General features: G+C 41.3%; 2 protein-coding genes across 2 annotated transcripts; one reads left to right on the top strand and one right to left on the bottom strand.

Annotated features, from left to right (window-relative positions):
* The first annotated feature begins 32295 nt into the window (after positions 1 to 32295).
* Positions 32296 to 33099, top strand: LOC149390450 (heavy metal-associated isoprenylated plant protein 2-like). The gene is made up of 3 exons (XM_089620984.1): positions 32296 to 32432; positions 32539 to 32614; positions 32688 to 33099. The coding sequence occupies exons 1-3, from the start codon at positions 32418 to 32420 to the stop codon at positions 32927 to 32929; spliced, it is 333 nt and encodes a 110-aa protein (XP_089477110.1). The 5' UTR covers positions 32296 to 32417; the 3' UTR covers positions 32930 to 33099.
* A 32606-nt stretch (positions 33100 to 65705) lies between these two features.
* Positions 65706 to 66086, bottom strand: LOC149390449 (uncharacterized). Its single transcript, XM_089619774.1, has one exon. The coding sequence runs from the start codon at positions 66084 to 66086 to the stop codon at positions 65706 to 65708; it is 381 nt and encodes a 126-aa protein (XP_089475900.1).
* Positions 66087 to 72089: the final 6003 nt, after the last annotated feature.

The following is a 72089-nucleotide window of genomic DNA, read 5'->3' as shown; positions in this document are numbered from 1 at the left end:
ATCTTTACTAAGCCATTACACTCTCCAGCATAGCACAAGCTAATGTCCAAGATGAACCTGATCAACATCTTCAGACCACGTTCATCTTGAGGGGGCGTTTTGGAGTTATATGATAGAATATAGCTTTCTGATGATTTGGTGTCGTTTAGTTTGTTTTGTCTTTGTTTATTGTCATTTAGTTTTTTTGTCTTTGTTTTCTTTTCGTTTGTTTCTTTATAAAACGATCGTTTGACTTTGTTTAAATACCGAGATTTCACTAGGATCCAATAATGAAAAAAATTCTTTCTTTCTTTTCACTTCTCTCTCTAAACGTTCGAATTGTTCGTTCTCTCTTCTTTTTCCTCTTCTTTACAATCGAGTTCTCAAACTCAATAAATTTAAAAATATTATATAAATTTAGTCGAAAATTATAAAATTTTATAAATTATATGGAATAAAAATTGCAATTTTCAAAAGTTGAGTGCGGGCATTGGACTCCCCTAGACCCTATACCTAGCTCCGCCCCTGACCCTATGTATACATAGATTTACAAATCAAGCGTGTAGTGAAGTTTTGCAAACCAATGAGATTTTCTCACAATACAATAAAAATAAATAAAGAAAATTTAACATAAATCAAGCGTGTAAAGATTAATAAAAATAAAATTAAAGCATACTTGAATATTCTAGCTAAAAATTTGGGCACATGTCTAACGAGATTTAACACTACTCACGAGAGAAAATTTAGACCAGTAGGCTGCGGCCTTCGAGATTCTTTGGGCCAGTTACGAACGGCGCCGAGCGATGGCTTTTTTCTACCACGACCTGATTATAAATAAGGGCTTTCAAAATTTTTTTTTTTCACACAGAGAAGAAAAAAAGAAAGAAAGATGGAAAAGAAAGAGACGTTGAATCCGATAGACTCGCCGACCGTTCTGTTGGGAGATCTGATGTTCATGTGGGTGTTCTTTCCGCACCAGCTTCGATTGTTGACGCCCTTTGAACGGCAATATAAAGAGGAGATAGTAAACAATTGACGTGCAGAGGGCATGGAGGGAATAGAATCGGCGTGGAGAGTTTGAGAGCGAGGGAATCGGCGAGGGAATTGGAGAGAGGTTTAGAGATGGAATTTTAAGCGGTGAAATGAAAGAATTCCGAGACCGATTTTAAATAATCCCTAATATTTTCCGCGACAGATTATTCTGTCGCGGAATATATATGCGCGAAAAATTATTCTATCGTGTAAATATAAAAATAATATCCCGCGAATTCCTGTCCGCGCTAAGTGAAAATAATTTTCGATATTACGTGACAAAATAATCTGTCGCGCAAACTACTTTCTGCGACAGAAATACATTTGTCGCGAAAATAATCTGTCGCGCAAGAGCTTGTTTTTTGTAGTGGTATCAGAAGACTGTAAAATGTTCACGAACTGTTTTCCCAGTTAAATAGTTTTATATATACGGAGTATTGTCAAAGACTACTCTCGGGTTACTATTCAACATTAAAGATTAGACATGTGAAAGACTGTAGATCCATAATTAAGAAGTTCAAATCAAGATCCTAAAAGCGGTTAAAACTTTTATAACTTTATGCATTATGTAGAATTTCACTTTATTAAACTGGTTTTGCGAAATAAGAAAAAGAAATATTTTCCGCCCTATTGAGATATGATAAATATTTTCGTAAGCTCTATATATTATTTCCACATACCCTTATTAATAGTCCAGCGAATGGGCCTTACTACTCTAAAGTGAAGTAATATTCTCAGGCTTAAAATCAATAAAAATGCATTTCGAATGAGCTTATATTTTAAAAAACGGGTTTGAAATTGTAAAGGGCCTACAACATTAGGCTCATTAATTGATCAATTGGATTGGGTCTATTTCTAATGTCAGTTGGATTAGATATTTTGGTTTTATTTTATTCCCTTAGAGCGCAATCTTATATCATATAATCATTCTTGTTATGTTTCATGATTTTATGTACACTAGGACAAAAAGTATATTTGGATTCGATTTCTATCGCATCCAAAAGTCCAATAATCGCATGCAATGGTCAAAATGAATGCGATTTTGTCGCATCCAATAGTCCGCATTTGTTTACTGTCACTAGGACAAAAAGTACTTTTGGATGAGACTTTTGTCTCATCCAAAAGTGGAGGCATTTTCTATGCGACTTTTTGGACGCGACAAGTCGCATCCATTATCGCATCCGTAGCTATTCACTTTGGCGGGATTTTAGACTATTGGATACGATTTGTCGCATCCAATGCTATTCTCGCCAAAACGCGAGAACTTTTTAGATGCGACTTGTCGCATCCAATGATATATTTATTTTAAAAAAAAATTGAATTAATATTTACTAAATAAATAAGAAGATATTATTAATCGGAATATAAATTCGAATTAGAATAAATTTCTTATAAAACATAATATAAAATATTTTACATTCGAGATGTTTTGACAAATAAAATTAAACTAACGTGATGTTCGCTAACAATAATGTAGTACTTCTTCCGCGCTCGAAACAACTTTTCTATTGTGGCTGATCCTTTTTCGACTCTACCTCGAGTTGTGGTCCTTCCGCTAGGACGTTCTCGCTGAAACTCTATAGAAGCTGGCGTCTAATCATTAGCCCTTATACCTGGTGGCGGCGTAGTCTGAGGCTGCGGTGTCGAGGGCGACGACTGAGTCTGCATTGGCGATAGCTGAATCGGTCTCATTCTATGTGTTAGCTCGAAGATTTGTGCTGCATCTGCTCCATCATGGCCTGTTGGGCTCGCACCATTGACTGCAACTCGATAACCGCTAGATCGTGCCGAGTGCAAAAGGACGAACCTAATGACGAGCTCGCGTCTTGAGCTGCAGCGAGGGGCAAAGCCCCCTAGGGATCGAGGAACCTATCTCAGTTTCCTAATCTCGATGTCGCCCGAGAAATATACACATTGCTGCATGCTCTAAGCCATCGATGTCCACATCTACACCTTCTTCCTCCGCATGCGGCTGAATATCCGCCATTTTGACTCTGGATTTGTTCCTTTATATACATGATAAAAAACAGTACATATTATCAGATAATAATTAATAATTAATTAGCATGATTAAATTAATGCAACATTACAACTTATACAGAGGTCTTTTGCGGCTTCCGTTGTTCAGTTGTCTTTGTCGTCTTGGTGGTAGTGCTGCCATGTCTTTAGCTCAGAGCCCAAGTTCCCATCTCCACTCATCTGCAAGAACTAATCAAAATATGTGCAATGTGTTAATATAAAAATATTAAATATTGCAATTAAAAATTTTATGAATCAACAACTTACTTGCATCCGACGACGAGCCAAGAAAGATATCAACCCTTGTCAACTTTTTGTCTTCTTCTTCTTCTTCTTCTGATTTTCTTTTATGCGTTTAGACGCTTTCAACAAAATGTAAATCTAGTTAATTGGAGCTCATAGATGATAACAATTTCTTTAAAACCTTCTGTATCAAACCTCTCTATTGCCTTCTCCCAATCAGCCTGACTCGCGCCCTTTTTCGTTTCTTGTTTGGAGAAATATTTTTGGTCACATAATTTGAGTTATGAACTTCCTCAATAATTTTGACTTTGCGTTATGAAAAATTCTCTTTGCATCGCGAACGATGGAAGCGTCAATCTGTGCTCGATAGCAATCTGCTGAGCGTACCTTGCCAGTTTCAGGATCTCTGTGCACAAAAGTGAACTCACTATGGACTTCGATCAAAGTATCATCGATAGACTGAGGCGATGCGTCTGGCCACCTAGAGATGTGCATCAGAATCGAGCCGCGGATATAGACGCACATGCACATAGAGAATACTCCGATCTTCTTATTCTTTTTCCTAACGGTCTGGTAGAGCGTCTGCTGTATCGGGTTGTAGCTAACAACCTTCGCACCTTTGATCCATCTCACTACTTTCTCAGAAGTCACGTCCATCGTTGGTTCCCGTGTAGCCTTAAAACCAGCAGACCTTGGTGTATGTGGGGATCCTCGCCTCCACCTTCTCCAGTGGCGATCGATATCCTATAAGATGAAAATAATATAAGTAAGAAGTTATTTGTTTCATCAAATTAAACAATTAAAAACAGCAATAATATTAGTATCACTCATTCATCGTCATCACTCGATATAATGTTAATATCATCTTCTATATCGACATCAATATCTTCTCCCTAACAAACAAAAAAAACGACGCGTTCATCATCTTCCTCATTGTCGCCTTCTTCATCGTCGTCAATATCAATAACAAGCTCAGTTTCAGTTGTTTCATGTCGATGATTCATAAGTTCAATGTCCGAAAATTATATTTTCAATGGAACTAAGGCCGAGGTGGTGGCTTCAACTTCATGAATGTCCAAAATCCCTCGATGATTGCATTCCTCAACGATTTCCCATTTTCCACCTTTGGCAAGGTCTTTTCATGTAAAAGACTTGCGTCGCTTGAGTCACGAGTGTTGGAATTGATCTAGGGTTAAGAAAAGATTTATCGCTTTGAGCAAGCGGCAGAAATTAAAAATTTTCTTTTAAACAAGTAAAATGTTTTTACTAACCTAGACAAAGAGCAAGTACATGTTAATTTAAAACTATTAAAAGCATTACTCATTTACTAACCTTTGTGAAGCTTAAACGTTGAGAAGCCTTAGGAAGGTTGAAACGTTCGTCTCCCCACGCAGCTCATCTTTCTTCTTTCTTCGGGAAGCTCGAGCAACCACGAAAGTTTCTATCACAAGAATCACTCGAGAAAGAAAGGAATTAGTGTGTGGGCACTTTTAAACACGAAGACTCAAGAACAAGTCTAAGAGTCGAAAAGCTAAAACACTAGGTCAAATGTGGACCTAGGTGCTAAAACAAAACGAAAGGAACTAGAGAGAGAGAGAGGATGTTGGGCGGCCACAATGTCTAGAGAGAGAAGCTCTCAATCTCTAACTTATGTGAGATGAGAAAACAATGAGAATGAAGCCTCTATTTATAGGGGAGAGATTACCTTCGTAAAGGTAGTTTCCTCTTCTATAGAATAACATATCCATGAGCAAATATTCCTTATTTCCTTCTCTCATTTGGACGTGCAAGGTAAGCCTTATAGAAGAAAAATTGTTTCCTCTTTTGCTTGCCTTCTCCTTGCCTTGGCCGAACCCCTTCTTTCCTTATGGAGGAAACTTGTTTCCTCTTTTTCTTTTGGCAAGTATCTTGATACATTGATGCACAAAATTTTCCTCTATTTCTTTTTGGGTTGGACGGCCACACCATCGAGAAGGAGCTTTTAGATACTTCTTCATTTGTTCATGACAACATAAGAAAAGGCCCATTAAGAATTTTCATGTAAAATTCCATGAAATGAAATTAATCCACAAGGCCCAAATTATTTAACTTGGCCGAGTGTATATATGTCATCATATGACAATGTCAAAAAATTTATTGACATTCATTTCATCCTATGTCCAAAAAGACAAAAATACCCATTAGACAATTTTCGTAAAACTTGTATTTTTCTTGTTTTGACTTAGCTTCTAGTTTAACTGTTCCTACTTGATATGATTTGTGATAGTGAGCTCATGGATCCAAATGAAAAAAGCTTGAGCTAAAATAGTTGGACTCAAAAGTTCACAAACATTTTCCAAGTTTAGCTTAATGTCAACCGAGTCCACTAAAGAGTTGACACTGAGAATCTCTCGGTTCAAATGAATTTTTTTTCTACTCAAGAATTCAACTAAATTGTGATGAGTGGATCCACTGAATATTATCTATGTTTACCCTTGATGAATATCATCAGCTGGTCGGGATTTACAAAATTACCATTTTACCCTTCTAACTGTTATTTCCTCAACTCCTTTGTCGCTTGTGCATAAGTTAGAAACAATGTATTGACGAGGAGCTAACAAGTCACATTGATTCATCCTAAAGAGTCATGACTCAATTTGGACACTGGCCAGTTCATTTATTCACATTCCAAAGAGCAAAGCATGAGGTGATATACATTGCATTTCAGCAATCTTGTACATTAATTTCATATCTATGAGATCTTCACAAAGTTGAAATGCAATGTATATCACCTCATGCTTTGTACATAGATATGGAATTCATGTACAAGATTGCTGAAATGCAATGTATATCACCTCATGCTTTGTTCCTTGGAATGTGAATAAATGAACTGGACAGTGTCCAAAATGAGTCCTGACTCTTTTGGATGAAACAATGTGACTTGTTAGCTCCTCGTCAATACATTGTTTCTAACTTATTCACAAGCGACAAAGGAGTTGAGGAAATAACAGCTAGAACGGTAAAATGGTAATCTTGTAAATCTCGACTAGCTGATGATATTCATGAAGGGTAAACATAGATAATATTCAGTGGATCCACTCATCATAATTTGGTTTAATTCTTGAGTAGAAAATAAATTCATTTGAACCGAGAGATTTTCAGTGTCAACTCTTTAGTGGAGTCAGTTCACATTAAGCTAATCTTGGAAAAGGTTTGTGAACTTTTAAGTCCAAGTGTTTAGCTCAAGCTTTGTTCATTTGGATCCATGAGGTCACTGTCACAAATCATATCGAGTAGGAATAGTTAAACTAGAAGCTAAGTCAAAACAAGAACAAGACAAGTTTTATGAAAATTGTCAAAAGGGTATTTTTGTCTTTTTAGACATTGGATGAAATGAATGTCAATAAATTTTTTGACAAGGTCATTTGATGACTTAATGTCACTCGGCCAAATTAGTTTAATTGGGCCTTGTGGATTAATTTCATTTCATAAGAATTTTATTGAAAATTCTTAATGGGACTTTCTCATGTTGTCATGAACAAATGAAGAAGCTTCTTGAAGCTCCTTCTAGAGAGTATTTGGCCGCCCAACATAAAGAGAGAAAGGGAGATTATTTTGTGCATGAATGTATTTAGATACTTACCAAAAGAAAAAAAAGAAACAAATTTCCTATGCATGGCAATGGGAATTTCGGCCAAGGCTAAGAGAGGAACAAAATAGGAAACAAATCCAAGGGCTTCTAGAAGCCTTGTTGGCCGTGTGACTTAAGAGGGTAATGAGCAATATTTGCTCATGAATATGTGATATTCTATAGAAGAGGAAATTACCTTATTGAATGTGAGACCTCTCCTATAAATAGAGCCCTCATTCTTCACATTTCACTCATTCCAAAGTTTTAGAGATTGAGAGCTTCTCTCTCTAGAACCTCTTGGCCGCCCCTCTCTCCCTCTCTCTCTAAGTTCTTTTCGTTTTTGTTTTGGCACCTAGGTCCTCATTTGACTTGGCGAGTTTAGCTCTTCAACTTTGAGACTTGTTCTTAAGTCGTAGTGTTTAAAAGTGCCCACACACTAATTCCTAATTTTCTCGAGTGATTATAGTGATAGAAACATTCGTGGTTGCTCGAGTTGGCGAGGAAAGAAGAGAGGCGTGCTGCGAGGGAGACGAACGTTGCAAATTTCCAAAAGCTTCTCAACGTTCAAGCTTCTAAAAAGGTTAGTAATCTTTAATGCTCATAATAGTTTTTATTTACGTGTACTTGCTCTTTGTCTAGGTTAGTAAAAACGTTTTACTAGTTCAAAGAAAATTTTTAAAATTCCGCCGCTTACCGAAGCGTTAAACTTTTTCTTAAACCCTAGATCAATTCCAACAAATGGTATCAGAGCTATGGTCAAAGATATGCATGTACATGTATTTATAATTATGAGCTTGAAAATCGTTTTCGAAAGTTTACTAATTTTGTGACAAGTTAGAATTGTTATCTTAGATTATTTTTTTTTAATTTATTTCTCTTGCATTTAAATTAAAAATCATGTTGATTTTCTATGAGTTTCGGATGTTATTAAAACACATTAGAATCACTTCTAAAAGTTTTTAATTTTTTATATTGAAAAACGTGTTTTAAAAGTTTGAGAAAATTTCGAGTAAATTTTGTGACTAGTTTTCTTGTTTTGCTAGTTTCTTTTATTTACTTGAATCGTTTTATGCTTGTTATTTCTTTTATATCATGTTATTACCTTTCTAATAAAACACAAATAAAAGCTTTAACAACTTCCTAAAACGTTCCGTTACACTCGATTCTTTTTACGCACTAAAAGACCGAACTTTAACTCTCTGCTCAGTACTCTAAATTTAATGATTCTTGAATCAAATTAATGGTCTGTCTGTCCTCTTTCCAATGCCACCGGTTTTGGATAAAAAAGACATCGGAGCCACCAGTTATGGTGATTTTACTCTGAGGTGTGCGGCTGTTCCGAAAGTCCAATTTTTTAGAAATCCGGATTTTCAGCCCCACTACCATGAGTTATAGAAATCTAATGAGAAAATTTTCTTGAGAAAAAATGTTTTTTTATAAGATTATAAACATAATGTGAAAGATTAAAATATTTTGATTTTTGAAAGTTTAATTGAAATTGAATTTTTACAAAACTAGTTTGAATTTTGAAAAACCTTTTCGTTTTCAAACTTGAAAATATTTTGTCATCTAAATCAAATAAGTTTTCAAAATGTTTTCAAAACTATATCTATATCACATATGTTCAAAATCTATATGCTCTTGAAAATTTGAGTGGGAGGTCTCCTCGTAGACGAGCCGAAAAATAAAAAGATGTGTAATCTCAAACTTCCAAGTGTTCGAGTAAGTTAAAGTTCACACTTCCCTCATGCACTTTCCCCGAATAGAAAATAGGAAAAGATCCGAGTATGTCCCTTGTGCCTTTATGCACTAACACTGCTCTGAACATGAACTTCTAGGATTCTTTTCTAGTTGTCCGATCTTTCGCTCTATAACTAGGAAAACCGTTTCCGAACTTATAAGAGTCGATGTACCAACTCCAAAAACTAAGTGGGAGGGTTATACTTATTGTTTGTAACCCACGATCCCCAACACTAATGAAAGAAGAAATTAACGTGAGACTAAGAGCCGCTCTTGTGGCCCTCTCTTAAATGGGAGTACTCTAAGGCGTTTTTGCTTCGATCATTGCTCAATGAGCTACATCCGAGAGTGAGACAATGAAAGCAAGGCCTCCCCTTGGGGGATTGTTTTTAAAGTTGATCTTTTGAACTAAGTGGTTGGTTGCACACTTAGGCTCAATCCCTAGTAATCCTCCCTCGAGGCTCTGCGAAAGGATGTGAGTGATCAAACAAATTTTAAAGGTGGCTAGTCAAAATTGATGTATTGACATCTTGGCTAAGCATTAATGATGTGTCATTTACTTATAAATGGAGATTTTTTGCGGCCTTCTCTTGAGGTAGTAAATTATCATTTGGTTTATAACACCTTTGGATTTTATCAAGTCTTAAACAAACTTAAATCCTAAACCAAAGACTAAATCATAAACTTGTTTCAACTTAATTAAGCAACATGTCTTTCAACCATCTCTCGATCATCCTTTCCTCAAACAAGCTCGAAAACAAAAACTACGTAGATTCGAAACATAACCTCGACATCGACCTTACCATTAAACAAGCACAAATAGGTACTCAGCACCCCGTGTCGTCCTCAAACGAATGATGATTCGACACAAGTGAAAAAGACGCCTCGGCGGCCTGGCTCCGATCCGATAAGATTGTGAGGTGCTATAACTTGGCATCAGTGAACAATGTGTTGCAACAACAACATCGTGACATCAAATCTGCCACCATTATGCTTTACAATCTCCTTGAGATGTTTGGAGGGCAAAGGCGTCAAACAAGACAACAAGCAATCCGACAGTTTATGAACTGTCGCATGAAGGCTGTGACTCCTGCCAGGGACCATATGATGCTGATTATTAGTTACCTGAATAAGATGGAAATCCAAGGATCTAAGATTAACGAGGAGACCAACATAGATATGATCTTGGAAACTCTCCTCGAATCTTTTGATACCTTCAAGTGGAACTACTCCATGAACAAGCTAGAGTAAATTGTTACCGAGCTTATGAAGGAGCTTCACACTGCTAAAGGTCTCACTAAAAGAAAGAGGAATCAAGGTGAGGCACATGCTACTGAGCACATGCTTCTGAACCAAGTTCCGTCCAAAACGGTTCCTGGTACTCCTTATGAATGATGGACTGGCCATAATGTAAATCTTGGCAGCATCAGAATTTGGGGTTGTCCCGCACACGTGATGAGGCAAAAGACTAGCAAGTTGGCTAGTGGGTCAGAATTGTGTCTGTTCGTTGGATATCCAAAGGAAACCAAAGGTTTCACATTCTATAGTCCCAAGGACGATAAGACTTTCGTTAGCATGAATGCTCGTTTCCTTGAGGAGGACTTTATGAAGGATGCAAAAGCTAGAAGCAAATTTGTGCTTGAAGAAAAGTTGGGTGAGGAAGCCTTCTACCTCATCTGTAAGAACTGTTCTTCCCGAACTGAAACACAACCTAACTCATCAGAATCTCGTCAAGTATTACTTCGACGTAGTGGGAGGGTTACTCAAAAGCCTGACAGGTACATGTCCTATGGAGACTCTCTTGTAGCCGTCTCTGACATGGATGATCATGTTTCCTATAGCCAAGCAATGGCTTGTTCTGAATCAAACCTTTGGCTTGACGCCATGAAAGTTGAAATGAACTCGATGTATGTCAACAAAGTCTGGAAACTTGTAGACCTTTCTGAAGGGATTAAACCCGTAGGGTGAAAGTGGATATACAAGAAGAAAAGGGGTCCGGATGGGAACGTCGAGACGTTCAAAGCACGACTAGTGGCTAAGGGTTATACCCAACAAGAAGGGATTGACTATGAAGAAACCTTCTCGCCCGTCGCGATGCTTAAATCCATCCGTATACTTCTATCCATAGCTGCAGCTCTCGACTATGAGATCTGGCAAATGGATGGCAAGACGAGCGCATTTACATGGCTCAACCAGACGGTTTCGTGGAAAAAGGTCAAGAGACCAAGGTTTGTGAGTTACTTAAGTCCATTTATGGACTAAAGCAAGCATCTAGGTCATGGAATATTAGATTCGATGAAACTGTGAAAAGCTTCGGCTTTGAACAGTCAATAGAAGGCAAATTTGTGTTTCTGGTATTATATGTCGATGATTTATTACTCATAGGTAATGATGTGGGTAAGTTATCTGAGGTTAAGGTCTGGTTAGCAAAGCAATTCAATATGAAGGATCTAGGAGAAGCTGCATACATTCTGGGGATTCATATCTTTCGAGATCGGAAAAACCGGACCCTGTCGCTCTCTCAAGCATCTTGTTGTCGGTCGTTTTCGGAAAATCCTAGACGCCGAGGAGGCACGTCGTTCAAAGGGCCGATGGTTAGGCCGGAGGTCCTCCAAAGCGGCAAGCCTTCAAATCCTCGCCCCAAACTCTTGACTCCTTGAGTCGAGCGGAGTCCCTCGAGTCGAGACTTGAGTCGGCTCCTCGAGTCGAGCCTCGCTCCTCGAGTTGAGCCTCGAGTCGAGCTTCGCTCCTTGAGTTGAGCCTCGAGTCGATCTCCTCGAGTCGAGCTTCGCTCCTTGAGTTGAGCCTCGAGTCGGTCTCCTCGAGACGAGCTTCACTCCTTGAGTCGAGCCTCGAGTCGATCTCCTCGAATCAAACATCGAGTCGAGTCTTATCCGTCAAACGAGCATTTTTGTAATAAAATACCATGTCCACAATAGCTCAAAGGGTCCGGAAGCGAGACGATCGCAAAAAGCCCACAGAAACGAAGCCCAGCGCACGCCGCGCCAGCAGGACCGCGCACCGCGCGCCGGGGTCGCGCGCTGCGCCCGGACAAGGCCGCGCCGCGCGTTGAGCGGCGTAGATCCCGCGCCGCGGGTTGCGCGCCGCGCGTTGAGCGGCGCAGATCCCGCGCCGCGGGTTGCGCGCCGCGCGCCGCGCCCTGAGCGCCGCGGGTTGTGCGCCCCCTCTTGAAGAGGGGTGCGTTCCTAGTCCCACATGGACGCCAAAGGACCCTTCTAAGGCCCTCAAACGCCTATATAAACCCCCTCCCATTGAGGGGAAAGGAATCAAATAAATTCTCTTCATCTCCTATCGACACGCTCGATTTCTTACTCTTCTCTGCTTCTCTGGATGCCATATTTGGCCTGAAGCAGTCTCTCTTCTCTCTCCCCCGTTCTCAGAGGTTCCGAAGCACTCACGGGGACTTCCCGGACGTCGCTCCCTCTGACCTAACGTTCTCCGTTGCTTAAGCACGCCCCTAGGGTTCTCGACTAGAGTTCCCCTCGCGCGTCTAACACGCTAGACGCGTATGCGATCTCCGAGGTTCTGAGACGCTGCCGAGGACTCCTCGCGCCCCGTCTCCTTCGTCGAGCACGCCTCTCCACCAAGGTTCTACGCCTCATACTGCGTCTTTCACGCTTGAACTACGTTCTGACCTGATCCCACGCACGGGTACGTAGGCAGCCGACAACCAAGGCACAGTCACTCCTCCTCCTCACCCCTACCTCTCCCGAGAGGCAGGTTGATCGGAGAAAACCCTAGCTCGAGACTATCGAGTTCACACTCTTGGCCCGGGTGCGATCACTTGGGCCGGCCTTGGATCGAACCGCCCGAGGTTTTAAATAGTTGTTCATTTTTGTGCGACAACATTTTGGCGCTAGAAGGAGGGCACTTCCCGACCTATTCAGCCCGAAATCCCTTATGTTCATCTTCTTCTTTTCTTCTGCGAACTCAACCTTCTCGAACTTGAGAAACGATGAGTAGCCAACCACCCGTACGTTCTGAGGGCGTGAACAACCCCGAAAACGTCACTGGGACCAAGAAATACTTCTTGCGCTCCCGAGCGCATGGTGACGAAGAGTCGCTCCACGAAGAGAGCTCGACCCGCTCACCATCTCCATCTCCTGATAGCAGGGACGACCGCATCATGGAGTTAGAGGAGAGTATCCGCCGACTGAAGGCGGGGAACGCAAGGTACCACAGCCGACTGGCTGCAAAGCAACCTATGCGTGACACGATAATCCCCAACGGGGATCCTGAGAACCTCAACGAGGAAAGCCGCGACCGCGACCCTGATTACGAGGGTACTGGTGAGTCGGAGGATATCGAGACTTCTCTCACGAAGGACAGGGGACTCCCCGCCGTGTTTGAAGCCGGTCCGTCGAATCCCTTACCCCGAATAGGTGATGCGCCGGCAGCTTCTCAAGAGGGGAATTCCCGACGTTCAGCTCTCGACCGACTAGGTCCGAGGGAGAATGTTGCGGAAAGTCAGGGCGCGCGGAGAGCGCACCGTCGCAAACAAAGCCTGCGCCTCCGTACGACCAGCCCTGACCTTAGGGACCGCCTCACTGCTCAACGCATTGGGCGTGGCAATGATCTGAGAGAGCGACTAAGCTCTAGACCCAATATCCCGCTGGCGGCCCCAACTAATGGGAACCGCCGCGCAGGACAGGGGTCTAACGAGAGGCTGCAGGTGACTCCTCCCGATCAAGGGGTTACTCCAACGACCGGTCTCGATGTGGTCACTATGATCCACAACCTTCGAAATGAGGTACGAGATCTCCGAGAATACGGAATAGGTGGAAGTGCCTATGGGGTCGTTGAGGAGAATTCATCGCCTTTCACTACTCAGATACTGGCTGAGGTTTGTACAGGGAATTTCAAGCTCCCGAACCTCGCTCCCTATGATGGGAAAGCAGATCCTGCTTACCACATCCAGCACTATGAAACCTGGATGACGATGCAGGGTGTTTCTCCTGGCGCCATGTGCCAAGCTTTTAGTTTGACTCTCGCCGGACCCGGTTTTGAGTGGTTCAAAAACTTAAGGCCATGACGCATCCACTCGTTCAAAGACCTGAAGGACATGTTCCTAGCACGGTTCGCTACATCTATGGTCCAAAAGAAGACCAAGATGTACATGTGGTCAATCAGGCAAGAGAGTGGCGAGTCTCTTAGACGATACCTCGCCCGATTCACTGAAGAGTCAAACAAGGTCGACCGCTTTGACGACGGTGACGCAATTGCCGCTATCATAGAAGGCTTGCGCACAAGTGACTTCCTCAAGTCTGTCGTCGGCCGTGTCCCTTCTACCATGGCCGAGTTAATGACTCGAGCTAAGACCTTCATGGGAGTCGAAGATTACCTCGATGGCCGCAAGAGCACTAATCAAAGCTCTCGCCGTCGAGAAGAACCTAGCTGCGAGCAGAACGAACCTCGTAAAAGACGAAACAAGGGGAACCAGGTTTCTAGCAACCAACCCCCTGTACCTCAGAAACCGCGACTTGCGGAAAACTTCAAAGGGTACTCGTCGTTCACACCGCTTAACACAGCGCCGGAAAGGATCTTGGCTCTGGCACGTGACAAGTTCACGCCCCCGGCTCCAATGAAGAAGGATCCCGCAACTCGCGATCGATCCAGGTATTGTGAGGAACAGACAACAGTCTGGTCAGGGAGGAGGAACAGCCGCTTCTGCCGACCGAACCACGACTACTGCCAACGCCAACCCACAACTCCACGTGGTAACCACCATAGTGGGAGGTCCACAAGATGGAGATTCAGCCCGACAACGGAAGAAATTCCTTAGGGCCGTGTCTCAGGAAGACGCTGCTATGCACGTCAACTTCACATATGAAGAGCCTCCGTCCGTGCCTCACGAGACGATGTATTTCACCAATGAAGAGGCCAAGCGAGTTGTGCATCCGCACAATGACGCGATCGTGCTCAAGGCCCAAGTGGCCAATAACTTGGTGAAAAGGGTTCTCATCGATAACGGCAGCGCTGCCGACATAATTTTCAAGTCCACCCTAGAGCGCATGAAGCTCGGGGGGCTGCGCCCGACTCCGACCCAAACACCATTATTTGGGTTCACTGGGGAAAAGGTTATGACCGAGGGCATCATCGACCTACCGGTCACCTTTGGGCCCCCCGGAGGAATTGAGGCCGTTCACATGGTCCCGTTCCTAGTGGTCGATCAAGAGTCGCCCTACAACTTAATCATTGGGCGACCCACATTGAATCGGCTAAGGGCAATCACTTCCACGTACCACCTACTGGTGAAATTCCCCACCGAAGTGGGAATTGGCATTATGGCTGGAGACCAATCCCAAGCCAAAATATGCTACGTACAAGGAGTTGATGGCAAATCCGCGGGAAAAGCGGTCAACACAATCTTCCAATTTGAAGACGATTTCCCATGCAACCCAAGGGATGCAAGGAAATTCGGAGAACTTGACCCCCGGGATGAAATCGAAAGACTCAAGGTGGAAACCTCCGATGATCTTGTGCCAATCGTCCTAGACGAATCTAAGCCTGATCAGGTTGTAAAAGTCGGCACCCGACTTCCACTCGCCATCAAAACTCAGCTTACTGCCTTCCTTAGGGAGTTCAAGGATGTTTTTGCATGGACTCATGCGGACATGCCCGGAATCGATTCCGAGGTAATAGTGCACCGATTGAACGACGACCCAAAGGTCGCCGAAAAAGTGCAGGCTAGACGAACGTTCAACCCAGAACGATACCTGGCCATAAATGAAGAGGTCGAGAAACTCCTCACTGCAAACTTCATTCGAGAGGCTAAGTACCCCAAGTGGGTCGCCAACGTGGTAATGGTAAAAAAGCCCAACGGGAAGTGGCGAATTTGTATAGACTACAAAGATCTTAACAAAGCCTGCCCTAAGGACTGCTTTCCACTCCCACGCATCGAACAACTGGTGGACGCCACGGCCGGCCATGAACTTCTAAGCTTTATGGACGCCTATTCAGGCTACAACCAAATTCGAATGCACGAGCCCGATCAAATTAAGACGACCTTTGTCACCGATCGAGGTCTCTATTGTTACAAGGTCATGCCTTTCGGCCTTAAGAACGCGGGAGCAACGTACCAGCGCCTGGTAAATCGGATCTTCGCCGATCAAATCGGCAAGACAATGGAAGTATACGTGGACGACATGCTCGTTAAAAGCCTACTACATCGAGCACACGGACGGAACTCCGATTCGCCACCCGTGGAATGCGGAGCACTTGAGGCAGTACTACCAGTAGCTAGCGTCCCCCGCATTTTTATCGCTTTTATTTTCCATTTTCAATAAGGCCTACGAGCCAATGTTTTAGGATTTTAATTTTCTCGCAAGTTTTTCGCAAAAGTAATAAAACTCGAGTTTTCCGTTTCAAATTCCGTTTTTTGCAAGTTTTCTGGTTATCAACAATTAACTTATAACCCAAAAACTTGGGGGGGCTAGCTATGGTAAGGAAATTCTCAAAAGAACACGCTCACTCTCAAAAGAACACGCTCCACCAAAAAAATCTTAAGACGCCTACATGGCGCACGTAAGACGCCTAAATGGCCCAACCTATAAGACGCCTACATGGCGCAACCTAAGACGCCTACATGGCGCACTTAAGACGCCTACATGGCGCACGTAAGACGCGTAAAGGCGCAACCCGTAAGACGCCTACATGGCGCAACCTAAGACGCCTACATGGCGCACTTAAGACGCCTACATGGCGCACGTAAGACGCCTAAATGGCGCAACCTATAAGACGCCTACATGGCTCAACCTAAGACGCCTACATGGCGCACTTAAGACGCCTACATGGCGCACGTAAGACGCGTAAAGGCGCAACCCGTAAGACGCCTACATGGCGCAACCTAAGACGCCTACATGGCGAACTTAAGACGCCTACATGGCGCACGTAAGACGCGTAAAGGCGCAACCCGTAAGACGCCTACATGGCGCAACCTAAGACGCCTACATGGCGCACTTAAGACGCCTACATGGCGCACGTAAGACGCGTAAAGGCGCAACCCGTAAGACGCCTACATGGCGCAACCTAAGACGCCTACATGGCGTACTTAAGACGCCTACATGGCGCACGTAAGACGCCTACATGGCGCAACCTAAGACGCCTACATAGCGCAACCCAAGACGCCTATATGGCGCGGTTAAAACGCCTACCTGGCGCGGCCTGAGACGTCCACTTGGCACAATCCGACACACGTAAGGCGTCCCGACACTCCACCGCCGCCGCATGTCTTGCCTCCTCGACCCCGACATCAAAATCGTCTTGAAGGTCGGACGCAAGCTGTTCCGCCGCGGCTTTCTCCTCGGTGACCCGAGCCACCTCCTCCGCCAAGGAGTCGCGCTCACGCTCCGCACGAACACGGGCAGCCTCGCTCGATGTAAGCTGGCCCTGGAGAATGCCAACTTCTTCTGTGCGCGATTCCAACTGACGTCGAAGGTCCCGCGCTTCGCTCCGGAACACCTCCGTCGATCGAGTCGCCACTTCGAGGGCTTGACGTTCCGTCGTTAGCTCCTCAGCCATCTTCGCCACCGCCGCCTGAGCACGGTCGCACTTGCCGCGGGTGACTCCCAGTTCCACGCGATCTTCTTGAAGCTGCTCGCAGAGACTCGCGAACTCTGCCCTGGAGTGAGAACTTCGCTCGGCGCGAGCTAGCTGAGACTTCGCTTGAGCAAGCTCCTCCTGGGCAAGGCTCATCCGCCTGATGAGGTCATGAAGGATCTTTTCGCCCCGGGTCGCTCGAGCAAGCACCTGAGAAGGCAAGGAGACAACTCAGTAAGAGACAAAGCCCCAAAACAGACAAAACAGGAGAAACTTACTCTCTGCGCGTCAGAAACGCCGTGACGAAAGAACTCCACATCGCTGCTGGCCACGATGCTCTTCCACATCTTCATCGAAGATTGAGCAAGGCCCTGGGAACATTCCCCCCTAACCTCCACGGCCTCCACGTCGACCATCGAGTTCACACGCTTAGAGTCCGAAGACGTGTCTGGCAGAGCCGAGGAGGAGGGCCGCTTCAGAGAAGTGCGAGGGACGTTCTCCGGTGGATGGCCAATGTCGGGTTTCTCCCGACCGTTTCGCGCAGCAATCCGACAACGGACCGGCGCTAGTGACTTCGGATCCCGAGAAGCCTTCGCTAAACGCGCTCGAGCCCTCGCCCTAGCCGAAGAGACTGCAAAAGCGACAAAGTCAAAACCCTAAGCTAAAAGCAAAAGCAAGAAGCGCGAAACGTCGACATACCTTGAAGATCGCCGCTCGAGAGAGATGATGCGGCACGGGGGGCACTCTCGGTCCGCTGACTAGGTGGAAATGGCGGGAACCTCCCGGTGGAAGCCATCAGCTCAGGGGAACGAAAACGTTCAACGGCTTTCCGAGCCTCCGACATTCCCCGGATCTCCTTCACAAAATCAAGGTCATTGGCCCCCGCGTTAGCAGGAAACTCGGTCAAGGGGCCGAACCGGAGCGGCGCATCGCCAAAAGCCTCCGCCGAGACCCACACCCATGGTCGTCGATTATACTTCTCTGAATCGATGATCAGCTTAGTATTCCGACGATCACGGGCCATGAAGAAACTGGGCTGCCCGGGCGCAGGGAAGACCGCGATGAGATTACGAAAATCACTCACGGTCATTACCCGCTCAGTCTGGCAATACCACTCCATGTGGCACATCGCCACGATGCGGTAGAACGCCGGACTCATCTGACACGCGTGCACCCCCAGACGGGCGAGAAGCTGCTGAACGATGGGTTGAAACGGCAGCCGCAACCCGCAGTTGAGACTTGCAACTGAAACTGCAGTAAATCCACGACGAGGCCGGAAAGGACGGTCGCCCTGTAAGGGACGGAGAAGCGCCACGGACGACGGAATGGCGAATGCCTCCCAGAGACCGACAAATGTCCGGTAGGTGAGCGAGCTCGAAGCATCGACCCCCGAACAGTCAAAGTCCTCGGGAGCAGCAAAGCCCTCCTCGGGATACCACTCCGTCCTAGCAAGCGACCTCACCGATACTAACGCCTCTGCGTCAGGGGTCTCAGGCTGAGAACCCCCTGGCTCCACGGAAGGGCCCCTGCCCTCCAACACAACCGCGGCGGCCGCCGACGGTACCTCGGGACGCTCTGATGCGAGGCCTTCGGCCCCCGGACATGTCTCTGACTCACCTCTGGGATCTTCAGACTCGGGACCAAAGTCGTCCACGTAGTCTATCTCGTCGAGAACCGACTCTAGAGGAGTCACCGCATCCGCGTTCGTAACATCTCCCGGCACGCCTTGAGAGTCCAAGTCGGACTGCGGCACGTCGAGGCGGGCTTTGTCACGAACCCCCTCGCCGACTAAGTTGATCATGAGGCGAGGGGCAGGTTCCCCGGACGCGGGATGACCAAACTCCCCACCTGTATCGCGCCCAGTTGGCGCGCACTCTTCGTGAGGCTGAGCAGCGGGCACGGTTGCACCCAGCTCGCCTTCCTCCAACCACGGCTCTACTCCGCTTGGATTTTCTTCCACGTGCAGAGGAACTTCCCCTAATCCCGCGAAGAGATCATCCTCTGCGTGTTCAGAACCCTGAAACAAGAGAGAGAAATCAATCTCGGGACTCTCAGTTGAGAAAAGGGGATGGACACCCATAATGCAAGCATAAAAGAGAAAACAAGCGTAGAAAAGAGAGAAAAAAATAAAGTGAGGAATAAAGAGAAGGGGGGAGGCCTATTTATAGACTTCTAGGGGGGTAGGAGTCGAAATCCTACTCCCACAAGGAGCAAAATCGGAGAAAAAACTCCAAAAAGTCGGAGTTCTCCCGCGCAAGGCGAACCAGCCCCGCGCACAGGGCGCGCCGCGCGCCAAGCCCGCGCGCCGCGCCGCGCGGCCCCCTAAAAAAAAAAAAGAAGAAGAGGAAAATATTTTTCCTCGGGATCACAAGACACGGGAAATATTTTCCTCAAACACCCAACTAGAAGAACAAAAAGTTCATCGCTGGGACACCTCCCGAGCGACGAACTTGGGGGGCTAATGTTGTCGGTCGTTTTCGGAAAATCCGAGACGCCGAGGAGGCACGTCGTTCAAAGGGCCGATGGTTAGGCCGGAGGTCCTCGAAAGCGGCAAGCCTTCAAATCCTCGCCCCAAATTCTTGACTCCTTGAGTCGAGCGGAGTCCCTCGAGTCGAGACTTGAGTCGGCTCGAGTCGAGCCTAGCTCCTCGAGTTGAGCCTCGAGTCGGTCTCCTCGAGTCGAGCTTCGCTCCTTGAGTTGAGCCTCGAGTCGATCTCCTCGAGTCGAGCTTCGCTCCTTGAGTTGAGCCTCGAGTCGGTCTACTCGAGTCGAGCTTCGCTCCTTGAGTCGAGCCTCGAGTCGATCTCCTCGAATCAAACATCGAGTCGAGTCTTATCCGTCAAACGAGCATTTTTGTAATAAAATACCATGTCCACAATAGCTCAAAGGGCTCGGAAGCGAGACGATCGCAAAAAGCCCGCAGAAACAAAGCCCAGCGCACGCCGCGCCAGCAGGACCGCGCGCCGCGCGCCGGGGTCGCGCGCCGCGCCCGGACAAGGCCGCGCCGCGCGTTGAGCGGCGCAGATCCCGCGCCGCGGGTTGCGCGCCGCGGGTCGCGCGCCGCGCCCTGAGCGCCGCGGGTTGTGCGCCCCCTCTTGAAGAGGGGTGCGTTCCTAGTCCCACATGGACGCCAAAGGATCCTTCTAAGGCCCTCAAACGCCTATATAAACCCCCTCCCATTGAGGGGAAAGGAATCAAATAAATTCTCTTCATCTCCTATCGACACGCTCGATTTCTTACTCTTCTCTGCTTCTCTGGATGCCATATTTGGCCTGAAGCAGTCTCTCTTCTCTCTCCCCCGTTCTTAGAGGTTCCGAAGCACTCACGGGGACTTCCCGGACGTCGCTCCCTCTGACCGAACGTTCTCCGTTGCTTAAGCACGCCCCTAGGGTTCTCGACTAGAGTTCCCCTCGCGCGTCTAACACGCTAGACGCGTACGCGATCTCCGAGGTTCTGAGACGCTGCCAAGGACTCCTCGCGCCCCGTCTCCTTCGTCGAGCACGCCTCTCCACCAAGGTTCTACGCCTCATACTGTTGTCAATGGTGCCGACAAGAAGAGTTGTAGTCTTTATTTTGTACATTTGATGTAATAAAGTCTCATGAAGACTCTTGCTTGTAATTGCCTATCTATTCATTAATAAAGTTGAAACGTTCATTCATTCTTTCTTTGTTTGAAGCATTATGATAAAACCTTAGTCTTTTAGTCCATAAACAAACTTAACAACTTACGAAGAGACAAATGTAGATTTGCATGAACAAACTCTTCGTAGTTTGCTTAAAACGATATATTCGCAATCTTAGGGTCAAAGGACTATTGACCTCAGTATGATTGTTAGAAGAATCTATGATGTCTGGTTATGAGGCATTGAGAGTTGGGGACTCTATAGTTCTTCTAGGTATCTTCCGAAGGTACTGAATTGACTAGTGCACTTCTAGAGACAATATAAGAACAAACCATTTAACCTCTTATGTCTCGAAGTCACTATGTATGAATTGCATCATGCTTACCTTAATCTTGAAATGAGACATGCCATTTCACACCTTAGTATTCTCATTTGAGAAAGTCAAAGTTCGGACTCACTATGTGATTCCGAACAAGGCCTATTGGTGAAGTACTAAGTTGTGAGTCTGTCATGAGTAACTTTGTGAAGTTCTCATAGATATGGAATTCATGTACAAGATTGCTGAAATGCAATGTATGTCACCTCATGCTTTGTTCCTTGGAGTGTGAATAAATGAACTGGCCAGTGTCCAAATTGAGTCCTGACTCTTTTGGATGAAACAATGTGACTTGTTAGCTCCTCGTCAATACATTGTTTCTAACTTATTCACAAGCGACAAAGGAGTTGAGGAAATAACAGCTAGAAGGGTAAAATGGTAATTTAGTAAATCACGACTAGCTGATGACATTCATGAAGGGTAAACATAGATAATATTCAGTGGATCCGCTCATTATAATTAGGTGAATTCTTGAGTAGAAAATAAATTCATTTGAACCGAGAGATTTTCAGTGTCAACTCTTTAGTGGAGTCAGTTGGCATTAAGCTAAACTTGGAAAAGGTTTGTGAACTTTTGAGTCCAAGTGTTTAGCTCAAGCTTTGTTCATTTGGGTCCATGAGGTCACTGTCACGAATCACATCGAGTAGGAATAGTTAAACTGAAAGCTAAGTCAAAACAAGAACGAGACAGTTTTACGAAAATTGTCAAAAGGGTATTTTTGTCTTTTTGGACATAGGACGAAAATAATGTCAATAAATTTTTTTGACATTGTCATATGATGACAAATGAAATAAATATTACTCAGCCATATTAGTGTAATTGGGCCTTGAGGATTAATTTCATTTCATAGAATTTTACTTGAAAATTCTTAATGGGCTTTTCTTATGTTGTCATGAACAAATGAAGAAACATCTAGAAGCTCTTTCTAGAAGCTCAAATTTCGTCCAACCCAAGGAAAATAAGGCTGAATTTTGTTCATGCCATAGTGGGAAAGAGAGTTTATTTTGTGCATTGATGTATGAAGATACTTGCCAAAAGAAAAAGGGGAAACAAATTTCCTTAAGAAGGAAAGTGCATTTTCGGCCAACTAAGAGGAAATCAAATGAGGAAACAAATCCTAAGCCTTCATGAGGCATGTTGGACGTGCAAGGCAATAGGAAAAGAGGAAACTACCTTTTGAAGGTAATCCTCCTCCTATAAATAGGAGCCTCATTCCTCACATTTCATTCATCCAAGTTTAAGAGATTTGAGAGACTCTCTCTCTAGAACTTTGGCCGAACTCCTCTCTCTCTCTAGTTTATTTTCGATTTTGTTTTGGCACCTAGGTCCTCATTTGACCTAGAGTTTAGCTCTGCGACTTCAAGACTCGTTCTTAAGTCGTAGTGTTTAAAAGTGCCCACTCACTGATTCCTTTTATTTCGAGTGATTTAGTGATAGAAACTATCGTGGTTGCTCGAGGTGCCGAGGAAAGAAAGAGAGATGTGCTGCGAGAAGATGAGCGTTGCAAACTTTCCAAAAACTTCTACAAAGTTCAAGCTTCAAGAAAGGTTAGTAAACTTCTATACTCATAATAGGTTTTAATTACATGTACTTGCTCTTTGTCTAGGTTAGTAAAAACTGTTTTTACATGAAAAGAAATTTTTTAAAATTCCGCCGCTTCCCGAAGCGTTTAATCTTTTTCTTAAACCCTAGATCAATTCCAACACATACTGCGTCTTTCACGCTTGAACTACGTTCTGACCTGATCCCACGCACGGGTACGTAGGCAGCCGACAACCAAGGCACGGTCACTCCTCCTCCTCACCCCCTACCTCTCCCGAGAGGCAGGTTGATCGGAGAAAACCCTAGCTCGAGACTATCGAGTTCACACTCTTGGCCCGGGTGCGATCACTTGGTCCGGCCTTGGATCGAACCGCCCGAGGTTTTAAATAGTTGTTCATTTTCGTGCGACAACACATCTTATATTGATAAGGTGATGGATCGCTTCTCGATGCAAGACTCCAAGAAGGGCCAAACACCCTTTAGGCATGGAGTCTCACTCTCTAAGGACAAGTCTCCCAAGACTGCACAAGAGATTGAAGACATGATGAAAATTCCTTACGCCTCTGCCGTAGGAAGCCTCATGTATGCTATGCTTTTCACTAGACCTGATATATGTTTCGCCGTTAGCGTAGTTAGCCGTTTCCAATCCAACCCTGGACCCAAGCACTGGATTGCTGTTAAGCATGTTCTCAAGTATCTTCAAAGAACTAGGAACTTGATGCTTACATATTCAGGTACTGACCTGACTATGACGGGATACACCGACTCCGATTTTCAAGCGGATAAGGATTCCAGGAAATCCGCTTCGGGATCTGTGTTCATCCTTAATGGTGGAGCTGTTGTGTGGAGGAGTATTAAGCAATCTTGCATTGTTGACTCCACAATGGAAGCAGAATATGTGGCTGCTTGTGAAGCATCCAAAGAGGCTGTATGGCTTAGAAAATTCCTTAAGTATTTGGAAGTTGTTCCAAACGTCGACGAGCCATGACCCTTTATTGTGATAATAGTATGGTTGTCGCTAACTCAAAGGAACCTCGAAGCCATAAGCGCTCTAAAAATATTGAGAGGAAATACCATTTGATTCGAGAGATCGTGCAGCGCGGAGACGTGGAAGTGAAAAAGATCTCAACGGTGGACAACCTGGCAGATCCATTCACCAAGGCCCTAGCGAACAAGGTCTTCGACCAACATTGAGAGGGATTAGGCATGAAGGACTACACACATGTTCTTTGAGTCAAGTGGGAGTTTGTTGTCAATGGTGCCCACAAGAAGAATTTTAGTCTTTATTTTGTTCATTTGATGTAATAAAGTCTCACGAAGACTCTTGCTTGTAATTGCTTATTCATTAATAAAAAGTTGAAACTTTCATTCATTCTTCCTTGTCTGTTTGAAGCTTTATAATAAAACCTTAGTCTTTAATCCATAAACAAACTTAACAACTTACGAAGAGACAAATGTAGATTTCCATGAACAAACTCTACGTAGTTTGCTTAAAACGATATATTCGCAATCTAATGGTCAAAGGACTATTGACCTAAGTACGATTGTTAGGAGAATCTATGATGTCTGGTTATCGGGCATTGAGAGTTGGAGACTCTATAGTTCTTCTAGGTATCTTCCGAAGGTACTGAATTGACCAGTGCACTTCTAGAGACAAAATAAGAACAAACCATTTAACCTCTTATGTCTCGAAGTCACTACGTATGAATTGCATCGTGCCTACCTTAATCCTGAAATGAGACATGCCATTTCACAGCTTACGTATTCTCATTTGAGAAAGTCAGAGTTCGGACTCACTATGTGATTCTGAACAGGGCCTATTGGTGAAGTACTAAGTTGTGAGAATGTCATGAGTAACTTTGTGAAGTTCTCATAGATATGGAATTCATGTACAAGATTGCTGAAATGCAATGTGTATCACCTCATGCTTTGTTCCTTGGAATGTGAATAAATGAACTGGCCAGTGTCCAAATTGAGTACTGAATCTTTTGGATGAAACAATGTGACTTGTTAGCTCCTCGTCAATACATTGTTTCTAACTTATTCACAAGCGACAAAGGAGTTGAGGAAATAACAGCTAGACGGGTAAAATGGTAATCTTGTAAATCCCGACTAGCTGATGATATTCATGAAGGGTAAACATAGATAATATTTAGTGGATCCTCTCATCATAATTTGGTTGAATTCTTGAGTAGAAAATAAATTCATTTGAACCGAGAGATTTTCAGTGTCAACTCTTTAGTGGAGTCAGTTGACATTAAGCTAAACTTGGAAAAGGTTTGTGAACTTTTGAGTCCAAGTGTTTAGCTCAAGCTTTGTTCATTTGGATCCATGAGGTCAATGTCACAAATCATATCGAGTAGGAATAGTTAAACTAGAAGCTAAGTCAAAACAAGAATAAGACAAGTTTTATGAAAATTATCAAAAGGGTATTTTTGTCTTTTTAGACATAGGATGAAATGAATGTCAATAAATTTTTAGACAAAGTCATTTGATGACTTAATGTCACTCGCCCAAATTAATTTAATTGGGCCTTGTTGATTAATTTCATTTCATAAGAATTTTATTGAAAATTCTTAATGGGCCTTTCTCATGTTGTCATGAACAAATGGAGAAGCTTCTAGAAGCTCGTTCTAGAGAGTATTTGGCCGCCCAACATAAAGAGAGAAAGGGAGAATATTTTGTGCATGAATGTATTTAGATACTTGCCAAAAGAAAAAGAGGAAACAAATTTCCTATGCATGGCAATGGGAATTTCGGCCAAGGCTAAGAGAGGAACAAAATAGGAAACAAATCCAAGGGCTTCTTGAAGCCTTGTTGGCCGTGTGACTTAAGAGGGTAATGGGCAATATTTGCTCATGAATATGTGATATTTTATAGAAGAGGAAACTACCTTATTGAAGGTGAGATCTCTCCTATAAATAGAGCCATCATTCTTCACATTTCACTCATTCCAAAGTTTTAGAGATTGAGAGCTTCTCTCTCTAGAACCTCTTGGCCACCCCTCTCTCCCTCTCTCTCTAAGTTCTTTTCGTTTTTGTTTTGGCACCTAGGTCCTCATTTGACCTAGCGAGTTTAGCTCTTCGACTTTGAAACTTGTTCTTTTGTCGTAGTGTTTAAAAGTGCCCACACACTAATTCCTAATTTTCTCGAGTGATTATAGTGATAGAAACTTTCGTGGTTGCTCGAGTTGGCGAGGAAAGAAGTGAGGCGTGCTGCGAGGGAGACGAACGTTGCAACTTTCCAAAAGCTTCTCAACGTTCAAGCTTCTAAAAAGGATAGTAACCTTTAATGCTCATAATAGTTTTTATTTACGTGTACTTGATCTTTGTCTAGGTTAGTAAAAACGTTTTACTAGTTAATAGAAAATTTTTAAAATTATGCTGCTTACCGAAGCGTTAAACTTTTTCTTAAACCCTAGATCAATTCCAATAATTACAACTTTCATGGCGTCAAGCCAAATGTTTGATTCAGAACCAGCCATTGCTTGGCTGTAGGAAACAGGGTCATCCATGTTAGAGACGGCTACGTACGAGAGTATCTCCGTAAGACATGTACCTGTCAGGCTTTTGAGAAGCCATCCCACTACGTCGAAGTACTACCTGATGAGATTTTGATGAGTTAGGTTGTGTTTCAGTTGGGGTAAGAACAGTTCTTACCGATGAGGTAGAAGCATCCTCACCCAACTTTTCTTCAAGCACAATTTTGCTTTTAGGTTATATATCTTTCATATAGTCCTCCTCAAGGAAACGAGCATTGGTGCTAACGAATGTTTTGTTGTCCTCGGGACTATAGAATGTGAAATCTTTGGTTTCCTTTGGATATCCAACAAACAGACATAATTTTAACCTACTGCCAACTTGCTAGTCTTTTGCCTTAGCACATGTGCAGGGCAACCCCGAATTCTGATGTGGCCTAAATTTACAATTTTAACTCGCCATTCATAACATTACCAATTCGGATACACTTTTACAAGTTAATTCAGTTATAATTTACACTACCACTCATCGAGCACAGCTGCATACCAATTCAGATACACTTTTACAAGTCAATTCAGTTACAATTTACACTACCACTCATCGAGCACAGCTGCATACGATCACTACAAACATCATAACAAACACTCCAACATTTATGTACAACATCTTATTCACGGGTTCTTTGACCACAACTTGAACTTTACAACAACATTCTTTGAGACTTGATGCTTTTGCTTGTTCTTTGTAGTGACGATTCTCCAACTCCAAGGGGTTAATTGTTCTCAGTAAGCCATCAATAACTTGTCTTGACCTCTCACAAATTTCTGGGTCAACCCACCTAAGACTTGTGCATCCACCATCTGCCTACATAACTCAGACCAAAAATCAAACCTAGTTTAATACCGAAATTAAACTACCAAACTAAAAACTAGGGTTTGAATAAGATTAACGTTTTTCTGACATAATCAGAGCTACATAACTTACATTTTTCTTGTAACAACCGAGGAATCTTCTACCCGGATTTGAATCCGTCCACGACGTTCTTTGCACCACCGCGACCCCACACGAGCAACGTCCATTAACTATCCGACCATGAGATATCGAGTTTTGACTCCCAAGGTAATAGTATAGCACAAAAGAAAGTAACAAACATAAAACAAGCGAGTAAATAAAGAAAACAAGCAAGACAATATTATTACTTCATAAAATTACCCGAAATTCTCAAACTTCTCGAAACATGATTTTGATTATGGAAAAATTAAAAACTTTTAGAACTGATTCTAATGTGTTTTAATATCATCCCAATAGTGTAGAAAATCAAGATGCATTTTAATTTAAAGGCCCGAGCAATAAATTAAAAAAAATCTAAAAAACAATTCTAGCAAATTCATTACCCGAGTAAAATTAAGAAAACAATTTTCAAACTCATAGTTTAAATTACATGCACATGCGTAAACTTTGACCATAGCTTTGATACCATTTGTTGGAATAGATCTAGGATTAAGAATAATTTATCGCTTCTAGCAAGTGGCGGAATATAAAAAATTCTTTAAAACATGTAAAACGATTTTACTACCTAGACAAAGTGCATGAACATATAATTTAAAATTAATAACTATAAAGAGTTTTCACTCGGTACCAATTGGAAAGGTTGAATCGCTCGTCTCCTCACTTAGCTTGTCTCCTTTGTGTCTTTTGAATCCGAGTATCCACGATAGTTTCTACTATTAGAGTCTTCGAGTTTAGAAATGATTTAGTGTGTGGGCATTATTCAACACAATGACTCAAGAACTAGTCTTAGAGCCAAAGAGCTAATACAAAACGCTAGGTCTAATGAGGACCTAGGTGCCAAAACAAAAGAGAAAGAAGAGAGAGAGAGAGAGAGAGAGAGAGAGAGAGAGAGAGAGAGAGAGAGAGAGAGAGAAGGGGGGGGGGGGGGGGGGGGGGGGGGGGGGGGGATGGGCGGCAAAGCTAGAGAGAGAAGCTCTCAATCTCAAAAACTTGTGTCTTCAACATTGTGAATGAGGTGTGGTATATATAGGATGAGGGATTGCCTTGAAGAAGTAGTTTTCTCTTTTCTATTGAATATCACATATTCATGAGCACAATCTTTATTTTCTATTCCTATCAAAATACCAAGGTTTGAAATAGTTTCTTTTTTTTATGCTTGGCCGTCCACTTCATAGCCAATGTGCTATAAATTTGTTTCATATTTTTCCCTTTGGCAAGTGTCTTCATACATCAATGCACAAAATAAATTCCCTTTCTCTTGATGGAGGGCCACGAAATTGAGCATCTAGAACAAGCTTCTAGATGTTTCTTTATTTGTTCATGACAACATAAAAAAGCCCATGTAGAATTTTCACATAAAATGAAATTCAATCATCAAGGCCCAAATCTTATTCATGGCCGTGTGAATTAATTTACATTGTCATCATATGACAATATCCAAAATCTTATTTTGACATTTATACCATCTTATGTCCTTATGGACAAAATTATGCTTTAGACGATTTTCATAAAATTCGTCTAGTTCAACTCTTGAACTTGTATTGACTTAGCTACTAGTTTAATAAATCATAGTCTAATGACTTGTGGTAGTTATCTCATGGATCCAAATGAACAAAGTTTGACCTAGCTTAATGTCAACTGACTCCACTAAAGAGTTAACACTGAAAATCTCTCGGTTCAAATGAATATGTTTTCTACTCAAAATTCTACTTAATTGTGATGAGTGGATCCATTGAAGATTATCTATGTTTACTCTTCATGAATATCATCAACTAGATGAGATTTATAAAAGGATAATTTACAAGAATCCCCCCCGAACTATTACTCGATTAACGAAGTGCACCCTCAACTCGGATTTTCATCAAAAATTACTCTGAACTCTTATATGTGTTCACTTTTGCCCCTTCTGTCAAAGTTTATCAGTTATCATCCATGAGTTTCACACGTTTTAGGCACGTGAACTCACCATTTAAGCATGTTTTAGTCAGGTGACACATCAGTTGAGGTTATAATTGTAATTTCAATTAATTACTTTGTTTAAATTTTATTTTGTTTATTAAATGAGTTAACATTTTAATAAATATTAAATACAGATAGATATATGGATCTATTTCTTGTCCATTCTCTTCCACTTCTCAGCCGCCATTAGTGTCCCCAAGAAGAAAAGGGTTTGGAGATACCAGAGTTCTCAAACATTTGATCGGAACTCCCCGATGTCGGCTCTTCCTTCTCCGACATATTGAGATATTATCCGAACAAGAATATTTGATTTTTGGATCGTGGGCATTTTAGGGATCTGAGATTACAGGTGTTGTGGGTGACTGAACCATTGTTGGAGAAGCCGTCCATCTCGGTGAGGAGCTGGTTGATGGTCTGCTCATGCTCGTCGTTGCCGCCGCCCATGCCGGCCCCGCGCTGGCGGCCGACGGCGTCGATCTCGTCGATGAAGACGATGTAGGGGGGCCTTCTCGAAGAGGTCCCGAACCCTGGAAGCACCGACGCCCACGAAGAGCTCGACGAACTCCGAGGCCGCGCACGAGAAGAAGGGATATTCTGAATAATCAGCCACCGGATCAAACTCGAGACCAAGGGATCTGGAGCGGGGGCTGGGCAAGGACGGCGAGTCTCACCGGACTGGTTCGCGCAGAGGCCGGGGTTGCTTTGGATCTGGTGCGCGAGAGGCGGAGAACCCGGATCTGGAGCGGGGGCTAGGCAAGCGAAAAACGAGGAGGCACCGGCGAGCTGGGAGATCGGTCGCGAGACCCGGGCGAAGGGCAAGGAGGCGCCGGCGAGCCTGGAGAGCAGTCGCGCGGGACGAAAGAGGCGCCGCCGTCGCCGGGGTTGGAGAGAACCGGCGCGCACACCAGCCCGTGGAACTCAGATCCACTTTTTTTGTTTTTTTTTTTATTTCTTAAATAAAATAGAGATTTGATTTAGATTTGAATTAATAATAATAAAATGAAATTGAAATAATAGAGGGTATTTTGATAATTTCATATAATTTAAGTCACATATGACATCCACGTCATAAAATTGTTAACAGAGTTAGTAAAAATTTGACGGAAGGGGCAAAAGTGAACACATATAGGAGTTCAGAGTAATTTTTTATGAAAATCCGAGTTGAGGGTGCACTTCGTTAATCGAGTAAGAGTTCAGGGGGTATTCTTGTAAATTATCCTTTATAAAATTACCATATTACCCTTCTAGTTGTTATTTCCTCAACTCCTTTGTCACTTGTGAATAAGTTAGAAACAATATATTGACGAGGAGCTAACAAGGTACATTGATTCATCCAAAAGAGTCATGACTCAATTTGGACACTGTCCAATTCATTTATTCACATTCCAAGGAACAAAGCATGAAGTGATATATATTACATTTCAGCAATCTTGTACATGAATTCCATATCTATGAGATCTTCACAAAGTTGTTCATGCATCTTCATAACTTAGTACTTCACCAATAGGTCTTGTCTATATCACATAGTGAATCTAGAACTCTGGCTTTCTCAAATGAGAGTATGTAAGATATGAATTGAAATGTCTCATTTCAGGATTGAGGTAAGCATTATGCAATTCATACATAGTGACTTTGAGACGGAAGAAGTTAAATGGTTTGTTCTTACATTGTCTCTAAAAGTGCACTGATCAATTCAGTATCTTCAGAAGGTATCTGGGAAGAACTATTGAGTCTCCAACTTTCTATGTCTCATAACCAGATATCATAGGTTCTCCTAATAATCATATTGAGATCAATAGCCCTTTGATCCTTAGATTGTGAATATGTTGTTTTAAGCAAAAACCATGAAGAGTTTGTTCATGCAAATCTATATTTGACTCTTCATTTGTTGTTAGGTTTGTTTAAGGACTAAAGACTGAGGTTTATCATAAAGCTTCAAACAAACAAGGAAGAATGAATGAAAGTTTCAACTATTAATTATTCAGCAGTTACAAGCAAGAGTCTTCGTAAGACTTTACTACATCAAATTTATATAAGTTATGACTACAACTCTTCTTGTGGGCACCAATGCCAACATTGTAGAACGCCTGTTGTTATAAACGTTGATCAACCACTTGGTGAGTGAGTTGAGTGAAAAGTGAGGAGATCTCACATTCGGGGGAACCTGAATAATAATTCACATAGGTAGTGTTTCAAGTCTAGATAATTTGAAAGATGATCATTCAAAGTTGTCCATGATGTATTTATTCTACCGTTTAATGAAGTTCTCTTTTCACCGGGAATATCATCTCTCAACACATAAGCATGATTAGTCGAACTGAGTTATCAATTTCTTTTCTATTTATTGACAAGTTTAATTATATTATTAAACTGCAATCATAAGAGCACTTCATCATATTCAGAATAGGATAGGCAGGGGAGTAAACGAACCCTGTAACTTTTCTTAAAAATCTCTAATGGAGAGATCGACTTTTTCCATCGCTGTTATGAAAAGAAAAAAAAAACTAGATTATTGTTTTTATATGCTTAGAACATTATTAGATACATTCAGATTTATGCATCAATAATAACGTAACAATTTCCAATGAATTTCTTTACACAATTGTTCCAATTTTTTTGTCGATCAATATATATATATATATATATATATATATATATATATATATATATATATATATATATATTTGACGAACCTACACATGAGCTGCCTCGACTTATATTCTTAGAATTGTTAAAATTTTGGTCAAACTTGAGGCCTGCTAATAATTGTATCTACTTACCGTGACAAGAAAATGTCAACATGACACATATTTGATATCCATATAATACATAAAACCATGACGAACGTATATATACATAAACAATGAAATAGTGACATGAGACCTCAATTCGAGGAAAGAGGTGCAATATAAGTTTCCCCAATTGCATAAACTTGTTTATTATGAACAAAAACTCTCGTGATACGTTACATACCCGGTCAAAGTCTAACGGAAATAATAACTTTTTGTTCTTTTTTCTTCCTGTCACAATCTGATCTACTATAAACATATTTCAACTGTTTTGCTTCATATGTATGGACCTACATATACGCGTTTGATAGTTATATGATTGCGAACTACTGACCAATGTTAATGGCTATATATAGGCAACTTTCTTTTCTTCATGCAACTAAATCCTAAATCCACTAAACGATCTCAATCATTTTCTTCCGGAACTCACTTCTCTCATAAAGCTATTCCCAAATTATGACCGAAGCAAAGGTACGTGTTTAAATAATTTCATATACGTCGTTATTAATTTCAAAATTTGCTGGGTAAATTACTAATTAAGAGATATCTCCATTTCGTACTTAATTCGTATGCCCAGAAAACCGTGCTAAAAGTAAACATCCATTGTGGACGCTGCAAGAAGAATGTACTAAAGACCGTCACGAAGCTTGAAGGTCCGTCGTATAATATTGTGTCAAAATATTCCAAGAGAAAATCCCTAAATTTCGTTGTGTATTGATCATATAGGTATAAATCAAGTCACCGCCGATGCCGAGAAAGGGACCTTGACTGTAATCGGGGTCGTTGACCCGGTCATGGTGGTGCAGGCACTTTCCAAGGCCGGCAAATGCGCACAGATTGTCACTGTTGGACCACCAAAGCCTCCCGAGCCTAAGCCGATCATACCGATTATCTGTCACTATCCCCAGTATGACCGCAAATACGTGTCATATGTCTATGATCAAGGACCAAGCTGCACTATTGTTTAACGAGGAACGAATCTCGGAATTCGGATCATGTAGGACAATTATTTACTTCTTAATTTGTATCTGCACTATAAAGATCACATAATATTGATGCGTATATAGATTGTTTTATTGAGCAAAATGTGTAAGTAAATAATGGTATCAATTTGAGGTTTGTTATTTTGTTTGTGCAATTATCTGTCCCGGAATTTTTTTTTTTTTTTTGAAATTTAAATTTGTGTTTGTACTTCTTCTCCATCCTCTAAATAAAATAAACTTTAATTGCGTGGTGATCGTTACAATCGATCTCATCTACTCATCTTGATAAATACCAAAGTCCGCGTAAACTATACCATTATACACAATAGTGGAAAAAAGATTGAAAACCCAAATTCGTACGCTTAGTTGACGATATAAAATATTGTTACTAGTTGACTAGCATTATATGTAATGTATATGCATTAAAAATATCTAGTGACCAGGGTGGTCCTGCCTGAAAAGGCCAATTTCAATTACTAGTTCATGATTGAAGCTATTATATAGAAGTGTTCCGATTTGGTATTTTGATAGAGGATGTTACATTGGTACTTATTTATTTCTAATTTATATTTCGAATACTTTATTAATTTTTTTTATCTTATAGATACTTTTTTTTGGAGAAGTTGCCATATTGGTCAAAATTATATAATATATTAACAATGCAAGTGTAAGTAACCCTATTGACAAAGACTACATAATTTAAGATACCTCTTTTTAACCAATGAAGCTTGAACCCAAGACCTCTCAGTCGAGATATTTATGAGATTATCACTAGTCCAAATGACCTCTCAGTCGAGATATTTATGAGATTATCACTAGTCCAAATTAGTAATCACATAGATACCTCTTTTTATATTGTAATTTTTCTCTTAGTTTTTTTTTCTATGTTTACTAATTTATTTGAATAAAGGTAAAATCACAAAAAGAAGCTATTTTTGAAAGATTTGAAAATATAAGTTATTCTTGAAACTACCGCCTTCACACAATGTATTTGCGCAAGTACTCTATTTAAGTATTGTTGGAGATGATGCCCAACAAACTTAGGGAAGTCTCAACCCAATACATAAAGTGTGACTGGATGTCGTTTCACTTGACATTGGCTTCGTCATTTGAGTTAAGGTTTATCAAATCCCGTCCATAATGAGATATAGTAGAGTTGTATATATATGTAATGTCTAATGTACACATCTTTATGGTGATCGAATAATAAATAAAATATTCATTTTTTTAAACCATGGTCCATTGACCCGACTAAATTCTACGAGACACGTGTATTGTCAATCGGTATACTATCCCAGTGGCCTAATTAATGCGAACAAGGAGTCGCTGAGGTGAATGGCCTCGCCATGGTGTAACAAGACATTGCCAATGGTAGCACCCCCTTAATTGGCCAGTGAGGGCTCGTCTCGACAAGCACGACCTCGCCTTGGTGTGGCAAAGCCCCGCCGAGAATTTCATGCTCTTGGGGTGATGGATTGTCTAGGCGAGCATGACCTCGCCATGGTGTGGCGATGGCTCGATTAGGCGAGCGTGGTCTCGCTATAGTGTGCCTCGCCAGGTTTCGCGTGCCCTACAAAAATGAGGGCTTGCCTATGGAGGTATGTCCTCACTTTATCATAACGAGACCGCATCTGGGTAATCTTCGCCTCGCTCTTGGGTGGCGAAGGCTGAGAGCTCGGGTGTCCCTTAAAGAGGTAGGGAAATGATTTCCCTTTTTTCGTTTTCCGCCAACAGTTGTCCTTTTTCGAGGGACTAGGTGTTTTTATTCCATAATTATATATCTTCCGAGATTGTTTTAAATACTCATTTAGTAAAATGCTAACTAAAATTCATTATCTAAGAATTAACAGTTCAATTTACTAAATGGCTTACCAAAATCGAATTAACATAATTATATCTCTTCCGAGATTGTTTTAAATACTCATTTATATTAAAATGCTAACTAAAATACATTATCTAAGAATTAACAATTCAATTTACTAAATGGCTTACCAAAATCGGATGAACACAATGCGTCGTGGAAGGAGCAAACGTCAGAACAATGATTAGTGTGTCGGGAAGGCGTCGACAAGGATGAAAATATAACTAGAACAGAACTTAAAAATATTATTTAGTATTATCTTAGGGTTGGGGTTTGGGTTCGGTGTGGTAGTCATGATTTAAAATGTGGCCATGGTTTGGGGTGTAGTTGTCGTTCGGGGACTGAGGTAGGGTTCGATCATTGCAAGATTCAGTCATATTGTCAAGTGGTAGGGTTGTCGTTAGTTGGGGAGGGCAGGGTAAGATAGGAGAAGAGATGGTAAGGGTTCATGTGGTGCGTTTGTGGTGTGTTGGTTTTAGCGATAGGTTAAGGAATTTGTTTGATAGCCTTCGAGGTGGGTCAAGGGGTATGTTCTTGCATGGGTTAGAGATAGATCGAGGAGTGAGAAATTCATTGGGGCAGGATTTGGGGGCTAAAATGGATCCAAGATGGATTCAGGGTAGGGTTGGTTCAGGGAGTGGGACGGGAAGGGATGGGTAGGGGAGTGAGGTGGTTTTTGGTGTGGGTTAGGTCGAGGCTAGGGTAAAATTTGTGATAGCACGGGTATGGGTTTTGAGGTTGTGTTTGGGGTGGCTTGGGTCGGGAAGTGAACAAGGAAGTGAGGAGGTGGATGATTTTAAATCAAATCTAACGTAATTGTTATAAAAATTTGTAACTAACAAAGCCATTATAAACGTAACGTTTGAGATATAGCCGATGTGGCACTTGAATAACTCATTTGAATTTTTCATTTTGTCATTTGTTTAAATCATTTTTTTTTTTGCTACAGTGCGTCTAAAACACATACTCTCTCATACAGTTTTTTTTCCTCATCAAAACTTCAAAAATACATATCTTCTTCATATGAACTCGAAATTGGGTAATTCCAAATCTTACGGATTTGTGGCGAGGAGAGCTTCAAAAATAGGCTCATTGTCATTAATTTTCAATTTTTTTTAATTATTTACATTTTTTTTGTTAATTATAACATGTTTAATGAGGATATTTAAGTCAAATATAATTATCATTGCCCATTTTCCTAAACGTTGGCTACATTCCAATTTTATAACTTATTTTTTGCTAAAAATCTACAACGTCCATTTTTATAAGTGACATGAGAAGCAACGAGATGCTTCTAATATCGTCATTTGAAAAAATAAGAGAACATTAAACCGCCTAAATTATATATATATATATATATATATATATATATATATATATATATATATATATTTGAATAACTTAAAACTGATTACTTGCTTTTAAATGCATTACAAAAAATCAAACTGAAGTTGATTTTTAAAAAATCCCAATAAGTATATTAGAAGCAACAAGTAGCCTCTAAGAGCTTACTGTTTGTAAACAAACATTTTGTACTAATGTAATATACCATGTCCCCCTAGCAGTAATTCTAAATACAAATCAACTTGAGGGTGGGACTTATAATGGTTTAGATCAATGATTGAAATCTCGCATCTCGCGGTCGTACCGCACTTCGAATTTTGGGGGTATCACGTCCCGTACCATGGTATTCTGCGGTATTTGATGAACGTTCGGGGTATCTCGTACCGCGTGGTAAACCGCCTTTCGCGGGGTATACCGCAAAAAAAATGGTATTCCGCAGGGTATTTGAACAATAAATAAATTTTAAAAAAATACTTTTCAATTTTCATGTATACAAAAAAAAAAATTTAACATAGAATATTTATACATAGACATATTTCCATTTACACTTTGCACTATTATAATACAAATCCAAAACTAAATTAATTACATAAAATAAAACATACATTTGCCTTTTTTTTTTCTTTTCTTAATAATTGATAAAAAAAATTAAATGACAATTGTAGGAAAAAAAATATGCCAGATAAATATATATATATTATTTAAAGTTTAATTGTATAAGGAAAAACATATATTTTTTTGTACTGAATGTATTTTTTTTACTCATATTATTATATTTAGATAGTATGTGACTATGTGTTTGACAAAGAAAAAAAAAGCAAGTATATTCTATTTCAAAAACGTGTATTAGAAATAGCAAGTTGTATTCTCTTTACAGGTTTCAAAAAAGCAACTTTTCCTACAAGGACTTGTGTGGCATTCATCACATTACAAAAAATCCCACATCGAAAGTAAGTTGTACTTTTTTAATATTGACACTGCTATAAATACCTTGAGTGTGTATGACACAGTTTTATAATTTGGGCTTGCTTTTTTAAGTCATTTGGGCTTGTTGACGGGCCCAAAAAGACAGTTTAATTTTTTTTTTCTCTGATAAGCTGCGAGATGTGCGAGAAATTGCGAGATTTATACAACTCGCGAGAGATATTCATCTTGCTCTCGCGCTTCTACGAGAAACGAGAACTCGCGCGAGATACGTCCATCTCGCGCGAGATTTCAACCCATGGTTTAGATCAATTTGTCATTATGTAATGATGCAAAGAGACATGATGCGATAATACTATGCAATGATTAGATCTTGTTTAAAGAAATTCAATGATCTAGATTGATTTGTCATATAACAATGTAAAGAGACGTGAGGATACATGTTTTATTTTTTTTTAAAGTAATTTACTATTTATTTCATAATATTATCAGGGTCTTTTAGCTTTATAGCCATTTGACTTAGAGCGTTTTGTATACTAACCAATTTTTTGTTAATTTTCTGTAAATAGCCACCTCAACTTCTTTACGGTACTCAAAAAGACAAAAAAAAAAAAAATCCAAAATAGGCAGGAATGTTTATAGTTATTTTTGTTTTTTTTAGTGCCGTAAACAAGTTGAGGTGGCTATTTTACAAATAATTTACAAAAAGTTGCATATCTAGCAATTCTTAGACATTCGGTGGCTTATTAGGCTAATTTTTTATATTATTATTTTTAAATTTAGATGGTTAGATTTTTGGTCAAGAAATTCAAATATCTAGATTGAATTATGATATGATTATATAATAAAGAAACATTATATATGCTTTTTTAATAATTTATTATTTGTTTCATAATGTTATTATTTTTAAATGAAAATTTGTTACAGCTAGTCAATCTTTCAGCTTCTTTTAAGATTCTAGTCATAATTTCATTTTAGGACTAATTACACTTTTACGCCCTCATCTCTGACGTGTGTAACGGCATGCCCCAATAAATTCAAAAATAGTATCTGACACCTTGTAATTATTCATTAGGTTAAATGTAGTCATTCTCCTAATTTTTTTAGTCAAACCGTCATGTGATATATGACTTTTAAATATGGGAAAATTCGCAATCTCATGATAAAATTTAAAAATGAAAACAAAAGTAATATAAAAGTAAAAAAAAAAAATCCTCCTATACACAAACCAAGGATCGAAATACCGTTACCGTTATCGTTCCGAGCCTTCGAATTTACTGGTAACCGCCCGTACCGTAAAGGAATACCGGGGGAAGCGAGAAAAAAAAAGGAAACCGGTACCGTTGAACTTACCGTTACCGTAGAGGAATACCGTAAAATACCGGTATTTACCGAGGGGAATTCATAAAAGAAATATACAAAAAAAACATACAAAGTACGTAGGATAAAACAAGTCACAAAATTTTCTTCATAAATCAATAAACAAGTTCATCATAACCTTAATCATCACTAACTAATCACAAAATTATCAAATAATTCGGATTAAATCCAAAAAAATTACAAACATCAACACAAAATTTCTAAAATTAAAAACAAGTCACAAATTTATTCATAAATCAATAAACAAGTTCATCATAACCTTAATCATCACTAACTAATCACAAAATTATCAAATAATTCGGATTAAATCCAAAAAAATTACAAACATCAACACAAAATTTCTAAAATTAAAAACAAGTCACAAAATATCTTCATAAATCAATAAACCACTTCATCATAACCTTAATCATCACTAAATAATCAAAAAATTACCAAATAATTCGGATTAATTACAAAAAATTAGAATCATGAACACAAACCTTAAATCAACACTACATTTAAGTTCACAACTATCAATTTATACTTAATCTTCAAAAATTATCAAGAAATTTCAAGTTTTAAACTCAAAATCATCAAAAAATAAAATTTGGCCGGGAAGTGGACCGGGAAAGGGGTTACCGGCGGGATCTGGGAAGATTTGGCCTTCGTCGCGTCGGGAAATGGGCGGGACGGCGGGATCCGGTCGGAAAGCTGACAAAAATGGTCTAGGTCGCGACGGTTTTCCCGGAACCACCGGAAAGTTCCGGTTTTGGTGGTTCCGGTGCCGGGGAGCTCCAAAAAGGGGGAACCGGACCGGTTCCCGTCCGGTTCCCCCGGTTTTTAAATCCTTGACACAAACACACATATAAAACCTTAAATATATATATATATATATATATATATATATATATATATATATATAAACACACACATATAACGAATGACACGATATTAGACATACAAGTATAGGATATCATACAAATCATCAATTAATTTCAGATTTTTTTTCTCAATGGATATTTTTTTCGTCGGCGTCGGAGGGGGTGGGTTAGCATTGGGCTGAGAAGGTGTGGTTGGCGGAGGGGTTTGTGGTAATTATGGCGGCGTTGATGAAGTTTGTGGCGGTGGTCTGGTTGTTGGTTTAGGTGGTAAGTTGGGCGATGGCTTGGATTCGCTCCCATCGGATTCATTTCTCCTCTCCGACTATCCCCGCCACTGGAGACCCGCCGGACTCGAAGGCACGGCGTCATTCCAAAATTTCTCGCCAGTGCAACAAGAAAGACGAGGCGATGAAGATGTCTCCTTCGCCGGCGGTTCATCTCCATCCACATCTTCGATCTCTGTTATGCTCTCATCTATTGGTTGAAAAAAAACTACATCTTCAATTTCAGAGTTTTGTATAGAGATTTTTTTTCGAGAGCAGAGGCGCTGGGAACAAGGTTGGGAATCGATTCCCGATCATCTTCATTGCCCCTCATCGTTGGAGTTGAATTAATTCGATTTATTTACAGCAAACTTGAGCCCTTTTGATAATGTTTCTCTAAAAAAAACAATTTTTTTTAGACTCTTATGGATTTGGGGACAAAGAATCAACTGAAGAACAAAGGTAATTAATCTTTTATTATATAAAGAAAATATGTTATTAGGTCTGATGAGCTATTTTCTTTATAAAACGAAGCTTTATTATTTTTTAAAAAGCGGGTGGGTTATTGGGCTATTAGTTGCTGATGTCGGATTTGGTTTCTCAACAATCTCGAGAACTATATACTATATTTGATGTTTTGATTTATTTGTATTTATATGGATCTCAAGAATTCATCGTATAAGAATTGAATAAAACTAATTTGTAACGAAATAATAAAAAAGATACTAGCACAAATAAATAACGAATCAAAGAGATGTTTTTTTTATTGAATATTGATCAAATGAGTACAATCGGGGTCGAAATTGCATACTTTCAGTGGTGAAAAGCAATTCACTATAATAATTAACGGTACATGGACTCAAGTTTGCATACTTCCTCTCAAACAATCGTCTCCTCTGATCTTCGATGAACTGCAATCTGAGCTCACCTCAGATCTGAGACTCCTTCTCACTTTCGCGCAACTCTTCCTCCCAAAGATCGCACGATCATCTCTTGAAGATCTTCTCAGCGTATCAACGTAAACATACATACTCACAAACAGTGTACAAATAAAGCACAACAGTAGCAAGCTATCTTAAACCAATTGTCGATGTAGATCTCCGTGAATTAAATCGATCAAGAAACTAAATTCGATCGTATCTCCATAAAAATCGTAACTAAAAATATTATGTTTTTAGTTCAGTTCGCGTAGACTGCCACCTGTCTTGTACAACCTAATTCTTCAACAAGTAGTTACATCATCGTCTTGAACAACTCAGAATACATAGTTTGCCAAACTAAGACCATGCTATAGAAGGAACCAATAGTTTTCTTTTGCAGTTAAACATAGCGCAAGCAATCATATGGAGGATGACATCGACTACATGGTTGACAAGAAAATAGCCAAACAGGCAAAGAAGGCGGCTTAGAAGAGCTCGTCTTCCGTGGTGGTGAAGGCTCTGTTCCCCATCCCAAGCCCACGAAGGTAATCTCACCTAAGACTGGCAAATTCGTCCAGACTTCGGGCACACCCGCTAGGGTGGGGACAGTTCGGTCTACCCTACTACCGAGATGACAAAGACGTTGGAGAACGCTTCCCTTGAGGTTTATGATGAGGCTTCAGCGTCAAAGGTTCACTCTAGGCTTGTGCTAAATAGGAAAGACACTTCCACGAGGTCGATTTTGGAAGAAGTCATTTCGTCGACAAGAAGTCAAAAGGGAAGAAAGGCAAGTACAAAGAGGATGAAGTGATCGAGGTAGAAAAGTGAGAGAAAGAAAAAGAATATGAACATGAGAACGAAAAACATAAGGAAGAAAAAGAAGAAAGCATAAAGGAAAGGAAGAAGAAGAAAAAGAAGGAGGATGAGAAGGCAAAGGGCACGGCCCCAGTGCGTGTTGGGTCTGACCCCTTCAAGTTGGGGCATTCAGGATGTGCCTCCGTCGCGCGGGTTTCTTTGAAGATCAGCTCGCTGACCTCGTCATGGCCTTCTTCGATCGGTTCGAACTCAGTCTAGAACCTGAAGCATAACAAGGTCGTGATCCGCTTCGTCGGCCTTCTTAGTTCGAAAAATTCAATATCCCGCCATTCCTTTGGGCAAATTCTTATCAGGGCATGTCTAGTGCTATCACAACGGTAAATTGGTTGAAAAAAATGACCTTAGTATATAGATTTTTTATGTGTTTAGTTCGTGAGCGAGATGAACAAGGGCGTTTACACCCCTTAACAAAAGGTCTGCGAAGCTGAAAGGTAGGTCAGTCAGAGGTCAAAGTTGCTTGAGCGTGTGTATGGTGCTCTTTGCTGACATTGCTTTGATGAATGAGAAGATCAAGAAGTATGAGACTGATCTCACCCAAAAAGAGGCCGAACTCAAGGAGGCCGCGGTCGAACAACATGCCTCCAAAGACATGGAGGTGGAACTTCAAAACTCTTGTGCTAATATGGAGGGAAAATGACGCGATCGGAATATATCCGTAACTCAAATTGATGAGCTCAAATGCCAGGTTATTGAGCTCGAGGAAGCGAACACGGCTCTATCGGCCCATGTGGTCAGTGTCCAGGGCGAGCTCCGTAATGTCAACACTCACACCCCCCCAGCTACATAGGAGTACCTACATGATTAAGGACAAGGTGAGTCATTCGCCGCCACAAAAAAAGTATAAAAGCGTAATCGCTAAGTATCAAGCTCATCTCCCCGCTCGGGATAAGAGGGACAGGATTCAACGTATGTTGGACAAGTTCTGTGCCGCAGTCATAGTGCTCGAAGATGTCATGAAGAACGAACTCAAAGATGTTTCAGGCGACCTGAAGGAAGCCCAAGAAAACATCATCTAGTTCACTTCAGCGCTCTTCATCAAGCCATTTCCTTCCCTCATTAGTGTGGAAGACGTGGTTTTCACTCCGTACTCGGAGAGGTCGTCTCCCGGCGATGTCTCAGAAAAATCATCGAGAAATGGAGATTGATCAGCATGGCTCGATGCTGACCTAGTCAAACCTAGTGGAAGGCATCACCGAAGAGCCGGAGGTAGTCCCTGATCCAGTTGACGCCGTGAGGACCGAGCCTCCGCCCCTGACCGAGAAGCCGAGTGAGGCAGCATTATTCAGCTCCTCTTATACCGTTGTCTTTCCAAATAATCCTGGAACAATTTTTTGTGTCGACTTTATTTTGAGCCCGTAGTTTTGGGCTGGACGAAGTTTTGTAATAATTATTTTTTAGGTGCGGCGAGTTCGCCCATGGGGTCGTTCGAGGCACACCAAAACTTGCTATCGTGGTCAGCCTCGAGGCCGTACTAATATATATATTTTTTTTGCTTATGATGATCTCTTTATTAATTGTGTGCACTCATGTTTATTATTCATATGAAATTTAACCAACTATTTCAGTTCGAATTTTGTGAGGTCGATCTGAAATACTATTTTTCAAAGTATAAAATTTTACTAAGTCCTTTAGTTCGACTTTGTGAGATCGATCTGAAATATTATTTTTCAAATTATAAAATTTCAAGAGGTATTTTAGTTCGACTTTTTGAGGTCGATCAGAAATACTATTTTCAAAATATGAAATTTCATCAAGTGCATTAGTTCGACATTGGGAGGTCGATCTGAAATACTATTTTTCAAATTATGAAATTCCACTTAGTGTTTCAGTTCGACTTTGTAAGGTCGATCTAAAATACTATTTTTCAAAGTATGTAATTTCACCAAGTATTTTAGTTCAACTTAGTGAGGTCAATCTGAAATACTATTTTAAAGTATGAAATTTGGCTAGATGTTTCAGTTTGACTTTGTGAGGTCGATATGAAAAACTATTTTTTAAAGTATGAAATTTCACTAAGTGTTTCAGTTCGACTTTATGAGGTCCATTTGAAATATTATTTTTCAAAGTATGGAATTTCACCAAGTATTTCAATTCGACATTGTGAGATCAATCTTAAATACTATTTTTCTAAGTACGAAATTTTACTAGGTATTTCAGTTCTACTTTGTCGGGTCGATCTGTAATACTATGTTTCAAAGTATAAAATTTCAATAAATGTTTTTGTTAGACTTTGTGAGATCGATCAGAAATACTACTTTTCAATGTTTGAAATTTCACCAAGTATTTTATTGCAACTTTGTGAGGTCATTACTATCGGCAAATAGAGCCTTCCAGCTCGCCATCGTGGGATCGAGCCGAAAGGCTTTAGATTTTTCTTTTTCATGTTGATATTGGGGAATGAGTTTGATTTCAATCCTTGTATTAGCCTTTGATATTTCTAAGTATCCGTTCGAGATTGGATTCGTCCCTCCTACTTGTTTACAATGTGCCTATGTCATAATTTTAGGCAAATTGAGAGTCTCGATGCTCGGAGGAGAAGCTTGAGATTGGACTCGTCCCTCATATTCGTTTACAATGTGGCTAGGTTATAACTCTAGGAAAATTGAGAGCCTCGATGCTCTGAGAGGTTCCGAGTACAACCTCGACCCTATCTAGATTTATGATTTGCTCGAGTGCCTTGGCGACAGTGCTCGGGCGAGGACAAGAGTCTGTAGCTCGCGGGATGAGTTCGGGTTCGATCCGCAAAGTGTTTGCGAATTGTTAAGCTTGGGGCTAGATCTCTGGAGGGAGATTGCCTATATACCCATATAATGGGAGAATGCAAGGGCGTAGTTCGATTATTTGGTTCGTGTTTAGACATAATATTTTTTAAGGTTAGATCTTAGGACATGTATACCTCTTAGGGTCTTGAGATTATAAATGCCGGGATGGGCCATTTTCGTAATGCTGTACGGTCTTTCCCAATTTGCGCCAAGCTTTCCAGCGTTGACGTACGCAGTATTCTGGAAAACATTTCTAAGAACAAGGTCTCTAATGTCAAAGTTCCGAGGTAGTAGGTTTTGTTGTAGTATCGGGCAATGCTTTGTCAATATTGCAACATCCTAACCAGCAGTTGTTCTCTTTTATCGTGTATAAAGTCGAGTGAGTCACGAACTACTTTCACATAAGCTCTCATGCGTTCATCTTGCATTCTGAATTCGCCGCTAAACTGGTTAGGAACAAGTCGTGAAGCACAATGCGTGTTGACCTATTTTTTGACAAAAGCTATGGTCAATTGCATTCCTTCGATGAGAGCTTCATACTCAGCTTCATTGATGGAAACGGTGTAGTCGAGTCGAAATGATTGTTCGATGACTTCGCTGTGTGGTGAGATCATGTGGATTTCTACTCATGCTCCTTGTTTTGAAGATGCCTTATCAACATTTAGTATCCATATACTATTTTTGTTTTTTATTTCAGGCTCGTCCCTTGGTAATTCTACGAGGAAATCAGCTGGGACTTGTGACTTCGCACAAGTTTTAGCATGATACTCGATATCGTACTCGTTGAGTTCCATTGCCTACTTAATCAATATACCTGACAGGTTGAGGCTATGGAGGAAGGTTCTCAGTGGTTAAGTAGTCACTACGATTATCATATGTGACTTGAAATAAGGTCATAGTTTTCGAGCGGCTGTGACCACGACGAGAGCTAACGTTTCCATCGTAGGGTACCTAGCTTTGGCGTCGACAATGAACCTACCTATATAGAATACCGGTTTTGGGTCACCTCGGTCTTCCCTGAAAAGTACCCCGTTTACCGCCACGTGTGACACTATGATGTACGAATACAAAAATTCCCCGTTTACGGGTTTGGCTAGTATTGGCAGGTCAAAACGTAGATCTGCTATTTATTGTGATGTTTCTAAGGATGTTCGAAAACATTATGAAATAACTTATCAATTTAGCAAAGTATCACAAACACATAACATTACATTTTTACAATCATCTGAATCAACACACAAATAACTATGTGACAATGCTCTAACAATGGTTGTCAACTGTTGGCATTGGTGCCCACAAGAAGAGTAGTAGTTATAACTTCTATACATTTGATGTAATAAAGTCTTACGAAGACTCTTGCTTGTAACTGCTGAATAATTAAAAAATAGTTGAAACTTTAATTCATTCTTCCTTGTTTGTTTGAAGCTTTATGATAAACCTTATTCTTTAGTCCTTAAACAAACCTAACAACAAATGAAGAGTCAAATATAGATTTGCATGAACAAACTCTTCACGGTTTGCTTAAAACAGCATATTCACAATCTAAGGATCAAATGGCTATTGATCTCAGTATGATTGTTAGGAGAACCTATGATGTCTAGTTATGAGACATAGAGAATTGGAAACTCTATAGTTCTTCCTTGGTTCCTTCTAAAGATACTGAATTGACCAGTGCACTTTTAGAGACAATGTAAGAACAACCCATTTAACTTCTTCCGTCTCAAATTCACTATGTATGAATTGCATCATGCTTACCTCAATCCTGAAATGAGACATGTCATTTCATAGCTTACATACTCTCATTTGAGAAAGCCAGAGTTCTAGATTCACTATGTGATATAGACAAGACCTATTGGTGAAGTACTAAGTTATGAAGATGTCATTAACAACTTTGTGAAGATCTCATAGATATGGAATTCATGTACAAGATTGCTGAAATGCAATGTATATCACCTCATGGTTTGTACCTTGGAATGTGAATAAATGAACAATCCATAATCCAAATTGAGTCATGACTCTTTTGGATGAATCAATGTGACTTGTTAGCTCCTCGTAAATACATTGTTTCTAACTCATTCACAAGCGACAAAGGAGTTGAGGAAATAACAACTAGAATGATAAAATGGTAATTTTGTAAATCCCATCTAGTTGATGATATTCATGAAGGGTAAACATAGATAATATTCAATGGATCCACTCAATACAATTAAGTAGAATTTTGAGTTGAAAATATATCATTTGAACCGAGAGATTTTCAAAGTCAACTCTTTAGTGGAGTCAGTTGACATTAAGATAGAACTTGGAAAAGGTTTGTGAACTTTTGTGTCCAAGAATGATAGCTCAAGCTTTGTTCATTTGGATCCATGAGGTTACTACCACAAGTCATTAGAGTATGATTTCTTAAACTAGTAGCTAAGTCAAAACAAGTTCAACTGTTGAACTAGACGAATTTTACGAAAATTGTCTAATAGGGTAATTTTGTCCATTAGGACATAAGATGGTATGAATGTCAATAAATAAGTTTTTGACATTTTCATATGATAACAATGAAGTTGATTCACACGGCCACATGAGATATTCTTGTATTGTCTTAAACAAATAAAGAAACATCTAGAAGCTTGTTCTAGATGATTAATTTCGTGCACCATCAAGGGAGAAAGAGAAATTATTTTGTGCGTTGATGTATGAAGATACTTGCAAAAGGAAAAAGAGGAAACAAATTAATAGCATCATGCTATTTGAAATGGGCGGCCAAGGCTAAGAAAAAGAGGAAACTATTTCCAACTTTGGTATTCTGATATGAATGAGAAATAAAGATTGTGCTCATGAATATTTGATATTCAATAGAAAAGAGAAAACTACATTTTCAATGAAATCCCTCCTCCTATAAATACCACACCTCATTCACAATGTTGAGGACACGAGTTTTTGATATTGAGAGCTTCTCTCTCTAGACTTGGCCGCCCAACCCTCTCACACACACTCTCTCTCTTATTGCTCTTTTGTTTTGGCACCTAGGTCCTCATTAGACCTAGCGTTTTGTATTAGCTCTTTGACTCTAAGACTAGTTCTCGAGTCATTGTGTTTAATAGTGCCCACACACTAAATCCTTTCTAAATTCGAAGACTCTAGTGGTAGAAACTTTCGTGGTTACTCAGGTTCAAGAAGACACGAAGGAGACAAGCTAAGTGGGGAGACGAGCGATTCAACCTTTCCAAAGGCTTCTCAACGCTCAACCTTTTAACGAGGTTGGTACCGAGTGAAAACTCTTTGTAGTTTTAAATTTTAAATTATATGCTCATGCACTTTGTCTAGGTAGTAAAATCGTTTTACGTGTTTTAAAGAAGTTTTTTATATTCCGCCGCTTGCTAGAAGCGATAAATTATTCTTAATCCTAGATCTATTCCAACATTAACAACACGGAGTATAAAGCACACCTAGGACCCAGTATTTCAGCGATGACGAGTGACACAAAAATACCTAGATGTGTCTCTTTGGACTTCTGTAGGAAAAACACACTACGTCCAATAAACATTGAAACTAACTAAGCAGCCAACAACAAAGACCAAGGAAGACAGAAGGGCTCTCAACAAGATTTACATGTCACAGTGACTGACAGAGGTACACAGGAATCACACAAGCATATTCTCAACCAAAGACAAAAACTCATGTCACATTGACTGACAGAGATTTAAGCCAAACCATAAGCAATCACACAATCTTAAAAAAAATGGTAGAGAGTTTCACACCACAAAATTAAGCCCCCTATTTTCCTGAATAAAGACAAAGAAAGACAAGGATAAGAGAGTGAACCAACAAACCAAAATGACCCAAGTCTCAATCAAAGCTTAAAAAGGAGAAAAGCTTGAAACTATTACAGACTTAATAAAATATTGTGTAAGAGTGTTACTAAAAGAAACTGAGCAAAGACCTTATGAGGCAGTGGAGGTAGGATCCTGACTGGTATTGTCGGGGTTGGAAGCAGTAGCAGTGGAGGTTGATGCAAGGTCGGAGGGATTTATCAATTTCAGGACATCCTCAATCTCTATCTTCCTGTCTGAAGCCTTGAAAATCACTTCCTTTCACAAATTAGGGTCCAAGCCACATGAGATCTCAACTCAAAAGACATAGAAGGCACTGAGGGGGCTTTGGTAGATGAAGAAAGGATTGGGGGCACTCGGACAGAGGTGGGTCTGGTGATGTCAGCGGTATGGTGAGGTGGGTCTTGTAATTGAAAGTGATCTTTCCTGGAACAATGCAAGACGACTTCAACTCCTCCTCTGTCAACAGTTCTAGACGGTAGTTGAGGATGAGCCCACATATTAGGGAAGGATAGGAGATAGGAAGCTCGATGTCTTATGAACCCGCATGCCTTGCCACCTACTCAAATACAAACTGTACAAAGTCTATGGCAGAGCACATGCCAACCTGGTAGATGTACTGCGCCAGAGTGAGAAATATCCCAGTAGAGTAAGGAGAAAGGGCCCAGTTCTTGACTCCAATCTTGTAAAGAATGGAATATTGGAGCTCAATTTCGAGGCTGGGTAAAGACCTCTGACAGGCCATCCCTTCCTATCATTTCCACAAGTGATCTTCTTGACCAGATCTATCTTGGAAGGAGGATGGTCTTCAGACGAGGGAGGAATCCTTCCAAGGTAGTCATTGATGACTTGACGAGAGAAATCAATGCATTAGCCTCGCACGTGCACCTTCAGGTAGTCTGGAGAGCTAGAATCAAACACTTTCTACGGGAGATTGACAATGTACTGGATGATCTCTATACATTTTAAGGCATCCTCTAACAACACGAATTCCAGAGCAATAGTCCTCATGATCATGTATTTCCACCTGCCAGCATTTTGAATAGTGTGGAAGGAGATTCCATCTAGGGGAACATTAGGAACACCATGCCTAGGTTTCTTCTTCATCCTTTCAGAATTCTTCTCTGCTTCCTATTCTTATTCAATGATGTTAGCAATAAAGTCATAAACATCATCAAGAACATCAGGTTCCTCAATAGTCATCTTTTTTCCATCTTTCATCTTCTCAACTTTCTTCATTTTCCACTGGGCTCTCTTTGAGAAATAACATTTCTCTTTTTCTTTTCAGGAGCCTTCTTCTTCTTAACTTTCTTTTTCACTTCAATCCCTTTGACAGAATTGGGAGTATCAACACCCATGGCTTCAAAGAACTATTCTTCGGGGATAGTTTTCACAACACTAATTTTGATCTCTTGAGAAGTATATTCATACTCTTTCAGATCCTCAGACATTGTTGGAATCGATCTAGGGTTTGAGAAAATAATTAACGCTTCGATAAGCGGCGGAATTTTCAAAAATTTTCTTTTACAAGTAAAACAGTTTTTACTAACCTAGACAAGTGCAAGTACATGTAATTAAAAACCAATATGAGCTATGAAGTTCACTAACCTTTCTTGAAGCTTGAACCTTGTAGAAGCTTTTGGAAAGTTGCAACGCTCGTCTCCCCTCGCAGCACGTCTCTCTTCCTTTCCTCGGCACCTCGAGCAACCACGAAAGTTTCTATCACTAAATCACTCAAAAAGAAGGAATCAGTGAGTGGGCACTTTTAAACACTACGACTTAAGAACGAGTCTCGAAGTCGCAGAGCTAAACGCTAGGTCGAGTGAGGACCAAGGTGCCAAGACAAGAAAAATCGAAAATATAAACTAGAGAGAGAGAGAGGAAGGGGCGGCCAAGTCTAGAGAGAGAAGCTCTCAATCTCTAAAACTTTGCATGAATGAAAAGTGTGGAATGAGGCTCCTATTTATAGGAGAGGTCTCACCTTCAATAAGGTAGTTTCCTCTTCTATAGAATATCATATATTCATGAGCCAATTTCCCTTTTCCTTCAAAGAGGTGCATGTCCAAGACAAAACAAGTAAGTCCTTGGATTTGTTTCCTCTTTTGTTTGCTTCTCTCTTGACCACATTTGGGCGCCCACCATGTTTCCTCTTAGGGGAAATTTGTTTCCTCTTTTTCTTTTGGCAAGTATCTTGATACATTTATGCACAAAATATTCTCTCTTCCTATGGGTATTATGGGCGCCTATCACCTTCTAGAAGGGGCTTCTAGAAGCTTTTCCATTTTGTTCATGACAACATGAAAAAGACCCATTAAGAATTTTCAATAAAATTCTTATGAAATGAAATTAATCCAAAAGGCCCAATTAATCATATTATGGCCGAGTGACATTAAGTCATCAAATGAACTTGTCAAAAAATTTATTGACATTCATTTCATCCTTTGTCTCAAAAGACAAAAATACCCTTTTGACTATTTTCGTTCTTGTTTTGACTTAGCTTCCAGTTTAACTATTCCTATCGATGTGATTCGTGACAGTGACCTCATGGACCCAAATGAACAAAGCTTTAGCTAAACACTTGGACTCAAAAGTTCACAAACCTTTTCCAAGTTTAGCTTAATGCCAGCTGACTCCACTAAAGAGCTGACACTGAAAATCTCTCGGTTCAAATGAATTTGTTTTCTACTCAAGAATTCGGCCTAATTATAATGAGCGGATCCACTGAATATTATCTATGCTACCCTTCATGAATGTCATCAGCTAGTCGGGATTTACTAAATTACCATTTTACCCTTCTAGGCCCTGTTCGGAATGACATAGTGAGTCCGAACTCTGACTTTCTCAAATGAGAATACTAAGGTGTGAAATGGCATGTCTCATTTCAGGATTAAGGTAAGCATGATGCAATTCATACATAGTGACTTCGAGACATAAGAGGTTAAATGGTTTGTTCTTATATTGTCTCTAGAAGTGCACTGGTCAATTCAGTACCTTCGGAAGATACCTAGAAGAACTATAGAGTCCCCAACTCTCAATGCCTCATAACCAGACATCATAGATTCTTCTAACAATCATACTGAGGTCAATAGTCCTTTGACCCTAAGATTGCGAATATATCGTTATAAGCAAACTACAAAGAGTTTGTTCATGCAAATCTACATTTGTCTCTTCGTAAGTTGTTAAGTTTGTTTATGGACTAAAAGACTAGGGTTTTATCATAAAGCTTCAAACAAAGAAAGATTGAATGAACGTTTCAACTTTTTATTAATGAATAAGCAATTACAAGCAAGAGTCTTCGTAAGACTATATGACATCAAATGTACATAAATAGACACTACTACTCTTCTTGTGGGCACCATTGACAACAGACATCTGGGTCAAGATAGGACTCTCATTTTCACTAGCTTCATGAGAAAACTTTTAAGGAGTTTGAGTGCCTTTTGTAGGTCGATAGGAATAGTCTCATTTTGATCAAATACATCAGAAGGAATTGCTCCGTGGCTCTAGTAGTGACTCCTTGAGTTGTGCCATAGTGACTGATGTTCTTGGATTTGTCACACTCAACACCCATGTCTGTCATAGAAGACACAACAGACTGTTCAGCGTTTCCAGAAAGAGCATCAACAAGGAATTCCTTGAGAGCCTCCGGCTCAGCAAGATTCTCAGTAATCCTAGGAATGGTTTCAAGAAGAAGGTTACCTTGTTCCTCACTGCTTGTGTCATCAGGATTGGGAACTTCAGGCTGGGTAGCATGCACATTAGACTACGTGGATGAACTGTCGGAGTATTGCACTAGACTGACACTACTCAGAGGACTATTTTTTAGGATGATTTCGCAAACTACAGTATAGGGATGGGGGAATATCTATCACGAGATTCAAAGGAGGACCCTTGCTGGAGGAATCTCTTGGCGGATCATCGACTCCTTTAAAGGTCTTTCCTCTTAAAGTCTTGACCACATGCTTATTCACCAAGATCTCTTCAGAGACATCTTCTACATTAGTCTTCTTCTTAGAGTAATTCTTGGAATTTACGGCAGTAGAGGAACCTCGAGGAGTAGACAACATTTTCGTGATGAAGGGGACTCTAATCAAAATTAGGGCAAAGTTGTGATTCATACTAGGAGAGAGAACATAATTTTTGAAATTATCGCAAGCTTGTAAAGATTCTCAGTGGCAATTGCATTCAATTTTTTCCTCCATGAGAAAAAAAAACTGTTACACTGAGCACCCTTTAAGAACACGTGGACTCCCAGATTTGAAAAGAACGTTTCCTAATAATGAAACCAATGCGCCCAACATTGATAAGACAAAATTGGCGCACTTAATGTTTTACCAGCCCCTTAATTTCTATAAGTCAGAAAGGCATACACCCAACGTTGCTCTTAGCTTATCAAATTGTGCAGTATCAAGTGCCTTAGTTAAAATATCTACAAGTTTATTCTCTATGTTCACATGCTCAAGAGAGATGACCTTATACTTGACCAAATCTTTGATGAACTGGGGATGAATATCTATGTGCTTGGTCTTGCTATGAGGTACAAGATTCTTGGAAATGCTGATGGCACTCATGATATGTGTCATGACATCCTGTTGGACATCATACTCCTTCAGCATGGATTTTATATAGACAAGTTGACTGCATGAACAACCAGCAGCAATGTATTTAGCTTCTGAGTGGACAATGATATATAATTATGTTTTTTGCTAAACCAAGAGACTAGATTGTTACCAAGAAAGCATCCACCAAACGTACTTCTATCGTCAATGTTACCAGCCCAATCAGCATCACAGTACCCTATCAGTATGGAGTTTGTATCAAGGGAATAGAGAATCCCATAGTCAGCTGTGCCATGAATGTATTTGATGATTATCTTCACAAAACTCAAATGACTAGCCTTAAGGTTGGCTTGATACATGGCATAGACACCTACAAAAAAAAAAGCAATATCAAGTTTGATGGCAATGAGATAGAGAAGATTACCTATCATACTCATGTACAGGTTGGGATCCACTGCTTCTCTTTCCTCATCTTTTGAGAGCTTCACGTGAGTTTATGCGTGGGTTCTCTTGGATTTCTCATTCTCTAGGCCAAACTTCATCAAAATGTTCTTGGCATACTTTCTTTGTGAGAGAAAGATGCCATCTTCCCACCATGCTTGTCTCGAACTCAAACTGCATATGTTGCACGAAGTGTTCTACCATCACTCGTGACATGCCTCCAAACAAAATTCCGTCTACATAGATCCATGCAATCATCATAGTAGCTCCAGATTTCTTGATAAACATAGTTTTATTAGATGCTCCTCTAGTGTAGCCATTCCGAGTAAAATACTCAGCAAGACACTCATACAAAGCACAAAGAGCTTGTTTTAACCTATACAGTGCCTTGCGCAACATGTAGACATGATTGGAAATTTTTGGGTCAACAAAATCATTGGGTTGTTGTACAAAGACCTACTCATTGATGAAGTCATTTAAGAAGACACTTTTGAAATCCATCTGGAATAGCTTGAACTTCATAAGACAAGATATTCCTAGCAATAGACGAATGGCTTCAAGTATGGCAAGTCTCTTCAAAATCAACTCCTTTAACTTGAGTATATCCATGTGCCACTAGGCTTCCCTTGTTGCGAGTGACATGACCATGCTCACCAGATTTGTTTTTATAGATCCATTTGGTGCAAATGAAATTCATTGATTCAGATCTTGGAATACATTTCCACACTTCATTTCTCTTAAACTATACCAACTCGTCATGCATAGCACTCACCCAGAGCCTTATTGACATTCTTTGGCTTAATCCTAAAGGTGAAGCACACATTCCCAATCATCTCCAAGTAATTCACCTGATCTTTTCTTCGAGTGGTGACCCTTTCATTGAGATCTCCAATGAAAAAGTCAGAAGGATGATTTTTCTTGATTCTACTAGAAGGTTTCTTAGCAAGAATAGCCACATAATTTTCCTCTTCATCGGTGTTTGACTCTTTGTCATTGCTGTTGCTAGTGTTGGAGACATCATTTGTAACATCACTTGAGAGAGGACTCGGTCCAATGACACCTACATCTTCATCTCTGACTGACTCATCCTTTTATTCATCATCAATGATCAATTGATAGACTCCATGACCATCTTGGTATGCTTGTTGTAGACCCTAAAAGCACGACTGTTGGTTGAATAGCCCATCAAAAAAACCTTCATCACTCTTAGCATCCAACTTCTTCCTCGAGTCTCAATCTGCTGGAATGTAGCAAGTGTTAGATAATTCTTCGAAATTGAAGACTTCGAGGCTTGAATCACGCATAGGAACGGTTTCCTTATAGTATTTCGAGTACCCCCAAAGTGTCTTAAGGTTTCTGTACAAGAATACCGCAGGATACGACAAGCCTAGTTCGGACTGCACCAAGACAGAGTGAAAATCCGAAAATAAGCAAGAACTGTGTTTCTGGATAAGTATTTTGCGTAGAGAGAAAGTTGGTTTGAAAAACCTGTGTCGATTACTGAATCCGAAGTCGGATTATATAAGCAATCGTACCTGTTCGCGAAGAGGTTCGACGAACATACGCACTGTTTCGGTCGAACTACGAACAGACGCACTGTTTCGGTCGAACTACAGTTATAGTCACAAACGACACGACCGTTGGCCAAACGATAGCTCGTTTCAAAGCGACGTGACCGTTAGTTCGATCGGTAACCACAAATAACTGCTAAATGAGGAGGCTCGACCGTTGGCGAGAATTTCCGCGAAAAGGCGGTCGAGCTCACCTGGAGATCGAGCTCGCCAGGAGGTCGAGCTCGCCAGGAGGTCGAGCTCGCCAGGAGGTCGAGCTCGCCAGGAGGTCGAGCTTGCCAGGAGGCCGAGCTCATCTGGAGGTTGAGCTCGCCAGGAGGTCGAGCTCGCCAGGAGGTCGAGCTCACCTAGAGGTCGTGCTCGCCTGGAGGTCGAGCTCGCCTGTAGGTCGATCTCGCCTAGTCGAACTGAAATGACTTCGTCACTTCGTCCAGTCGACCTCGCCCAGTCGAGCTGAAATGACTTCGTCATTTCGTCCAGTCGACCTCGCCCAGTCGACCTCGTCACTTTCTCATTCACTTAGTATTTGTCCCGTGTGGGACTCTTTCCCACACACAAACTCACTTTCTCAATTAACAACACACTATTTTGTTTTTTTAGTGAACAAATTAAATTGAGCTAATTAAAACACCTATTTAATGTTACTCAATTTCCAACAATCCCCCACTTGTTCAGAAAAATCAAAATAGAATCCAGAAAAGAAACAAAGAGTGTTAGTACAGATAGGTATCTTTCGATTTGAACTTATCCTTAGTATAAGCAACACAAGATTTTATCGGAAATTAGGTAGCTAGGCTTTGAACCTATTTTCCTTGTGATAAAATCGGTGTTACTCAACACACACCCTTTAGTGTTCTTTGCCTATATCACACGCTTAGCACCGTTAATGGCCATGTGCTCATCCTGTCTCGTGAATTATTTCATGAGAGAAAACTCCAACTCTCACTTTGGGACGGCACCATCCCGAAATTCACATAGGTGAAGTTCTTACAGTATCTCTGTTACGTATAGATACTTGTCCTCAAAACTGAACTTCATTAAGAGTTAAGAAACTCAACCTCCCGATTGTAATAGTCAACATTATTATATAATGTTACGAATATCCAATTCAATGACTTGTTCGTACCCATTGAACCTATTGTTAGTCATTTCCTAACGTTAGGTTGGGTTGCCATCACTGTCAGATCGCTACTCAAGGAGTTTAAGACCCATACCTCTCGAGGTCGATTTCACCAAATCTCTTGCAAGAGGTTTAGTGAACGGATCAGCAATATTAAAGCTTGATCTTACATATGTGAGCGAAATGATTCCATCTTTGATCAATTTCCTCACATAGTCATGTCTCAGACTAATATGTCTAGACTTTCCATTATACACTTCACTGTATGCTCTCGCTAAAGTTGATTGACTATCACAATGTATTGACACAGTTGATATATTGTCTTTAGCCAATGGAACTTCTAAAAGAAGATCCCTCAACCATTCAGCCTCTTGACCTGCGGAAGCAAGAGCCACGAACTCTGATTCCATGGTCGAATGAGTGATACATGTTTGTTTCTTTGATTTCCAAGAAACTGCCCCACCGGCAAGTGTAAACACCCATCCCGTCGTAGATTTGTTATCTCTGACACTCGATATCCAACTTGCGTCAGTATATCCTTCTAGTACGGCAGGAAACTGACCGTATTGAAGTCCAAGATTTTTGGTTTTCAAAAGAAATCCAAAAATTCTCCCAATGGCCTTCCAATGCTCGGTACTTGGATTGCTAGTAAATCTACTCATTTTACTAACGGCGAATGCTATGTCTGGTCGAGTACATTGCATCAAGTACATAAGACAACCAACAGCACTAGCATATTCCAATTGAGCCACAGCCCTTCCATCATTCTTTTCAAGTTTTACACTTGGATCAAATGGGGTGTTCACTTCTTTGAAATTTTAATGTTTGAACTTATCAAGCACTTTTTCAACATAGTGTGATTGATTAAGTTCATAACCCCCACTGGTTCTACGAACCTTGATACCCAAAATAGTATCAACTTGTCCAAGATCTTTCATTTTGAAAGTGGAAGATAGAAACCTCTTCGTTTCTAATATTCCTTTCATCTCATTGCTAATGATCAACATATCATCAACATAGAGACATAGGAAGATCACAAGGTTACCACGCACCTTTGTGTACAGACACTTGTCACAAACGTTAGAAACAAATCCATTCGAAAGTATGACTGAGTCAAACTTTTGATGCCATTGTTTGGGTGCTTGTTTTAATCCATATAAGGATTTAACAAGTTTGCAAACCTTATGTTCATTACCCGGAAGCACATAACCTTCCGGCTGCTCCATGTAAATCTCCTCATCGAGATCTCCATTTAAGAATGCCGTCTTGACATCCATTTGATGAACATCGAGGTTATACAAAGAAGCCAAGGCAAACAACACTCTAACTGTTGTTGTCCTCGCTACCGGTGCATATGTGTCAAAGTAATCAAATCCTTCTCGTTGTCGAAATCCTTTGGCTACTAATCTAGCCTTGTAAGTGTTAAGAATGCCATCACTATGGTACTTCTTTCGGAACACCCACTTACACCCAATGGGTCTCGACCCTTTGGGTAGATCGACAATCTCCCAAGTGTGCTTTGACATAATAGAATCCATTTCATCTTGGATAGCATCCTTCCAAAAGGCAGAGTCTCGAGAAGCCACAGCTTCATTATAAGTCTTAGGATCATCTTCAATAAGAAGAATAATAGGAATTTTCCGAGCAAAACTCTCTCTATTTTCTTTCTACTAGGTAAAAAGAAATGAGGCGAGAATCTATTTCCTTAGACTTACGGACTCTTTTGCTTCTCCGAAGTTCGGGTTGTTCTACAACTACCCTAGAAGAACTTTCCTCTCGAGGCATCGAGCCTGCCTGGAGGTCGAGCTCGCCTGGGGTCGAGCTCACTTGGGGTCGAGCTCGCTTGGAGGTCGAACCTCCTTGCTGGTCGAGCTCGCAAGGGGTTTGAGCTCGCCTTGAGGTCGATCCTCCTTGGAGATCGAGCTCGCCTGGTCGAGGTTCTTCATAAGTGGAATTTTGAGGTCCTTTTCCTGTCGAGTTAAGATTCTCAAAGAATTCCACATCTCGGGATTCTACTATGACATTAGACTCTAAGTTTAGAAGTCTATATGCCTTGCTATTCATGGCATAGCCAATAAAAACACTTCGCATCCCTCGAGGACCCAACTTGGTCCTTTTAGGATCCATGTTTTTGTAGTAGGCTAGACACCCCCACACTTTGAAATACCCAATATTAGGCTTTCGCCCTTTCCATACCTCGTACGGAGATATTTGGGTTTTCTTTAAAGGAATACGGTTTAAAATATGACATGCGGATAGTAAAGCTTCACCCCACAAACTAAAATGTAATCCATAATGCGTTAACATGGCATTTATCATCTCTTGAAGTGTCCTATTTTTACGTTCGGCTAAACCGTTTTGTTGTGGTGTTCTAGGTGCAGAACATTCATGAACAATACCATTTTCTTCACAAAAGGCATTGAAATTACTAGGAAAATATTCACCGCCCCTATCACTTCTAAGGACTTTAATATTAACTCCTAATTGATTCTCTACTTCAGCCTTATACACCTTAAAAACATTGAAAGCATCATCTTTATGTTTCAATAAGTACACATATGTAAATCTAGAGCAATCATCAATAAAGGTAATAAAATACCTATTTCCCCCACGGGTTAACATGCCATTGAATTCACATATATCATAGTGTATAAGATCTAACAACTTAGAATTTCTCTCTACACTATAAAACGGTTTCTTTATCATTTTAGATTTCACACATATTTCACATTTATCCAATTTATCAGATTTGCACGAAATTAAACCACATTTAATTAATCTTTTCATAGTTCTAAAACCAATATGTGCTAATCTACTATGCCATAAAGAAACGGAATCAACCATATAAGCAGAAGGAGAAATTTCATTGATAACATTGTCAATAATACATAATTTGATCATCCCTTCACTGGAATAGCCTTTGCCAACAAATACACCATTTCGGGTCAAGATAAGCTTGCCCGACTCAAACACAGATTTGATCCCCAGTTTGCCAAGGAGATCGCCACTAACTAGGTTCCTACACATATCCGGAACATGGAGAACATTGGTCAAAGTGACCGTCTTCCCGGAGGTGAAGTTGAGATCAACGTTCCCGATGCCGACAACTTGTGAGCGATGCTCGTTTCCCATCTGAACTGCTTGTCCATCGTTGACTTCAGAATAGGTTTTGAAGGCAGCCCTATCATAGGCGACGTGAACGGTAGCACAAGTGTCGTACCACCACCCTTGAACCTTACCATTGACTGCCATTAGTTCGCTCAACGTAGCGACTATGTTGGTATCGGTCATAGTGGCGTCGACCTCTTTCACATCCGTCTTGTGGTGTCGACAATCTCGAGCATAGTGACCGGGTTTGCCACACACACAGCAGCCCCCTTTGGACCCCTTGGATCCGGGCTTGTTACCGGACTTGGATTTGCCGGAATGCTTGAATTTCTTCGAGTCCTTTTTGGAACCCGAAAAACTTTCTTTGTCATTCCACTTCCTTTTGCCCTTAGCACTCACCGCATTAGCTTTGGAAGTACCGACATCCGTCGTCTTCTCTCTTATCCTCGATTCCTCCTCGATTCGAAGATGTTTTTGGATTTGCTCCAAAGAGAAGTCCTCAGTATTGTGAAGAAGTTTCTTTCGATAGCCTTTCCACGAATTTGGCAACTTCGCAATAATCGCACCAACTTGGAAAGACTCCGGAATATCTATCTTTACAGCCCTCAATTTGTTGACAATAACTTGCAATTCATGAACTTGAGCAAGTATAGGCTTGTCATCAAACATCTTGAAATCAAAATAACTCGAGACAAGGAACTTTTTGGTACCTTCTTCTTCGGCCTTGAACTTGTACTCGAGAGCCTTCCATATCTCGACCGCCGATGGATTGTCGGTGTAGAGATCGTAGAGTCGGTCTGACAAAGTGTTCAGAATGTGACCCCGGCACAGAAGCTCGTCCTCTTGACGCTTCTTCCGGTCCGCCTTGAGTTCTTCATCGTCATCGTCCGTCGGCTCCGGGATGGGCACCAACGTCGGGTCGAGCACGTAGAAGATCTTCATGGCGGTGATGAAGAATCGCATCTTGTCCTGCCAGCGGGTGAAGTTGGTGCCGTCGAAGCGATCCAACTTGACGAAGTCCTGGCTCATCACTTCCAAACTCGAAACAGACGCCTCGGTAGCCATAGCACAAGATACTATAAGATTGTTAGATAATTCTTTGAAATTGAAGACTTCGAGGCTTGAATCACGCATAGGAACGGTTTCCTTATAGTATTTCGAGTACCCCCAAAGTGTCTTAAGGTTTCTGTACAAGAATACCGCAGGATACGACAAGCCTAGTTCGGACTGCACCAAGACAGAGTGAAAATCCGAAAATAAGCAAGAACTGTGTTTCTGGATAAGTATTTTGGGTAGAGAGAAAGTTGGTTTGAAAAAGCTGCGTCGATTACTGAATCCGAAGTCGGATTATATAAGCAATCGTACCTGTTCGCGAAGAGGTTCGACGAACATACGCACTGTTTCGGTCGAACTACGAACAGACGCACTGTTTCGGTCGAACTACAGTTATAGTCACAAACGACACGACTATTGGCCAAACGATAGCTCGTTTCAAAGCGATGTGACCGTTAGTTCGATCGGTAACCACAAATAACTGCTAAATGAGAAGGCTCGACCGTTGGCGAGAATTTCCGTGAAAAGGCGGTCGAGCTCACCTGGAGGTCGAGCTCGCCAGGAGGTCGAGCTCGCCAGGAGGTCGAGCTTGCCAGGAGGCCGAGCTCATCTGGAGGTCGAGCTCGCCAGGAGGTCGAGCTCACCTAGAGGTCGAGCTCGCCTGGAGGTCGTGCTCGCCTGTATGTCGATCTCGCCTAGTCGAACTGAAATGACTTCGTCACTTCGTCCAGTCGACCTCGCCCAGTCGAGCTGAAATGACTTCGTCATTTCGTCCAGTCGACCTCGCCCAGTCGACCTCGTCACTTTCTCATTCACTTAGTATTTGTCCCATGTGGGACTCTTTCCCACACACAAACTCACTTTCTCAATTAACAACACACTATTTTGTTTTTTTAGTGAACAAATTAAATTGAGCTAATTAAAACACCTATTTAATGTTACTCAATTTCCAACAGCAAGTACTTCCAAAAACATTAAAGTATTTGTCATTAGGCTTCCTCAAAGTAACAACAACATGGTTGCCAGATACTTTTTCAATTTTGTAAAAGCTTCCTTGCATTTCTCGTTCCATTCGGCCTTTTTATTTGCCTTTAGTAAGCTATAAAAAGACGGGCACTTATCGGTCAAATGAGATATGAATCAATTGAGTGATGCAATCCTTTCTGTTAACCGTTGTACCATTTGCATATTCCTTTGGGACGTCATATCTCGTAACAGATGGATTTGGTCGGGATTTGCTATAATTCCCATCTCAGTAACCAAATGTCCGAGATATTTTCCTAAACATACCCCGAATGAACAATTGGTAGAGTTGAGCTACATTCGATACTTGTTAAGTATTGAGAAGCATTCTTCCAAATGTGCTACGTGATCGGTTTCACCGAGGGATTTTTCTAGCATATTGTCTCGTAAACCTCCATGGTTTTACCGATTTTCTCAGCGAACATTTTGTTCATGAGTCTTTGATAAGTTGCTCCAACATTCTTTAGTCCAATAGCCATTACCTTGTAGCAATAGATCCATGATCTAATATGGATATTGTTTTCTCTGGATCCTCTGAATGCATCAAGATTTAATTATACCCCTATAATACGTTCATAAAGGATAAGATCTTATGACCTGCAGTGGCCTCGACACGTTGATCAAAGTAGGGTAACAAAAAGCTATCTTTCAGACAAACTTTGTTAAGATCGGTGAAGTCGATGCATACGCGCCACTTCCTCTTCTTTTACATTACGACAATTGTATCGGCTAGCAAATCCCGGTATTTGACTTCTTGAATTGATCCTACGTTTAGAAGTTGCAGGCATGAAGCTTGGATCAACGTTGAGTTGGTGAGACACAACGTCAATACTTATGCCAAGCATGTCCTCGGTGATCTGCGAATGTTTTCTTATTTAATTTCAAGAAGATTATTATCTCCTTTCTTAGGCTTTCCTTAAGCTTGGATCCGATCCCCACGCAGTGTTCGGGGTTTAAGCCATCGAGCTAAACTTGAGTATTATCTCGAGACACATGGCATCTTGCTCTTCCAAGCATTCTTCATCGGCTTATGTGCCTTGATTTTGGGTTATCCCCTCTATGGGCATCAACGTCTATTGATCATCGTCGGGCTTTACCATTTTTTTATTTTGTAGTTGGTCATGTAGCATATTTGGGATGCTTCTTGGCTGCCTCTCAATTCCTTAATCCATTCGGAAGACGGGAAGTAAACACACTGGTGATAGGTGGAGGGAACCGCCTTCATTCCAAGAATCCAAGGTCGTCCCAATATTATGTTGAACGGGGAAAGCAAGTCGAGAACTACAAATTCGACTATCCGATTTACCCATGTTGTCTTGATAGGGAGCTTGATAAATTCCATTGAGGGGTGACCAAACCGTTAAATCAACTTAGTTCGGTGAATTCTCGCTCGATAGTGGATTTGTCTGCTAGGAATTCTTACCCACGAGAGATAATATATAAATGATTACTAAATAGAATAATGGTTTACTTTATTAGCATCATATGATTAGTGGGTTGAGCTATGAATATCATAATCAATAGCAACTATCATTCATAGCCTTCGTATTAAACTGAGTCACATGTTAGACACCTGAGTTTGGGCGGTATAGCTAAAACATGGTCGATAACTAATACATGCCTGGATAGCTGTATCTAAAGTCATATATGCGGAACACTAGTGAAGGTTGATCATGACGTGCGAGCATTCTGAACTTGTGGTAAGTGCACGACCCGGACAAACTTTGGTTGTAGATATGTCATTTAAGTACCGTTACGACACACTAACTGCGGTCGCTATGATGGCACAGTGAAACTTGATCTAAATCCTGAAGTGATCATGGACACTGGATCTTGTTACCGCGCTCTTTGACTCATTCGCTAAAAGGCTACTATCATGCTAATCACAACTTATATCTAGGGAGTTTCGGAGCATGATTTGAGTAGGAAGTGGTTGACATATACGGAATCCAGCCTTCCTAAAAGAAGGTCAATGTTCACTCACCTAAGGGTTGATTTCAGAACCGATAGAATGCTGGCACTTCCGAAGTATGTACGTTCCGAAGAATCTTTCGTTGGGGAAGCAACAGTGCTTAGGGTATATACGTATCAAGAAAGATATAACAGATTAGTTGACCTTTCTCGATACGGGTTGAACCTGGAAGATCTTTGCCACGACCCGTAACCTCTCGTCGGCTCACGAACCGCGATGGTGGGCGACGTCACAAATCATATAATCAGCATATCAACATATCAAAATATTATAAAAAAAAAGATGCAGAAATAAATAAACATAATAACCATAAATACTTATATTAAACATAGTTTAAGAACGTTAATACATAAGTACAAAAGTGGTCATATGAAAAAACCCGGGAAATTTTTCGTTTTTCTCAATTCGAACTTTGAGTCTCATAATGACTCCTTATATATACATATTAGCTCCTGGGTTTGCGTATAATTACAGGACATGGTCTTAGGAGCATAGATTACGGACGACATTCAACAAGATATAGATATTATTATAGAAGAGGTTGATCCAGGGTGAGTTCCCATTAGCCTATAGGTTAAGAGATACACGTCCGGTCTTCGTCTTCGATTCTGTCATTCACATCGCCGCCTTTCCCTTCTCTACATTACCAAGGGTCATAAAACTATGAGTCAATTGACTCAGTAAGTGGGAGTTTAACTTAGAAAGTAAAGCGACTAATACCATGTGATATCATGTGACATGCAAGCAAGCACATAAGAATGCGTGATGAAAATCTAACTAGTTCTAGAGCATGACTAATGTGTACACACTCTAACTAGTACTTATCGTCCGTAAAGTTACATACATCCCCTGCTATAACCTTCAGAACAACAAGAGACCAGCCTTAGACTTTGAGCAGCTGTCGTCTGGCGGCCTAAGAGTTTATCGTTTGTCTGGGATCCACTAGTGGTACCATTTGCATCGTGATGTCGGTGCAGCCGAGCTTTTCTAGCAATGAGCTCTCGATTCACGATTACCATCTCACTACGGCACGGGGCACTCAGTGGGCCTCCGCTTGAGACTCCAATCAGCAAATGGGCTAGCGTTTTGTGAAGCAATCCCAAGGCACACGGGGCACTTGGTGAGCCTATGTCAGGGTCACCAGCCGACAGTGAGCACGTGTTTCGAGAAACAACCTCATTGGGTATGTGGCACTCAGTGGGCCTCTATTTTAGTACTCACTGCCATCCAGACCGATATGGTCCTCAACATAAGTCAATGACTTGTGGGTACCACCAACAACAATTCATTATGGTTTGGGTACTCTGAACCACTCAGAGTACACACTTATGCTACTTACAAGAGAGCGACTCAAGATAAACCCATAAAGAGATTTATTTCCCCTTTTATGCTCGTTAGTGTTTTAAGTTGATCACTCGGGACGTGACTCCCAGTACTTCTACCCTCTATTCGAATTTGAGAGTTAAACACAGCTCTCCTGTCTCCCCCATTGTAACGGGTCAAGCGCATAATAGAAGGGATGATTATATCACGTAGCAGAGGCTGTGGGTTTCACAAGTGTATGTTTGAACTTATCAGGCGAAGCCGAGCTAAGTTTTCAAGAAAAGCGGCCGAAGCCTTAAATCTTTGAGATTATTTGTTTTTATGGTTTTTCCTACTCTTGTTTACTAACACGTAACAATGCACGTAAACAGAGTTATTCCATTGGTATGTAGTTGACTTAGGTCTCCACACTTACCCGGAATAGTTCACCGGAAACTTGTTGACTTCCGAAGTTTCTTCGCTTTACACGCTTCTCTAGACTCTTGGCACGTCTTGAAGCATCGAGAGAAGAGTGAGATCGAGATCAACTCTTTTTCTGAATTCTTTATTTTTCGGCTTTGATGCGTCCGATTCCGTCGGGTCTCGCTTGTCCCGACTCGATCTGCGTATAAGCTTATTTTCATGAGATTCAAACCCCTCGATGTGCTCTCTCTCTCTTTCCCCGGTGTTCGTTCCTGGTCCGGCGTCCCCGGTGGCTCGCAGCGTTTTCTTTTCCTCCGGCGGAGCGTGCGCGCAGTGGTTATGGGTCGCGCGAGAAGCTGAGCGATGAAGAAGAAAGAAAAGAAGGGTGAAGATGAAGGAGAATGTGATTGAGAGAAGGAGGGTGGCCGAGCTGTTCTTGTGGGTTATTGTTGTTGTTTGTTTTTTTTCCTTCCTTGCAGGTGACGCGTGGAGAAGAAGAGGGGAAGAAGAAGAAACGCAAAGTGGAAGAGGAAGGAAGAAGAAGAAGAAATCGAAAAAAGGGTAAGGAAAGAGAGAGAAAAATGGATTTCTATTTATATGAACAAGAATTCCATAATTGCTCATTTAAATCCTTCTCTTTTCTCACCATCTCAAACCGATCCCACCTTCAGAATTTCTTTCAAATGAGTCCTGAAAATTGTTACAACTATATCCTTCATCATATAATTTTTTAATTAAATCCGTGACGGATCGGATTTTAATGATATGATTAAATTGAGAATTTTCTCGTTCATTCTCGATTAATTTAAATATATTTAAAGTTTCTTGGAAACAATTCTCGTTCTTTAGAATTTATTTCTTAAATTAAATTCCGGAATATCTCTTCGGAAAATAATTTATTATTCGAGACGAACTCGATAGATCCTTATTTATTTCAAGATTTTCCATCACCTTAAAATATTTAATTAATTCGATAAACTTATATGACCAAAATTCACTCAAGAATTTAATTGTAACAAACGGAAGCTCATTTATTCAACATACATTCACAAGTCGAGTGATTCAAAAAATTATCCTTTACAATCCCTACCTCTTAAAAGAGTTTCGTCCTCGAAACTTAGAACAGAGCATGGTACTTATATTGCATCTCACTCTCGAGCTCCCAGGTGGCATCTTCTTCAGCATGCCTCTTCCACAACACCTTGACCAAACGGGTGGTCTTGTTCTGCAAAATTTTCCTTGCGATCAAGAATCGCAACGGCTGGCTCTTTATATCTAACTTCAAGAGAGATCTCAACCTCTTGCTCTTGTAGCACATGCGAAGGGTCAGACACGTATTTCCGTAGCATGGATACATAGACCACATCGTGGAGGTTGGATATGAACAGCGGTAACGCCAAGTGATAAGCTATCTTGCCTACACGGTCAAGGATCTCAAAAGGTCCAATATATCTCAGACTGAGCTTCCCTTTCTTTCCAAACCTCATCACACCTCCCATTGGTGAGACTTTCAGAAACACTTTCTCTCCAGCCTCAAACTCTAGAGGTCTCAAACGCATGTCAGCGTAGTTTTTCTGATGACTCTGGGACGTCTTCATTCAGGCTTGGATTCTCTTAATCGCTTTAATGCTCTGCTCTAGCATCTCAGTTCCAACAAACTTGCTCTCACTAGCTTCATCCCAATGAATTGGAGAGCGACAGTTCCGTCCATACAAAGCTTCGTACGGCGCCATACCAATCGTCGCTTGGTACCTGTTGTTGTACGAAAACTAAACTAGCATAAGGTAACGACTCCACGAGCCTTAGAAGTCTAAAACACAAGCTCGAAGCATATTTTCTAACACTTGGATTGTTCGTTCGCTTTGACCATCGGTTTGTGGGTTAAAAGCAGTACTAAACTTCAGACAAGTCCTCCAATTCTCTTGTAGTCTCTTCCAGAACTTGGAGGTGAAGCAAGCATCACGGTCAGAAACAATCGAGCTAGGAACCCCATGGAGACGTACAATCTCCTTTATATAGAGTTCAGCGAGTTCGTGCACGGTGTGAGTGGTCTTGATGAGCAGAAAATGAACTAATTTGGTCAATCTATCAACAATGACCTAGACTGAGTCGTGACAAGCTGTGGCTTTTGGCTAACCTGACACAAAATCCATCATTATCTGCTCCCACTTCCACTGCGGAATCTCGAGTGGTTGCAGCATTCTAGCTGGTTTCTGATGCTCTGCTTTAACTTGTTGACAAGTTAGACACTTTTGGACGAACTCGGCTACGTCTTTCTTCATTCCTAGCCACCAATACACCATTTCCAAGTCTTGATAGATCTGTGTCACACCTAGATGTACCGAATATGGTGTCCCGTGAGCTTCTTCCATCAACTGCTTCTTGACTTCTTCATTGGATGGCAAACAAACTCTGCCGTTACATCTTAGAACCTCGTTTTCATCCAATTTGAAGTCACCCTATTTACCGTTTTGAGCCTCAAACAACTTCCCAAGAAGATATTCGTCTGCGTACTGACCATCCTTGATTTGCTCAAGCAGTTTTGGACGTACGCTAAGAGCGGTTAACCTGCTTGTGATTAGCTGAAGCTCTAGCTTCTGCACATCATCTTTCAGATGGAGAGATGTTTCCACCAGACTTTCTAAGGATGCTACAGACTTAGGACTGAGAGCATCTACTACCTTATTGGCCTTACCTGGGTGATAATGCAAATCGAAGTCATAGTCATTAAGGAGTTCCATCCAACGTCATACGCGCATCTTCAACTCCTTATGAGTGAAGAGATATTTTAATGTTTTGTGGTCTGTATAGATGTCGTAATGGACTCGGTACAGGTAATGTCGCCATATCTTAAGTGCAAGCTCTAGGTCATGGGCAGGATACCGAGTCTCATAATCCTTCAGTTGTCGTGAGGCGTATGCGATGACTTTCCTGTGCTGCATCAAAACTGTGCCCAAACCATGCTTAGACGTGTCGCACTAAATGCTGAATCCTTCAATTCCTTGTGGAATAGTGAGCACTGGTGTGGTCATCAGCCTGTTCTTAAGCTCTTGTAAGCTCTTTTCACACGTCTCGATCGAGAGGAACTTCTGTCCTTTACAAGGTAGTTGAGTCAAAGGCATGGCGAACTTAGAGGGTCCTTCCAAAAATTTTCTGTAATAGCCCGCAAGACCCAAGAAACTCCTTATTTCAGGGACCGTCTTTTGCTAACTCCACTGCCTCATGGCTTCCACTTTGGCAGGATCTACCATGATACCAGTGCTACTGACAAGATGATCGAGAAATACTACATGTTGCAGCCAAAATTCATACTTCGAGAACTTGGCGTACAGTTGCTTTTCCCTTAGTCTGCTTAGCACTAGCTCCAGATGTTGCTCATGCTCTTCGTTAGTCTTCGAGTATATTAAAATGTCGTCGATGAACACGATCAAGAACTTATCCAGAAAGTCCTCAAATACTCGGTTCATCAGGTTCATGAACGCTACAGGCGCGTTAGTCAATCCGAACGACATAAGTAAGAACTCGTAATGACCATGTCGAGTACGAAAAGCATTTTTTGGATTGTCTTCGTCTCGAACCTTTAGCTGATGGTATCGCGAACGCAAGTATATCTTTGAGAACACCGTCGCTCCTGACAGTTGTCAAAAAAGATCGTCGATCCGCGGCAACGGATACTTATTGTTGATCATTACCTGGTTCAACCCACGATAGTCAATACAAAGTTGTAAGGAACCATCTGGCTTCTTAACGAATAAGACTGGCACTCCCCAAGGCGAATGGCTCGGTCGTATGAACCCTTTTTCGAGCAACTCTTGCAGCTGCGTCTTGAGTTCTTTCATTTCTGCTGGAGCCATACGATATGGGACTTTCGATATTGGAGCTGTTCTTGGAATGAGCTCTATATTGAACTTCATTTCTCGATCAGGAGGTATGCTAGGAAGATCTTCTGAAAAAACATCAAGGAAATTTTTAGCAACTGGAATATCCTGCGGTTGGGGCTTGACCGTCTTCGTGATGTCAACCACGCTTGCAAGGTATCCAGCACACCCCTGATGCATCATCTTCACAGCCTTCAGCGTCGACACGGTCAAAAAACTTGATTTCTGAGAAGAACCTTGGAACTGCAGCGGTCCAAGTCCTGGATTCTAAAACAGAACCGACTTTTTTCGGCAATCTATGATTGCATGGTGCATGCTTAGCCAATCTATTCCAAGGATTGCGTCATATTCCACCATTTCTAATTCAATCAATTCTGCTTTCAGTATCAGATCCTGAACTCGGATAGGCACATCTATATACCACTATAACGACTCGTATTTCTCTCCAGAAGGCGTAGCCGTAATGAACGGGTACGAGAATTCCTTCTGATACTCACCTAACTGATCAGACTTCCTAGATGCGATGAATGACTGCATAGCTCTTAAATCTATTAATGCATATGCAGAGAATGAGTCCACGAAAATCTGACCTGTGACAGCGGTGGAAGATCCTGATCGCACTTCATCTTCACGGATAGAGAAGACTTTTGCATTAGTTTTAGGTTGCTCTTTTGGTGCAGGGGTCTTCACTTCAGGATTCTCACATACTTGGGACAGATGACCCTAGCTATTTCCCGCATCTGAAACAAACCAGCTCACGAGCATAACATTCCCCCTCGTACGATCTGCCACACCTTCGGTACATGGGCAACTAATTGCTCTCAGAAGTCCTAGGCTTCTTGTTGGGCAGCCCTAACCGTCAGCTATCTCCATGTCCTCTGCTCTGGTTTACCGACTGTGATCGATTTCCAGAGCTCCCCTGAGGTCAGTTACTCGAGCCTTGCTGAGATCTCATTCCATCTCCTCACTGCGGCCGACTCTCCCATCTCAACTGGGATCTGAATCTTTTCTTTTACTCACTCGGTTTTTGGCTGGCAGCTTCAGAAGGTATTACAGCAACTGGTTTTGGTGCAGAGTCCGATCACCCTCGTGCCAACCAGCAATCCGCAAAGCTCTCTAAACAGCATTAGCGTAAGAGCGAGGTCCATCATCGCTGCTAGCCACTTGGCTCACAATATCCACGTTGAGTCCATGCATATACTTCATCTTCCGAGCCTGATCAGTAGGAACCAGGGAAGGAGCGAACCTTACTAACGTGTCAAACTCTATCGTATATTCTGATACTGACATTGAACCTTGTTGTAGGCTCATAACCTCACGTACCTTGTTCGACAGATTGGCTTCACTCAGATACTTCCCATGGAACAGATTGAGGAAATGTACCTATGTCATCGAGTAGACATCCTCAGACGACGCCGTCACTTCCCACCAGCCCTTAGCCTCATCCTCCATTTGATTCACAGCGCAATCCACTCTCTCGGTATCAGACAGCTGCATATAGTTGAAGATCTGCTGTATCTTCTTGACCCAGTTCTCAGCTGCAGCTGGATCAACATGGCCGTCAAATGTTGGAGGCTTCTGCTTACGAAACCTCTCGTACAGAGGCTCGCTCACAGGAGGAAGAACGTCAGGAATCTGGAAGTTGAGCTCCTCGGGAGGATCCACAAGCACTGGCGACGGATTCTCTTGTTGTTCTCTTGGGACTAGAGGCACTGGGTGCTATTGAGGTGGCGCGTTCAGCCTCATTAAGAGCTCTGCGATCGTACGGTTCTACTCCTCCAGCTACTGTGCGAATATCCGATTCATCTCATCTCTCTGGGTCGCGTCGACAGCTTGTCTCTCCAGCGCACGTCAGATCTCTATGAGATCCACCCCTGTAACATTCTCGGTATTAGACGAGTCTCATCTAGGGCCCATGCTTTCTCAATTCTACACATGGAAGAGGGGCATGGTCAAAATCCAAGTCATAACATCAAGAATACGAGAAAAGAAAACATATCAACACACAATCACAACTCAAAACGAGATTTTATAAACATTTTTCATATCTACATCAAGTCAAAAAGATATATACAACTTGCGTTCATGCATCTACTATTTACACATCACATGGAAACTATCGCTATATACACAAATCTACAGACTCCCAAAGAGAGGCTAGACTTCTCCGACACTTAGTCAGACGGGTTTCAAAAAGAAAAACATATCCCGTCAGAACAAAACAAAAATGGTACTCCTGCTCTATTACATGATAACTACTCGCGTCATGTACGTTCACGCAGCCGGAGCGATCGAAGGCAGGTCCTCCTCCGGGTCCTCCTCCTCGGGATCTTCATCTAGTGGAGTGGCCGATCCTCCTCCGGGTTCTCCTCCAGAGCGATCAGAGGCAGGTCCTCCTTCGAGTCATCCTCGGGTCGTCCTGTTCGTCTTCGTCCACGTCCTCCTCCTCGTCGACGTCGTCAGAATCCACCTCCACGACCGATGGAGCAGCTGGCGAAACAATCGGTGGGGGCACGACTGGTGGAAGAACCACTGGCAGAACGACCGGCGGTGGCACAACTTGTAGGGGAACTACTGGCGGAGCTATGCGTATACGAGTACCGCCCCGAGTCTGGGCTAAAAACTCGACGCGCTGATGCAGAACATCCATCGAAGGACAATCGTGGAGCAGGGCTGGGAATCGGAACTCGTAACGTAGCCCCCGATAAAAGATAACCTGCTGCTCCCATTCATCAAGAGCGAACGGGCAGTCGCCGATGATCTCATCCGCGAAACGATCCTTGTACTGGCCGATGGACTCAAAACCGAGCTGATAAAACTCCTGAGCCACCTTCTCCCAGTCATCTCGATATCCCCGATGCTCAAATGCCTCTCCAAGCACTACCTGGAACATCTGCCAAATACGACAGACGCCTGGAACCGAAGAGTACTGCATCCAGCGGCTCAACGCATGACCTCGAAGTAAGGTGCACGGCTACACTCATCCGGAACCTATAGGGCATCAAAACGGCATCCATCCACTCTATCGTGAGACCGATCCATTGGGTCCAAGTCTACGTACCTCTAAAACTGCTGAAAGTCGGTGCCGACGGAAGAATGCTCAACAGCGCCTCCTGATATGTGTGGATCCCCAGATTCTTTGATAGCGAACGAAGTATTGGAAGAAAATGTAATTGTCCCTATAACCTGCCATCCGTACCTATCAAGAGACATGTCAATGATCAGCACTAGCATGACACCACAATACGTACCAGAAACATATATCTCAAGTCTACAAAAAAGGCTAAACATGGGCTCTGATACCAAAAAACCTATCACGACCCACAACCTCTCGTCGGCTCACGAGCCGCGACGATGGGTGGACGTCAATAATCATATAATCAGCATTTCAATATATCAAAATATTATATCAAACAGATGTAGAAATAAATAAACATAATAACCATAAATACTTATATTAAACATATTTTAAGAACAATAATACATAAGTATCAAGAGTGGTTATATGAAAAACCCGGGGAAATTTTTCATTTTTCTCAATTCGAACTTTGAGTCTCATAATGACTCTTTATATATACATATAAGCTCCTGGGTATGCGTATAATTACATGAGATAGTTTTAGGAGCGTAGATTACGAAAGGGGTTCTACAAGATATAGATATTATTATAGAAGAGGTTGATCC

This window comes from Urtica dioica, chromosome 7, assembly GCF_054948205.1.
Source record: "Urtica dioica subsp. dioica isolate 48M chromosome 7, U.dioica_male_clone48M_v1_H2, whole genome shotgun sequence".
NCBI classification, from domain to species: domain Eukaryota; kingdom Viridiplantae; phylum Streptophyta; class Magnoliopsida; order Rosales; family Urticaceae; genus Urtica; species Urtica dioica.
This window is presented reverse-complemented; position numbering and strand designations above follow the sequence as displayed.

Excerpts from the sequence above, each read along its gene's own strand:
- LOC149390450 (XM_089620984.1), top strand. Across the intron at positions 32,615-32,687 it reads GACCGTCACGAAGCTTGAAG|GTATAAATCAAGTCACCGCC; the intron begins GTCCGTCGTATA and ends TTGATCATATAG.
- LOC149390449 (XM_089619774.1), bottom strand. The coding sequence starts at position 66,086 with ATGCGTTTGAGACCTCTAGAGTTTGAGGCTGGAGAGAAAGTGTTTCTG.